Source organism: Amblyomma americanum, chromosome 4, assembly GCF_052857255.1.
Source record: "Amblyomma americanum isolate KBUSLIRL-KWMA chromosome 4, ASM5285725v1, whole genome shotgun sequence".
NCBI classification, from domain to species: Eukaryota; Metazoa; Arthropoda; class Arachnida; order Ixodida; family Ixodidae; genus Amblyomma; species Amblyomma americanum.
This window is the reverse complement of record NC_135500.1, coordinates 64,896,930-64,952,250: the sequence shown is the minus strand read 5'-3', so window position 1 is coordinate 64,952,250 and position 55,321 is coordinate 64,896,930. Positions and strand designations below refer to the sequence as shown.

Here is a 55,321-nt window from a genome sequence, read left to right as displayed (position 1 = left end):
GGTTAACCCTCGCAAGACGAAACAGATTGCTTAAGCATTGGCAAAACTTATGTACCGCCTCCGCGTCGTGCACAAAAAACACAAAATTGTCGCACGTAGCACGTACCTTCAAGTTCTCAACTTCCCTAACAGGCACGTCGACCATGTGACACTCGTTCTCTTCGAATGCCTCCCCGTCTATAGGACAAGCTCCTCGGCCATCTTTGAGCAGGCTTCCATGACACGGCTAGCACAAGGAATGTTGACAAGGCAACAGCGCCGTTCTTCTTGGAAGCACACGACACATGTGGCATGTGCGGTACTGAGACACGTCGTCGGCGAATCGCGTCGGTCGCCAGTTGAGGCCGCTGTCGAAGCCTCGCACTCGATACAGAGCTCCTCGGCCCGCTCCCGCCATGGCGCGCAATGTTCACTCCGGAAACCTCGCCACCGACCAGCGCCCCTCAAACAACACAACACACACGCACCCTGCGACGAACTGGGCGCGTACTGACCCTATGGGCGGTTTTTCGCGCTCATCACGTGTCCGCGGTCACGTGGTCACTTTATTGAGCCAATGAGCTTCGCGCCACTAGGAGGCCAAGTCTCCCAGCGAAGGTACAGTTGCACGCGCTGCACAGAATTACTTCCCAAACGCAGAACCACAGAACGCCAGCGAAAGAGATCTCGAAACAAAGAAAAAGAAAAACAGGTGCACGCGCTGCACAGAATTATTTCCCCAAACGTAGAACCACAGAACGCCAAGTCCGCCGCCTTCGCGGCTGGCTGGGGTTAGTCGCATGGGTGAGAATTCGCCTAATTCTAGCAGACACTGAAGGGATATCCTCCGATTATCCGAGTTGAGTTTACGCAAAGTGTGGCTAAACTCACGCAGTACTTTCCGCAAACAGTTTCCTGTCATAATCGAAAAGAGACACGGTGACAAACGGTGGTTCCCTGTATACCTCGTCCCCTCCTGCCAGCCTTCCTGTATGCGGCAGGCAGGTTTCGTTCGCTTGTTCGCCAGCTCTTGATGGCGACGGCGTGGAGCTTGCTGCGCGACGCGCGACGGTCTTCTCCCTTCTCTGTCGCTATGTCGTCGCCGCTCGCCCATTGCATAGCGGTGTGCTTGGCCGCGCACCTTGAGTCGAGGATGCGTGTCTGGGAGGAGAGCGCGAGCCACTTCCGCCCCGTCTAATTCCGGTCCCTTAGCAAGCATCATGGAGTGGAATTAATTGCGTGAATTAATGCATGAAGTGAAAGTGATTCCAACATACAATGCGCGGCCAGCGCCATACTTCGAAATGAAGCAAATGTAATCCTCGACGAGTACGGTTAACGTAAGCTGGGCTTTTCGAAGTATACTTTGCGGTTTTAACAGATAAGTGTTTCCGAGACTCGTACGAGAATGTGCAGAGTGGTCACAGTGGTTGAGTGTTCAGTTCTAAATGCACACAAAACTTTGTTCCCTTCTTTCTTCTTTCAATACACAGGCAGCCCAGGTTCCCGCTGAGCGAGGCCAACTTCCTGCGTAAATGGCTCCAAGCAGTGGGGTAAACGAACTTCAGGGCAAGCACGCGCCGGACACTGTGCTCAGGTCACTTCCAGTCGAGCGCCTTCGGTCCTCAAATTGACTGCATGCGTGCGTAGCTGGATAAGTACATCACCACAAAGCGCGCAAAACATGAATATAAAATGTCAATCGATTTGCGTAATTAGGCCAAATGCGGATATGAGCGCTAGAATGACGTCGATGACGAGGATACAGTGATGGCGTGGAGGTAGAGCGTCCGCCTCGCGTGCAGGAGGACCGGGGCTCGAATCCTGGTCACAAGTAATTCCCCACCGGGTTAATAAAAAAATGCGCGTGTCGATGGAATTTCATAACCAGGCCTGGGGCGTGGCCTGATCTCGCTGAGCAGAACCGACTACGCGCTCCGTACCAGAACGGGATTTGGCCACCCTGGTGTGGTACTTGGCCACAACCTTCCATGAACAAACCAATTAACCCTCGGCCCTCAGTCCCCAGCGGCTGCGGTGCAACTGACCACGGCGGCGGTCAAAGCTGTGGCGCAGCGGAAGGTGCTAAGAATTTCTGGCTCCGGAAAGGCCGCCATTGGAATCTGAACCTGGCAACGTTTAACGCTAGAACTTTATCTAGTGAGGCTAGCCTAGCCCTATTGAAAAATGTGTACAGGTTTGAATAGGAGACAAATAGGATTATGACACATTTCGTTTAACACTATAGGATGAAGCTTCCAAAGCGATTCAGCCTTTGAGTGACTCCTTAGTGGAGGGCGCCGTATACCTAACATTACCCGTGGTTAATTACCGTACACTTACATCACACAGTGCATGCAAGTCGTGGGTTCGAACCCGCCCACTACGGTAGCTCTTCGATAGAGGAAAAATGTGAAAATTCCGTGTACTGTGCATTGTTAGTGCCCGTTAAGAACCCCAGGTGGTCGAAATTATCCGGAGCCCTCCACTACGGTGTCCCTCATAGACTGAGCCGCTTTGGGACGTCCATCCTATAAAGCCAAACCAAATGTGTCATAATCCTATTTGCTGACCCGTTCAAACCTATATACATATTTAAGTAGGTTAGCAGCGCTGTTCGAGGAACTAGCGAGAATTAAATGGGATGTCATGGGGCCTAGTGAAGTTAGCAGGGCAGGTGACGCGTATGCAGTACTAAAGGACAGACACATACTGTGCTATCGCTGATTAACGGATAGACGAGAAGTAGGTTTGTGATTGCTCATTAATCAGGATACAGCTGGCAAACTAGAGGAATTCTGTATTAGGCTAGCAGCTATCGTAATTAGGCTCAATAGGAGGTACAAGCTGAAAGAGGCGCAGGCGTACTCGCCAACATCCATGCATGATGACCAGACCCCGGAAAGCTTCTATGAACACGTGGAATCGGCAATGAATAAAGCAGAATCACACTACACTCTACTGATGGGCGGCCTCAATGCGAAGATGGGCAAGATGCAGGCTGGCGACCACGCGGTAGGCGACTATGGGATAGGTTCCAAACATAGCAGTGAAGATTAATTAGTCGAATTCTCAGATAGAAACAATTTACGGATCATGAATACCTTCTTCTGCAAACGAGCGAACAGAAAGTGGACCTGGAAGAGCGCCAATGGTGAGAATAAAAATGAAATCAACTACATACTGTGCGTTCAAACTGGCGTCGTTCAGGATGAGGCCGTCCTCGGAAAGGTGCGCTGTAGCGACCACAGAATAGTAAGGCTTCGAATTAGCCTAGACCTGAAGAGGGAATGGAAGAAGCTAGTGAAGAGGAAGTCCATTAACGAGTTAGAGTAAAGAAGAACAGCACATGAATTCGGGATATAGCTGCAGAACAGATATTCGGCCTTAACTGAGGAAGACGATCATGATGTTCATACAATTAACGATCATCTGAGAGCCATCATTACGGAGTGCGCAGTAGAAGTAGGCGGTAGGACGGCTCGACAGGATACCGGCAAGCTACCTTAGATGACGAAAGATCTGATTAAGAAACGCCAAACCATGAGGGCGTCTAACCCTACCGACAAAATAGAACTGGCAGAGCTATCGAAGTTAATAAATAAGCGCAAGGTAGCCGACATAGAGAAGTTTAATATGGAGAGTATCGAGCATGCTTTAAAAAACGGAAATAGCCTAAAAGCGGAGAAGAGGAAACTAGGCATAGGTAAAAACCAGATGTATGCGCTAAGAGACAAGCAGGGCAATGTAATTAGCAATATAGATAAGATAGTTACAGTAGCCAAAGAGTTCTATACAAATGTGTATAGTAGCCAACGTAATCAGAACGTTAATGAGAGAGACAGTAGCGCACAGCAATGCGCCATCCCGCCAGTAACGAAAGAGGAAGTAAAGAAAGCCTTAGGGGCAATGTAAAGGTAAAAGCAGTTGGGGAGGATCAGGTAACAGCAGATCTGCTGAAGGACGGAGGGGAAATCGTGTTAGAAAAACCATCCACACTGTATACGCAATGCCTTATGACCTCGACCGTACTAGAAGCTTGGAAGAATGCAAACATCTTAATTCACAAGAAAGGAGACGCCGAGGACTTCAAAAATTACAGACGGATCAGGCTACTATCTGTTGCCTACAAGGTATATTCAAAGGTAATCGCTTATAGAGTCAGGGCAACCTTACACTTTAATAAACCACATGATCAGGCAGGCTTTTGTAAAGGATATTACACAATATATCATATTCATACCATCAAGCAGCTGATAGAGGAACGCGCAGAATATAACCAACCTCTATATATAGCCTTCATTGATTACGAGAAACCATTAGACTCAGTGGAAACCTCAGCAGTCATGCAGGCATTGCGTAATCAGGGTGTCATCATCATCATCATCATCATCATCATCATCATCATCATCATCATCATCATCAGCCTTACTACACCCACTGCAGGGCAAGTGCCTCTCCCAAGTCTCTCCAATTAACCCTATCCTTTGCCAGCTGCATCCACCCTTTGCCTGCAAACTTCTTAATCTCATCCGCCCACCTAACATTCTGCCGCCCCCTGCTACGCTTACTTTCTCTTGGAATCCACTCCGTTACCCTTAAGGACCAGCGGTTATCTTGCCCTCGCATTACATGCCCTGCCCAAGCCCATTTCTTTCTCTTGATTTCGACTAGGATGTCATAACCCGTGTTTGTTCCCTCACCCACTCTGCCCGCTTCCGATCTCTTAACGTTACACCTATCATTTTTCTTTCCATGGCTCGCTGCGTTGTCCTTAACTTAAGCTGAACTCTTTTCGTTAGCCTCCACGTTTCTGCCCCGTAGGTGAGTACCGGTAAGATTACGCTGTTGTACACTTTCCTCTTGAGGGAAATTGGTAAACTACCACTCATGATCTGCGAGAATTTGCCATATGCGCTCCACCCCATTCTTATCCTTCTAGTTATCTCCCTCTCATGATCTGGATCAGCTGTCACTATCTGCCCTAAGTAGACGTATTCCGTCACAATTTCTAGGCTCTCGCTGCCAATTGTGAACTGTTGTTCCCTTGCTAGGCTGTTGAACATTACCTTGGTTTTCTGCATGTTAATTTTTAGACCCATCGATCTGCTCTGCCTGTCTAACTCATTGATCATGATTTGCAGTTCACCTCCTGAGTGACTCAGCAACGCAATGTCATCAGCAAATCGCAGATTATTTAGGTATTCTCCATTTATTCTTATTCCCAACTGTTCCCAATTGAGGCCTCGAAATACCTCCTGTAAACATGCGGTGAACAGCATTGGCGAGATCGTGTCTCCTTGCCTGACGCCCTTCCTTATTGGAATTTTATTGCTGACTTTATGGAGGACTATAGTTGCTGTGAAGTTGCTATATATATCTTCCAGTATTTTGACATAAGGCTCTTCTACCCCCTGATTATCAGGGTGTAGAAGAGCCTTATCCAAAAAATACTGGAAGATATATAGAGCAACTGCTCAGCTACCGTAGTACTCCATAAAGTCAGCAATAAAATTCCAACAAGGAAGGGCGTCAGGCAAGGCGACACGATCTCGCCAATGCTATTGACCGCCTGTTTACAGGAGGTATTCCGAGGCCTGAATTGGGAACAGTTGGGAACAAGAGTAAATGGGGAATACCTAAATAATCTGCGATTCGCTGATGACAATGCCTTGCTGAGTCCCTCAGGAAGTGAACTGTAAATCATGATCAATGATTTAGACAAGCAGAGCAGAGCTCTGGGTCTCAAAATTAACACGCAGAAAACCAAAGTAATGTTCAACAGTCTAGCGAGGAAACAGCAGTTCACAATTGGCAGCGAGGGGCTGGAAGTGGTACAGGAATACGTCTACTTAGGGCAGGTAGTGACACCTGATCCGGATCATGAGAAGGAAATAACTAGAAGGATAATAATGGGGTGGAGCGCATATAGCAGGTTGTCTCAGATCATGAATGGCAGTTAACAAATATCCCTCAAGAGAAAAGTGTACAACAGCTGTATCTTACCGGTATTCACATACGGGGCAGAAATGTGGAGGCTAACGGAAAGGGTACAGCTTAAGCTAAGGACAACGCAGCATGCCATGGAAACAAAAATGATAGGTGTCACGTTAAGAGACCGGAAGCGGCTAGAGTGGGTGAGAGAAGAAAAGCTGGTCGAAATCAAGAGGAAGAAATGGGGTTGGGCAGGGCATGTAATGCGAAGGCAAGATAACCGCTGGTCCTAAAGGGTAACCGAGTGGATTCCAAGAAAAAGTAAGGGTAGCAGGGGTCGGGAGAAGGTAAAGTGGGCGGACGAGATAAAGAAGCTTGCAGGTAAAGGGTGGATGCAGCTGGCAAAGGACAGGGTTAATTGGAGAGACGTGGGAGAGGCCTCTTTGCCCTTCAGTGGGTGTAGTGAGGCTGATTGTGATCATGGTGATGAGTTAGAGGTCATGCATGGCTATGACAAGTCGCACTACAGCTCAGCACCTCGGCCTAACCTTGTGAACCATCTTTGAGTTTCAACAAATGACCATAGCTTTTGACCATACGATGACCGTTCACTCTTGCTTTAGGAAAAGGGGGTGGGGGTTCGTTGAGTACTATGTTTAACTATGATAAATCTCTGCCAATTTTTTTTAACACGTTAGCGTTGCAGGTCCCGTGTCGCATAAGAACCGGCGTCGAAGTTGTCCGGCGGCGTGGTTGTGTATTTTATCCTAATTGACCGGTAAGTGACGTCACACCCACAAGACCTCGCGCGGGAAATTCGAACACCCCCGTGCGATCAGACTCCTTATATGCTGCTCCGTCAACGCGCAGAACTTCGTGCTAGCGATGCTTGCGTTGGTCGCAAACGTCGTAAGAACGTTTACACATGCAAAGCAAAGCAGCTACAGTGAAAGCTAAACTGGGAGAATCGAGTACGATTCGAACCCGGTACCCTTGGATTACGAGACGTACACTCTATCCATAGGCCACGCTCATCGGCTTAAGCGGGGTAACGGTGTATCTGGTGACTGCGTTGTGATCTTTGGCTTGTTGTGGTGTAATCAGGACGTGTACTGATGCGTGCGTAGTTAATTGTGACTATGCGAAATAGTGATTAGGTAATTCAACCAGATTAAATCGATTTCTGAGACGGTTCATTGTGCTTGAACGGTTTGATGCCTACGTATCGAGGTGCATCGATGTTTAAGGTGCGACTAGGTCATCGCTAATCGGGGAAAGAGAGAGAGGCATCAACCCGCCGCGAGTTGCGATGCTTCTTTCACAACAAGTCTCGTCTGTTCGGCGGAAAGTTCCCATCCAACCCGGAGTCCGCCCAGGGGCGCTGCGGTCCTGTTCGTCTGTTGGGGAGCGGGATACGAACCCGCGGCGGCGATAAAAAATCAGTTCCGCTGGCCGCTTCTTCAGACCACTACGCCATCGCCACAGCTTTTCTTTAGAGCATGATATTAATTACATTGAAAATGTATTCTATTCAAATTAACTAAATTATTTACAAAGCTTTTAGGAAAGACCACGAAACACATACCAGAAAGAGCAACAGAGCACTAGACGAGGGGCAAGGCTGAGCACATCACCAAGGCGTGCCACTCGGGCTTAAAGTCGGCCGGTTCATACACTTCCCTCAGATATGAACAGTCAGTTGGGAGAAATCATCCTGCCTGCACGAACTGCGAAGCCCTCGAGCTTTCCTTGCAATGACGTCGTCTTCGTATCTTACCCGCGTTCACGCGTGTTAAACTGCCAGTTTGTCATGCTGTGGTTTAAAAAGCGTCGTCTCCATCATCTTTCATCCGTGTGCGTGGAAGCGTCATCAGACGCGCATGCAGCAAATCGCACGAAATGGCGGGAGATTAGAAGCACTTAAAATCAGGAGACCGGGTAATGGTAATTAGGCGATCTTCAAACTTTCCTTGTTCTGAGTCTATTCTGTGGTTAGCACTCGCTGCAATGGTCGTGGTAAACGCTACTGCATTGTTTTCTAAATATTATTGGCGCACATTGGTTTCTCTACACAGACGCGCTGTCTCATTTTAGCTGCGGATATAGATATCAATTAAATGCTGGATATATGTATGAATGCAGTGCGTGCCAGAAGTAATGGCAGAGTGATATTTTGGGGCTAAACTCGTAACTGTCTCGGGTTTGTCTCACGTATTTGAAATTTATTGAGATTTCAAATTTATTGAAATTAAGACAAAATACAATTGTCTAGGTGAAGACGGCTAAAGGTGACACATGAGGTCACCTGACTAGGCCCTAAACACCCTGAATTCATACAGCACAGTGTGTACTAAAGGCATTTCAACAAAATTCTGCAAGAGTATCGTAAGATATCACACAGCAAAAAAAAAAACACAGCGAAAAAGCATTACAGCAGAATTATACAGGAATACCGTATGATTCAACATAGAGCAATTAAAAAAAAGATTTGAGAAACAAAAACTTACTACAAGTAATTGAAAAAAGAGAATTACCACAAATGTGTTCCCTTGACAAAACAAAGAAAGATAACCAGAATGGAGGGGATGAATTTCCACGTCATGCTCGCGGTATTACAGGACGTGCTACGTCAACCGCTGTGGACGAGGGTGGCGCTGGTGAACACTCTCAAGGTTCGCTTACACCCAACAAGGATAAATACTCACGAGAACAGCAGATTGGGCAGCCGTCGCCGTAGCTCAGTTTTCGACTACTGTACGCGCGTTTTTCACTTGAGTACTTATGTAATGTTTCCAAAAAAGAGTTGTATAAGAATGTTGTGGAAACAATGCTGCCGATTCCCATTTATCGTTTACCGCACCGTGGAGGCCCAGGACAAGACGTCTTAAAACGATTAAAAGAATGCCGGTTAAACCAACCGTAAAAACATTCTTCTTTAATTTACATTGTAACACACTTCCTGTTAAGACGTGGCTGCATGAAAAGGGGATTTTCGTCCCATGGACGACCAACTGCCTACTATGCAAAAAGCCTGAAACGGTGGAGCACGTGTTTCTTGAATGTTGGGACCCAATTTTTCATTGGGATGTCCTCCAACGAACCGTGAAAAAAGATTTTCCCCTGCATCCATACGGCATCAGGTTTTTGCCGATCACAAACGAAGGAGGAGTGCCATATGATTTAATCGTGCTCTTGGGCCTCCACAGCCTTTGAAGGACACGAATGCAAGTGTGACATGCCGATGTTAATGTCCGTTTGGTGCGAGAAAACTGTATTGAAAGTGTTGTGAGCCTGAGAGAAGTGTATCGTGCGCAAGCTGAACCGCCCGAATGGACCTCTGTTCTGGACGACTTAGTTGTCTTGAGAAGATTTTAACCTCTCCCGTGTCAGCCAAGTAGGCTGCTGCTGTTTTTATCATTTCTACTTTTGTTTTAGCATGTAAGAATCGGCAATAAAGAAAAAAAAGTCGCCGTAGCTCACTTGGTAAGAGCACCGGACGCGATATTCGGAGGTCGTGGGTTCGGATCCCACCGGCGGCATGGTTGTTTTTTCTGCTGCTTTATAAGTAATTTTGTTTCAGCGATAGATTAATGTAAGTAATATTATCCCACTGTTAAGCACAACGCATAAAAAAATATCAAACATTCCCTTATGCACCTTGGCTTCGGTGACTGTTCCCCCCATATATATATATATATATATATATATATATATATATATATATATATATATATATATATATATATATATATATATATATATATATATATACACAAACGAGACTGAACGAGATGAGTTCTCCGCTCAACAACGGCTTCCGCACCGCACCCAAAGATGGCGCCACACACACACACACACACACACACACACACACACACACACACACACACACACACACACACACACACACACACACACACACACACACACACACACACACACACACACACACACACACACACACACACACACACACACACACACACACACACACACACACACACACACACACACACACACACACACACACACACACACACACACACACACACACACACACACACACACACACACACACACACGTGGAAGACCGCCGGACGCCGGGGGCCGAGATGGCAGCACTTTGAAGCGCGTTCAGAGGAATGAAAACAAAGATTGCAAAGATGGACGATTGCCCCGCCGCGGTGGCTCAGTGGTTAGCGCGCTCGACTACTGATCCGGAGTTCCCGGGTTCGAACCCGACCGCGGTGGCTGCGTTTTTATGGAGGAAAAACGCTAAGGCGCCCGTGTGCTGTGCAATGTCAGTGCGCGTTAAAGATCCCCAGGTGGTCGAAATTATTCCGGAGCCCTCCACTACGGCACCTCTCTCTTCCTTTCTTCTTTAACTCCCTTCCTTATCCCTTCCCTTACGGCGCGGTTCAGGTGTCCAACGATATATGAGACAGATACTGCGCAATTTCCTTTCCCCCAAAACCTATTATTATTATTATTATTATTATTATTATTATTATTATTATTATTATTATTATTATTATTATTATTATTATTATTATTATTATTATTATTATTATTAAAGGTGCCAAATAAAAGACGGAAACAGCTCACGGGGCAGAACCGAAGAGATTGTCACAAAAACTGACAGGAAACGGTTTTGTCTATATCGAGCAGCGCACTGGAGGATCTCCTTTGAGGAGCATTTCACTCTTCGTCATTGAATTGCAGCATACTATCATAATAATGTATTGCGCTGCAAGACAAAACTTACAACGGTCGCTGACGATCAAAAATTACAAAATTACCAAGACTATTTTTTTCCCCAGCTTAGTGACAGCGTGGCACTGAGATTGAACAGCTGCGTAAAAGTGTCATCAGTGACGGTGTAGAGAAGCATTATCACTGCAAACAACGACGACCTAATCGGCTCTCTTATCTCTCCATAGGGCGGAAAATGCGGCCTATAGCACTCTAGGATATGAAAGAGAGATATGTTTCGAGTCGCTAGCTCTACCTATGCGGCTGCCCTCTCGGAAAGGTGTATACAAGGTCAGGCTATGATAAAACACAGCCACCCTTTTGCGCCGGTGCAGTAGTTGGGGCTCAGAGCACAGCCATGCCAGACCAACGACTCAGGGTGCTGCACCGGTTCCTCGGTCACGTCACCGGCGTGAATTGGCGACCGACGCGGTTTGCCGAAGACGTGCCCACCAGCCGAGTCTGTGGTTTGTGCCAGATGATTCCGAAGAAAACAGTCCAACTTCCTTGTCCACACTTCCTCTGCGAGTCCTGTCACGCATCCAGTGCCGGGGGTGGCGGCGAAATTTGTCCCCTGGACCGGGACGCCTTCGACCATGATGAGTGCACCTGGAATCCGTTCCCCAATCGGAAAGCGCATGCCTTAAAGGTGAGTACGCAGAGCTCTGGTTGACGGGGGTTTAACGTCCTGAAGCGCCTCAGGCTATATGAGGGACGCCGTTGTGAAGGGCTCAGGAGATTTCGACACCTGGAGTTCTTTAACATGCACTTACATCGCACAGTACTCGGGCCTCTAAAATTTCATCTGCATCAAAATATGACCGCCTCCACCGGGATCGAACCCGCGTCTTTCGAGTCAGCAGCCGAACGCCATAACCACTCCACCACCGCGGCGGCACCCAGAGCTTTGCTTGACCTCTTGAGACTAGGACGACGGTGCGGGCTAGGAGGGCATCCACGACGAATAATTTCGCCCCAGCGACACATGCAAACACAAGTCGACACACGAGCGCTGACTTCTACCTGGCCAGACTGCTCACTTGGGAGTCAACTCTCCTGTGACAACTTGTGTTTGGTACGCTGGAAAGAGCGCTTGAAGACGACGACAGGACGAAGAACCACAAGGACGATTGCTCTTTACAAAAATTTATTCCTGAAAGACCAGGTATTGATAGAAAACCATGAAAAGCCGCCGCGGTGGCTCAGTGGTTATGGTGCGCGGCTGCTGACCCGAAAGAGGCGGTCGAATTTCGATGGAGGCAAATTTCTAGAGGTCCTTGCACTGTGCGATGTCAGCGAAAACGCGGCATGTCGCATGGGGTTGAAAGTGTTACAATATTCTTTTCTGCTGTCTGCAAATTGGCCAAAATATGCGCGAAGAAGGAGAGCCAACAGGATGATGGCTTGAAAACTACTAGAAAAAACTGTTGCGGTTTGTATGGAGAGCCGCTGGAAGCACAGCGTAACCAATTTGTTTCCTTGGTGGCAGTGGAAACTTAATCTGGAAGTCATGACAAGAAACGCGAGCGGGTTTGCTCTACCGCCTGGATATATCACGTGGTATATCTCTCAGTACCGCAGGATGATCGTGACCTTTGCGTGCTCGTTGGCCTCTTGTAGCAGCCTGCGACAAAATGTAGAAAAGTGAAGACTGTTCGGTTCACCACGCGTGAACTGTCACTTTTACGTCCCTGTCAGTTCTTCGTCCTATATAGGTGCGTTTAGGTAAACCAAGCTTCTGCAGGCTTTTCTTCTCTTTTTTTTTCAAGGCCCACTGCTGGAATGACACTCATGGCTGCGAGTTCGTGGGCACCATGGATGTTGTGCTGCGGCATTACGAGACTGAATGCACCTTCCACGTCGTCGAATGTCCACAGTGCGGCGTTGGAGTTCTACATGGCGACCTTGCAGCACACTTCGCGGCTGGATGCTGTAGCGGTACCCCCTTAGCCCAAACAGAGCAGTCATCTTCGCAAGACAACTCCCTTACTATTCAAGACGTGGGAGCAACCGTCGAGGAATTGAGGGCCCTCAGAATAGACCCGTGCTACGACCAGCTGCTTTCGCTTCAGAGCCAAATAAATCAGCTCATGGAACAGTCGGAGAGAGATGCTGCACGCTTGCAGGAGACAGTTCGGTTGCTGACTGAGTCTGCCGATACTATAAAGCATCAAGCGTCTCTTATCGCAGGCCATATGTCTTCGATGGTTGCGCAGGTACATCAGTCTCGGGGAGGTGCAGAAAAAAGCAGAGATGGCGTTAATGAATCTGCAGCCTTAACATCGCCCCAGTCTTGGCTCACAGAAAAGATGCTTATTCTTCGGAAGCTAGAAATGCTCGCTAAGTCTTCGTTAAGTGCCCTGCAGCAGACAGGACAGAGCGTTGAGTCATTCATAGACCCAGTCACTATTGTTAGGAACAAGTGCATCCGGCTTGTTACGTTTGCTGGCGTAGAGGCCGCTGAACCTGAACCTCTGTCGTCAAAAGAGGGACTGGTGGCCCGAGAATATCAGTTTCAACTGAAAAATATAGGTGAGGCTTTGAAGGTAACTAGTGCTGATTACAGGAGGTGGGCAGATATAGTTATATGGCACAGGAGGGACACGTATCTCGAGATTGTCGTCGAAACTAACTTTGAAGTTTTGGCTCTGAACATCAGGTGCTTCGGGCTCCTTGAATCTTCTCATCTGATGTCGACCCGGTGCGGTGTGGAAGTGCTAAACAATGACCCTGCGAAGAATCGTGCCATGCGGAAATTCCCACAAGTATTCTCACTAGACTGAAACTCTTGTGAATGCACATTCATGACGGAAACTGAGCCTCTCAAGAACAAGGGATTCCTCCAAGACGGACACTGAGAGTCAATTTGTCCATAGACGATGAAACGGCTGACGAGTTTCATACGCGAACGACTTGTAGTCGGAGAACGTCAATGGGATTGAGCATACCTGGAAGATGACGGAAAAGTTACCGAAGTAACGGGGCATTTCTGGAATGCTACTCCGAATAAAAAAAAAGGAAAGTGGTGTATCACAGAATGAAGAGGGAGTGCTTTGCGGAGGCGGTGTCACAAGACGTTGAGATACAGGAAGGAAGGTTTCCGTTCTGAGTGTTTCTATTATAAAGTGCCATGTCATGCGAAATGAGAATTCACTATTATAAACGAAACCGGCGTAATCAGCGTATTCTCCGTGTCGAAAATTGACAGTTCCTTCATTGTCCACGTTCAGACGGCAAAAAATTTAGAGGACACTATTTCACATGATGTGAATGATAGCGAGGACTTAGCGTTACCGAAGTAGGTGTCGCTGCACAATGATTGCGGAGAATGTGTTCGCCAAAGGTGAGGCCCGGAGGCTACTTCCATTGGTGCGTAGCGTAGCTTGCCTACCGGAAAAGCGCTCAGTCCACAGCGTACGGTATGAGTGCGAACCAACCGTTGCGGAAATAAATGGAGTCCGCCTAATACATTCCTGTGCTTGTGTGTGTGTAGATAATTGAATCTATTTTTGATGACCTAGTTCCCTGATGATATATTAGTCAAATAGGAGAAGAATAATATACAGACCATGGCTGGCAAATAAATCTCTTGGCACTGTGAAATGGCATTTCACGACATACCCCCTGACAGACCTCTCCTTTGGAATGTGTCTAAATTAGTGTGCTTTACGCAAACAGCAACAACACAAAGACAAAAAGGGCACGAAAAAGCTTATACTCACTTTATTCAGCTCTATATAGCCTTTATTAGTGCGTATGTCGACTTTTGAATGGTGTTCTAGTACGTGTTAGGGTAGTTGTCAAGCAGGGTAGCTGTCTAAACGCAGCGTAGCGTACCTTTCACGTACCCGCAAGAAAACACAAGCAAAATTATCACACACTCTTGTAGCGCTCACTAATGATCTCTCACTACTTCCATTCGTCTATCGCCACGGCGTCTGGAAGAGACTAATCACTCCAGCATGGTGTCGTTTTGGGGGAGTACTTCGTACGTTACGAAATAAAATACGATCTTACCTTCGCGAACCCACGCCAACGAGATCGGCACAGTTTTCGTGTCTTGAAGAGACACGGAAACCTTTCCACTTTGGCACAGACACGCAACATCCTACATCAACTGAACCCCATTCCCAAGCCGCAATTGAAGAATAACGTAAGCAGTTTCATATGAAGTAATTTCGACTCCTCCGTTTGCCTGGCTGGAATGTCGTTCCATCGGCGTTCGTGTTTTTGTAGCGCTTACGCGTCGAGAGGGCAGGCCCCTCCATGATCCAGGAGGATGATCCCATGGTACGATTCACATAACGTGTGCTAACACGGTAACAGTACCATCTGTCGGGAAGCACCTGGCAGAGAGGGCAAGTGGAGACAGTGCGACATATCTTCTACGAACTGCGTTGGTCGCAGGTTGGTGCCGCTGAAGAAGCCTCGCAGCTAGAACAGAGCGCCTTTCCCCGTGTCCGGCATGGTGCTATTGGCAATGCTAATCGGCGCCAACGACAGGCGATTTATGACGGCCAGTCTCTGAAGTAAGATTCTGGGGGGTTAAACGTCCCAAAGCGGCTCAGGATATGACGGACGCCGCAGTGAATGGCTCCGGAAATTTCAACCACCTGGGGTTCTTTAACGTGCACTGACATCGCACAGCACACGGCCTCTAGAATTTCACCTCTATCGAAATTCGACCGCCGCGGCTGGCGTCGAACCCGCGACTTTCGGGTGAGCAGCCGAGCGCCGTAACCACTGAGCCACCGCGGTGGCTTTGAAATACTGCACCCAATAGCCCGTACGTTTTTTTTTAATTTTTTGTCAATATGCTTCGGAATTATGCAGTGAGGTTTCTTTTCTCTCAATTATTATTTTGTATGAAAGAGAACCGAGCAAATCTGTAATTACGAGAGGCGCCTTCGAGACTTCTCAGCCTGAGATGTCCTTGTGGTAGAGTTTTCGTTTGTACATGCTCAGTAGACACACAGGGAGGTGTGAAAGATTTACCTTTTCTTTTGCCTATTCTGTCAACTCATTTCATTTCATTTATTTCATCCTTAAAGGCCCGAAGGCATTACATAAGGAGGGGCTGACAAATGGTTTTGTGTATATGCACTCATAATGAAAACATACATTCAACTCAAGGAAGCGAAATGCTTCCTTTTATCCTTTGCAAGACAAAAAAAAACATATAGTGCTTGAGGAAGTAAGGGTGATATTTATTTGCGTTATGCCTGCACATTAAAACTTTAGAAGCTAGGTACGAGAAACCAGAAACACACTCGATAAATCAACTGGCTTTTTTTTTCATTCACAGTAATAATAATAATAATAATAATAATAATAATAATAATAATAATAATAATAATAATAATTGGTTTTGGGGGGAAAGGAAATGGCGCAGTATCTGTCTCATATATCGTTGGACACCTGAACCGCGCCGTAAGGGAAGGGTAAAGGAGGGAGTGAAAGAAGAAAGGAAGAGAGAGGTGCCGTAGTGGAGGGCTCCGGAATAATTTCGACCACCTGGGGATCTTTAACGTGCACTGACATCGCACAGCACACGGGCGCCTTAGCGTTTTTCGTCCATAAAAACGCAGCCACCGCGGTCGGGTTCGAACCCGGTAACTCCGGATCAGTAATTCACAGTAGTCATAACCGGGTTTTCTGCGGTACTATGGCTTGAAACGATGTAAGGTGAAGTCTGATGAGCAGCACGACACCGCCGCAGGCGGAATGTCTCTAAGTTATTTTTCAAGCAGCACTTTAATTCTGGCTATTTTATCTCCATGCCGCCAATTAGGTCTAGGCGATATAAAGGTGGGGACACAATGGCCGGAACCGTCGGAAGATCCTCTTGTAAGCGTCATGAGATCACTCTTCGACAAGCTTGCCCATTCTCGCGCGTATCTTGAACATCATCATCATCATCATCAGCCTTACTACACCCACTGCAGGGCAAATGCCTCTCCCAAGTCTCTCCAATTAACCCTATCCTTTGCCAGCTGCATCCACCCTTTGCCTGCAAACTTCTTAATCTCATCCGCCCACCTAACCTTCTGCCGCCCCCTGCTACGCTTACTTTCTCTTGGAATCCACTCCGTTACCCTTAAGGACCAGCGGTTATCTTGCCTTCGCATTACATGCCCTGCCCAAGCCCATTTCTTTCTCTTGATTTCGACTAGGATGTCATTAACCCGTGTTTGTTCCCTCACCCACTCTGCCCGCTTCCGGTCTCTTAACGTTACACCTATTATTTTTCTTTCCATGGCTCGCTGCGTTGTCCTTAACTTAAGCTGAACTCTTTTCGTTAGCCTCCACGTTTCTGCCCCGTAGGTGAGTACCGGTAAGATTATGCTGTTGTACACTTTCCTCTTGAGGGAAATTGATAAACTGCCACTCATGATCTGCGAGAATTTGCCACATGCGCTCCACCCCATTCTTATCCTTCTAGTTATCTCCCTCTCATGATCAGGATCAGCTGTCACTACCTGCCCTAAGTAGACGTATTCCGTCACAATTTCTAGGCTCTCGCTGCCAATTGTGAACTGTTGTTCCCTTGCTAGGCTGTTGAACATTACCTTGGTTTTCTGCATGTTAATTTTTAGACCCATCGATCTGCTCTGCCTGTCTAACTCATTGATCATGATTTGCAGTTCACCTCCTGAGTGACTCAGCAAGGCAAAGTCATCAGCAAATCGCAGATTATTTAGGTATTCTCCATTTATATATCAGTAGGGTAAAAACCGGCTCCATGATTAATCGTGGTTGGCTTTTTCTCGCTCTTTATTTCCTTTCCTTGATCGTTGTCTCGTTTGTTTGCCGCCACCATACGCAGAAATTGTGGGCTAAAGCTTTTTTGAACGGGAAAAGTCTTATAAGCGCAATTTTTTCATATATATAATTTTTTTCCCATATATGTGACAATAATAGTCAATATAGCCGCAGATCTCCCGTCGGCAGGCTTGCATTTTGTTTGCCATTAATGATTTTTTTTGTCCTCAAAACCGTTCTCTTTTGGTTTTCTATGGTAGTCTTAACAGCTCTATGCGATCGATCAAAACACTATAAAAGAAAGGTTTTGCTATATATCGGAATAACGGACCATTACCTTCCATAGTTTTATAGCAGCAACTTAGAGTTTTGCAATATTCAAAATTTTTGTCCAAGAAGGTTGGACATGTTTGCGTTCTTCACAGCGAACCCGGTCTTATCCCCGCGTTGTAAAAAAAAACAAGTTTATGGCCTGTATGACGCCTTTGCTCTGGACAATGGTCGGCTGGAAAAGTGCCAAGAATCAAGTGCCGCGCGATAGCTCCGTACTACTAGGTATTCGGGTCAGCCCCAGCCAGTACCGCCGCCGCGGTGGCTGAGTGGTTACGGCGCTCGGCTGCTGGCCCGAAAGGCACGGGTTCGATCCCGGCCGCGGTGGTCGAATTTCGATGGAGGCGAAATTCTAGAGGCCCGTGTATGTGCGATGTCAGTGCACATTAAAGAACCCCAGGTGGTCGAAATTTCCGGAGCCCTTCACTACGGCGTCCCTCATAGCCTGAGTCGCTTTGGGACGTTAAACCCCCATAAACCATAAACCAGCCAGTACCGCTAAGCCGAGCAGCCCTGCTATGTTCAGCGCTGCAGCAACTCGGCCATTCTCTATACTTTTTACGTCAGTGGTGACATCAGCGCGTTAGTTTTTAATGCCGAGAGAAACATGTCACGTGATGGCATCCAAGCGAACTTGAAGCGCTTGTCTCAAACTCCGTGTAATCGCTTCTCCGTCGGCGAGATAATTTTTGCGTGACTTTGTTTCTGCCGGCGAAGTTTCCCGCTCTGCCTATAGAAGCAACTGCGATCACTTCCTCTTTCCTTAGCGGCGGGATGCTCAATTCCTCTACGTTGAGGTTGAGGTGTTGAATGCTATAGGTTGGGTTAGCCTTGCTTTGTCTGCCGGCAATTGCTCCACCGCAGCGTCCCTTCGATATTAACAATGCCGCATCTACCCCGCTAAGCGCACAGTCTCTTATAATCGCACACATTCTCTCCCGCAGTCACCAGCTATGCACACAATCAATCCACACAGTTCACATCACAGTCCACTCCAGAAGTCACCATCTATGCACATAATCAGTCACACTAGAACATAGGCCATTGTAGTGCCACACTCCATACACACATTCACTCACAGTATAAAGCAGACCACTCCGGAAGACACCATCTACGCACACATTCAATCACAGTAGGCCATAGTCCGTTCCTGCTGTCACCATTTAAAAACAAGATCCGTGTTCTGCAGAAATGTTAAAAGAAGGCGTGTAGCCTCCCTTCTGCATGCCTGGTTTCCACTCGGGTAGACAATCCTGCACTGTGCTGTGACGTGTTCCTGTCTTCTTGAAGGAAGCGAACATCACATGCCTTTCCGCGTTGTACTCTGGGCAGTACATAATATAATGTTCGATATCCCCGCACACACCACATAAAGAGCAGAGCGGAGACGATGCTATGCCGGTCTTATGCATCCATGCAGGAGTGCGAGCAGAGGCCGTGCGAATTCGATGTAGAAGGGTCGCCTGAGATCTTCTCAGTCCCTTGGTCACACATGGCTTGTGGGACGCACTCCACAAGGTACTGAAGTGATCGAGCACCGTTTTCCTGCAGAGACTTTTCCCATCTTGAGGTGCTTTTTTTGATGCAATCCTTGAGAGAGCTTTATGGGCGAGACTGTCTGCCACCTCATTACCGTTGACTCCTATGTGAGAGGGCACCCACTGGAAATGTAGAATAAAGCCTATGGGGTTTGAGTTGGGGAGATAAGTACGTTCTCCCCACTCAGTCGCGGCTGACACGGTTCAAAGCCGCCCGGACCCCACCCCGTGATCGCGTACGCTACCGAGCGCTCGCCGACCACGGCGGGCCTTGCTCTGGGGGAACAAAGGAACGACACATTGGCTGACACAAACAGGCATTTATTGCTACAGAAACAATAACGCCAGCTAGCAACAAGGTACGCTAATGAATCGAGGGCGTCCGACTCACCAGCAAGGTTCCGAGCGAATGTTCGCCCGCGCTAGGGCAAGGGATATAAACTCCGCAGGCCGGACGGGACGAGTACGGGAGCCTGTCTCCCCGTCGCTTCTTCGCCCCGCCGGCGAAGAGCGGAGCCGCGAGCGACGCGTCCGATCGCGGCGATTATCCCAGCCGAAGAGACCCCATCTCCCGCGGGCAGGCTTCAGCAGTCTCCCGCGCAGCGACGCTGGCGCCCTCTCTTGCCAGTTAATGTAACTGGCAAGGGAACGCGCTCATCCTCGGGGTGAGACGGCTGCTGCACGGTGCCTCGCGGGAAAGCAAACTCAGGGGGCTGCAGGGCAGGTCCCCACAAGCCTCTGCTGTGCAGATTCTGCACCAAGCGCCGAGAGCTTAGAGACAAGGCGTCAATAGAGAATCCGCACTCTAACCTCTGAAGGGCAGATTTTGAATCAGTTAGGATGACAACAGGTTGAGCCGGACAAGACCCTACGCTCCTGACTCCGTCATTATTGTTCTGATTATTTCGGCTACTGCCTAGATCTGTCTATAACAGATCGCCTACCTTAACTGTCTTGTCAATGTGTATAATAACATTGTCCTCATTGTCTCTAGGATGTATATCTGATTTTCGCCTATGCGTAGACTCCGCCTGTAGTCACCTGTTCCAGCAAGACTGCAAAACATCCATGCTGCAAGCGGCGGGTTCTCTCGTCACTGACCCCGTTTCCTTGGCGGTGGTCAAGCTGACTTCTTCAATCGTGCGCGTCTCATATTTTTCTCGATGTGGAGCTACAGCGCTGCCTTCCCATTAGTTTTGCATTCCCGGTCTAGAAGGTTTGCAAAACTGTTGGTGGGGCTGAAAATTATTCAATTATTTTCCCGGTGTCAAACATATATGAATAAAATATTCAAAATTTTTGACTGCTGAGAGCATATCACAAAACTACTTTATCAGAACGGCGGTGGCACATCCTGGTTCAGCATATTTCATTTGCATCTTAGTTCTATGTCATAATTAGAAGTGGTTGCGGACGTGTAACGGTAGAGATACTGTTCTACAACATTTTTTCCCCTCACAAATTTCAGTTCTTCGCAGGTCTGGTTTGACGCGTCATAGCTTCCACGTTGCCAAAAACAATACAAAAAAATTGGCGGTGTTTTAGCTTTGGTTAAATCTGGAGAGATGCGATAGCTACAGCTGGCCGATTAAGACTTGGTCACGTGGCCAACTACGTGATCAGCCACGGCGCCGCCAGCTGCTCCACACCACGTGACCAACCACGTGACAGCGTGGCGGCGCCGCCACGCTGAATGCTCGAAATGCTACCGCAATGTAGCTATCGCTAGAAAATAAATTCTTCATCCACTTATGATACAAGAAATGAAATGACGCTACCAGCAGGTTGCTGGACGATGGCTCCGGCTCGACTATAGCTACACAGCTACTGCACTAAGGCTGAGCACGTAAGGTGAAATACCTAGGTCAAAAGCGGCGACAGTCAGCTTATAGTGCGATCTCGGCGATAGATACAGCGGGAGACTACCGACAAAGCAAAAAAGAAAGGAAGTTTAAAAAAGAAAAGCACTGCTTTCGCATGTCCTACTCGGTTGAACTATATTAAATCCCTGCCATTTTTTTGTCATTTTTCGCTCCTCAACGACAGAGTAAGGACGGCCAAGCAAAACAAGGTCACTTGCAGGGACACAGTGCGTACATAGTAGAGATGCGCGTAATGACAGGATCGCGCGAAATGATTCGATCCTTTTCCGGTGAGAGGCCGCTTTGCTCAGCTCCGAGTCGGACACATAATCCCGGGTTGTGACAAGAGGCCTAGAAGTCGCCGAGCGCCACGGGCTCATGGCCACTAGATGGGGCTATACCCCACACCATCTGCCACTTTTGTCGACGGCAATAAAGTTTATCCCTGTCCTCCAAAGCCGAACGCAACGTGGTTGAACGCCAAGTGGAAAGCCGTGGGGCAACGCCAACCGCGTACACATCCGAGTACAGGCAAGTCATCCCAGATGCCGACTTTATTCCTATCCAGGGTTGACGAGTATATTGGCGCGTCCGAGAGAAGAGCGGTGCCGGAAATCGACGCAATGCGCGAGAGCACCTCGCTTAATCAATACAATTTTGACTACTCATATATGGCGGCATGTTGTGAAACACGGCCCATACTTTTGGCGCTTTCATTCTGACATTTTGGCAAAGTACTCCTTCTTTTAGCCTCGTTAGCTCAGGGGGAGAAACACAAGTGCAGAAAATGTAAACCTCATAGCTGGCGCATACTGCATAATAGCATTGCATGGAATACACGCAGAAGCTTCCGCAACACGTGCTGAATCCCTAGCACACAAGCGACTTCATCTGCTTTACCTGTTTGAAGGCACTAAACCTGTTCATTAATAGAAGACTCGAGATGGTGACCTGGCAGTAATGGAGCAATAAAAATTGGCGGTGGTTTAGCTCTGGTTAAACCTGAAGTGACGCGATAGCTATAGCTGGCCGAGTGGAACTTGCTCAGTTCAATTACAAAGTCTGTCTTTCGCCGCTCTGTTTCGCTGGGCGTTCCTTCTTCATCTTCGTCCCACTTGACACGGCGCATGCGCACAGCTGTGGCAGGTCGGTTTTGCCGACAGCTCCGCACCACGTGGCTGGTAACGTGCCGCCGCCACGCTGAAGGCTCGAAATGCTACCGTAATGAAGATATCGCTAAAAATCCTTTACAAATGCAGGCGGAGAATGTGTCCTCAAATCTTATTTTAGTGTACTGGTTATGGTTTATGGGGGTCTAACGTCCCAAAGCGTCTCAGGCTATGAGGGAGGGATACCGTATTGAAGGGCTTTCGAAATTTCGACCACCTGGGGTTCTTTAACATGGACTGACATCGCACACTACACGGCCCTCTAGAATTTCGCCTCCATCGAAATTTGACCGCCGCGGCCTGTATCGAACCCGCGTTTTTCGGGTCAGCAGCCGAGCGCCATAACCGCTGAGCCACCGCGGCGGCTATTCTAGTGTAATAAATTTCCAGAAAGTGGAACACAAACGCTAGAAATATAGCACGTGAAAACTTAGTGACTGCTCAGAGAGCCGCAACTGAGCTTAGGCGAAGGCCAATGCACTGTATAGTACGCCAGGAGTTCGAAAAGTGGAGGGATGTCCACAAAGTCAAACTAAATACGGCCGCGTTATTTTCTGCAAATGGTCGTCTGCTCCGCGACGCGCTGCACCACAGCCGTGTACGCACGCCGCACTACATTTTCCACTGCTTTTGTTATCGAGGACAGCGAGAGAGGGGGGACATCACTTCCTCTGAGCGCACATCCTGGTAACCCCAGCGCGGCGAGACACATATGCGAGAACAGCGTCCCGAAACCGGAGAGCAGCTGATATATGTGATATGTTTTTCATGTTGATAAAGCCTCGCATGCTGAGATGCGCACGCGAAGAGCTCGCGCTCGGCTAAGCTGATAAGACAGCCATCATTTCGCGCTGCTGTAGGAGTTGTCGCTCAGAACTCAGCCATGCCAGCGGCGAACTCCAGGGTGCTGCACCGGTTACGCGGTCACGTTGCAGGCGTGAACTGGCGACCGACGCGGTTGGCCGAAGACGTGCCCACCAGCCGCTTCTGCTGCCTCTGCCAGATGATTCCCAAGAGGACAGTCCAACTTCCTTGTTCGCACTTTCTCTGCGAGTCTTGCTTTGGAGCCAGCTCTCAAGATGGCGGCGGAATTTGCCCCCTGGACAGGGAGGCCTTCGACCAGAACGAGTGCTCCTGGAGTGCCTTCCCTGATCGGAAACTGCACGCGTTGAAGGTGAGTACACAGTGGTTTGCTTGATATAAGCGCTTCGTCCAGTCGTGTCTCGTGTTGTGATTGTAAAACACAGCGCATTTGTACTACAGCTATGGAATACCCACTAGAGTTGTCGCCTTGTCTGCTTTCACCTCATCGGACTCACCACGAGGCTGCAGCTTGCGACTTGCCGTGCACTGCACCTGTTCGAGGACCTCTCCCGTGTACGATCTGAAGCAGTGACGAGTTGATTTCGTGTTAGGCGAACATCATGTGGCGCGGAAGCTTTATGTTGTTCTTTTCTTGTTAATCGGCCGAAAAGTGGCAATGGTGAATGTGCCAAGCGCAGGTCAGGAGGTCGAAATCCATCAAGAGCCCTTCGCTATACCGCGTTCCTTAGAAGCCACGTGCAACTCTGAGAGGTTAGGCCTCATTCAAAGAGACTAAATTAGCTTTAAAAATAGTTGCATCCGTCATGGCTCAAACCTGTCACACGGTTAGTTCGAGAACCCTCGAACCGATAGTCTATCTAGTCAAATGCTATTGAGCTCTGCTACACGTGCAGTTTCAATTGGGATCCAGTCAGTAGTCTATCGAGTCAATGCAGCAGAGCGGAACTCTATCGAGATTTCAAGGTTCTTCGAGCGTTGCCCAAGGTTGCTAGCTTTCCTTCGAGGGGTGCCAACGCGCACTTTCATGCACGATACGTTCATGGTGCACAAGCATGAATAAAAAAATATTCTCGCAAGCTTTAATGCAAGCAGCAAAATATTAACTTATACACTAATTTGTACACTGCACCGCTCTGGCTCAATGCGCTTTGATTTTGTACTCTCCATCGCAGAAGACGGAAACGCCTTAAGTATCGTGCTGCCAGAACGTTACGAAACTGTGACAGCAAATCGTACAAAATCAGTGTCTTGCAAGAGAGCGCAACTGCCATTTAGTAACAACTAAACACCTCCCACGACTCCAAAAAAGTGCATATCAACATTGTTTTGATTTATAAAAAAATAATTTGCACAAAACTGAATGTAGCGATTGTGGCGTCACACAAGCCTGGCGAGAGCCACGAGAATCATTTGAATGGTCAGTGAGATTTGCGGTGTAGCAGTGACACAACTAATTCGAGTTCAATAGCGATTGAAAATCTCGAAGGCTCTCACACGGTCACCATTGAAACTACAGTGTAACAGGGGTGTAAGACTGCACTCCGGCAGTCTTATGCCGGGCAGCCGGAGGATGATTGTGAAGTCTGTGTGGTTCCTGTCGTCTTGATATCGAGCATGTCAGCAGCCTGTGGCTGAAGATGGAACGGTCGAGTGTGTTCGTTTTATCAAACGTAAACTCTGCACGTTGATGTCCATGTCAACACTTCCTACCATAAAAGTTAGAGGCAAACGAATCTAATGAGGAAAATATTGTTGCTTTCTGTTTAAGGTCCACTGCTGGAATGAGGCACGGGGCTGCGAGTTCGTGGGTACCATGGATGTCATCTTGAGACACTACGAGACTGAATGCACTTTCCACACGATCGACTGCCCACGGTGCGGAGATGAAATCCTGCACAAGAACCTTGTTTCACACTATGTCACGGGATGCAGTGGCGACACAATCTTAGGCACGACAGAGCAGCCATCTTCGCAAGACAACGCACTAACTATTCAAGACGTGAGAGCAGCTGTCGAAGAAATGAAGGACCTTATAAGGAATACGTACCAAGATCAGTTTCCCGCTCTTCAGAGTCAAATGAATCAACTGACGGAGAAGTCAAGGAGCGATACCACGCGCCTGTTTGAGGCTGTTCGTGCGCTTACTGATTCTGCCGATACCATAAAAGATCGGGTTTCGCTTATCGCCGGCAACATGTCTTCGACGCTTGCGCAAGGCCACCGGTCTCGGGGACATTCAGAAGAAAGCAGAGGAGGCGTTCCTGAAGCTGCAGCCTTACCATTGCCCGCGTCTTGGTGCACAGAGAAAATGCTTATTCTTCGGAAGCTAGAAATGCTCACCAAGTCTACACTGGGTATCCTCACACAGTGCGCACGGGACTGCGAGCCGTCGAACCGAACCATGTTTGTTAGGCAAAAACAGGTCCCGTTTCTTGCGTTCGATGGCGTAAAGCCCGCTGAACCACTATCGTCAGAAGATAGACTGGTTGCTCGAGAATACAACTTTCAATTAACAAATGCAGATGATGTAATATATCATGAGCCGGACTCCTTGAGGAAAAAGTGGGCAGAGACAATTGTGTGGCACCGGAGGGACACGTATCTTGAGCTTGTCGTCGAAAGTTCATGGTCAGCATCGGGTGGATACTTGCATCTGACCTTGAGGTGCTTCGGGCTCCTTGAATCTTCTCACCTGATATCGTCCAGGTGCGATGTGAAAGTGCTACACGACGACCCAGTGAAGAATTGTGTCATGAGGAAATCTGTTCCGGCGTGTTTACCAGAACCAAACTCTTGTTACTGCACATTTTGGACGGAAATTGAGACTCTAGAGGACGAGGGATTCCTCGAAGACGGGGAACTGAGGTTTAGTTTGGTCATCTACGATGAAACGGCTGAAGAGTTCCAGAAACGAACGACTGATCGTCTGAAAGATCCGGTGTGGTGTGAGATGTGGCGACAGGCATGGACGAAGAGAGAAAGTTGAAGTGGTGGCAGGAAGAAAGAGATATTTGGACTGCTACACCAAATTATAGGAAAAGGTGTTTGATAGAAATGCATAGAGCGCTCATTTAGGATGCGATGTCATAAGACGACGAGCTACAGAAAGGAAGGCTTCCGTTCTCAGTGTTTGTGCTGAAAAAAACTCTATGCCATGAAAAATGATAAGAATTCATTGTAATGAACAAAAACGGGTTAACGAACGTTTTCTGAGTGCCGAAATTTGATATTTCTTTCATTGTATAGCTCCAGATTGTTAGAAAATGAAGGACGTACTCTTTAGAATAATGTTAACGACAGCGAGAACTTTGCGTTAACGCAGGGGCCGTCGCAGCAGAATGATTGCGTAGTGTTTGCGAAAGGTGAAGCCCGAAGGCTACTTGCCTTGGCACGCAAAGCAGCTTGCCTGCCGAGACAACGCTCACTCAGGAGCTTACAGTATCAGTAGGGAACAATTAACCGATGCCGAAGTAAATGGAATAAAGCTGATGCATCCCTGTACTTGTATCTATGCGCCTCTGTCTAGTTGAAATAATTTACTTTGTGATCCCTATTTGATTGTAATTGGAATAGCCAAATCCAAATTTCGGCAGGATAATGAATTCGCTGGCGCCGAGAAACAGCATACCACGACATACTCCATGATGGAGTTCTCCTCTTGAATGTGCGTGAATTAGCGTTTTTTACGCAAACAACAACAGCACAATGAGAAAAAGGGTATGAAAAAGCCTACACTCACCATACTCAAAGCTATTGCCTTCATTAGTGCGTACATTGACTTCTGAATAGTGTACGATTACGTGTCAGGGTGGGTTGTCAAGCAGCGCAGCCTTCAAAACGAATGGCTGACTATAGAGTGGTTACGCGGCTAGTAAAAATCACCTAGTTTTCTTTATATGTTCTGCTCATTAAATATCGCGATAACTAAGATGTCAAAGAAGCTGGACCTATTCCTATGTCAGAGCATGGCACTGCGCACCAAATTAATTCTATTCGGAGATGGGGTAGGTTTCAATTTGAACTTCAGGAGCTGTGGATCTACCTGTACAAGCCTGATTGGTCTGATACATGTATTGTATTACATTGATAACAGCCCAGCATGAAAGTAATGCCTGTGTTGTGGAGTTTGGGGAGTTATTTCTCTACTAAAAAGAGGCCACCATCATTGGTTTCAAAGGAACACTGGGATGACAGTGAAGTTGGCCTGTATCGATAGACTGCGGCACTCTAAAGACCAAAAGACCACTCCCACTATGACCAGAACTTTTAAAAGCGAAAAAAGGCCTAAAAATTTGAGCGGGCGGGGGAAGAGGGCGGGGAGGGGGGGCACTAAGCTGCGCCTGTAAGGGTATGACGTGGCAGCGGATCCTCTTGGTCACACAGACAACGACACTGTCTCATTTTTCACACTCACAGGCATTATGCGAAAGCGCACCCGACTTACATATAAAGACCCGCTTTAACCAAGCCAGATGCGGTTTCTAGGAAGTGGCGATCTTCAAGAAGTGCAGGCGGCGCCGCAGTCGAGAAAAGACGACACCAGTAAAGAGGACTCTGTGTGTGATCAGCCTGGGCGAATTAACAATTATCCTTGAACACTCTGTCGTCTCATGACGTTTCATTGAAGGTGAACTCCTAGGTTTAACTATACACTTTATATAGCCGTGGTGTAATACACGCAACCGATGACACAATGCAAACGTCCGCCGTGCAAGCGGAACCGTACATGATTGTTACCCCACTTCAGGACGTTTCAGCGGTTCGAGGTCACCAGCGCGGAGTGCTCCTACCCGGTGGAAAAGGTAGAAAACTGCAGGCACATCTCACGTTTACTGTTGTATATTTAAGGTAAGCAGGGCTTTGCGAAGCCAATGCTCAGCGTATAAAGCTTGTGGAAGTTTCGGGGCCAGTCTACCGCCCCGCACTACCCCTCCGCGGATGCAGCGTCTTCGCTCGCTAACCACGGAGGGGTTCATGCTCGAGGAAACAAAGGGAGGGACGACAGAGCGTGATCATTTGTATGCACTTTATTACAACTTACAAATAATACACAGAGCGGGCGAACAATCACAAGACGTCAACGATGCATTCCTCGGAAGTAGAAGGATACGCAAGAAGGGCTCAGCGGCTGGGGCGTATTGGGACTGGAGCATCTTAGCCTGCTGCCAGTGTTGCGCAGAGTTGAGTGATGAATCGGTCAAGGCGACGGTTAACCAAAGAATCATTTATGTACAGTAAAAACAAGGGCGTTACATCATCGGCACACGGGTCGAGAGCACAACGGGCTCGCACAAGGGGCACGGCGATGGGCCGGGATAGCGTCTCTCTCGCTTGATGTCTCCGTCTGCTCCCCATCTGACTGCTCCTGACCGGCGCGGCTCGCTTTTTATAGCCTCCGCTTTTGATAGCCGTTCAAACCCTCCAAACTCCCTTCATGCATACTATAAAATTCTGGCTAGACCTGTCACCCGTCGACTTGGGATCGCCTTCAGTGGGATAATGGGAAAATGGCTGCGTTTTAACTCAGTTACACCTCATGAGACGAGTGAAAGAGCGCCCCCCCCCACCCCCCCCATCGCTCCGCAGATTCGAGCCCCCAACTGCTCCGACTGAAGCGAGCTCGGCGAGGCGCGCTACATACGGGTAATCACCTGATAAAGTCAGATGGTACGGTGGAGGAGGCTCGGCGCAGGGACCTTGGCTCCAGCTATGGCCAGTCACGTGGTATGACGTCAGGCGTGTGAAGCCTGGCTCAAGGTCAAAGTGAAGCCTTGTTGACCTTGAAAGTTTCAGCTCCGAGAGTGGGGTTCTGGCTCCAAGATCACCAAACATGAGGCTGCAAAGGTCGCTCCATCAAGACCAACATGCATCGCAGGAGGACCGTCCGCGAGGCGGCAGAGGTAAACCCCATTTCTTTCGCAGTCCTCCAGATCGAACTGAAGAGAACATTCGGCCAGGTAGACCAACCCACTCTCATTCCTCCCCTCCATCAGTGCGAGCTTGGGGATATGATAGATTGGCTAAAAATTTGCTGTACGGATATAAGTTATAAAGCTATAAAGATATAAGATAAAAAAAACCATGTCTTCAATGCGGTTGTTTACCTCCCGGTTTTGTACTCATCTAGGGTGACCGCTATCAATAGGAGCTCTGTGGCTAAGCCTCAGAGATAATGTGAGGATTTCATATGGCGCTCTAAGGCTGAGCATATGCGTTGGAATAACTTCTTTTGGAGCAATGATGCTTGCGGACAGGGCGTCGTGACCGCCAAACTTAAGCTTAAAAAATATACTTTCACTTTCATGACCAGAAAGATGTTTTCCTTGGTTCCCGTGACCTTGGTTCGGTCCACCTTACCCCATGGCTGACCACAACTCAATGTGCTATAAATCCTGTTTCCCAAATATTATATTGTGGGCAATAAATGCCTGCAAAAGGCGTCACGGCCAATGACCGATGTATCAAAGAGCCCGTCGTAGCTTTTGTGCTGTTAAAACTGTTTTCTACTCATTATATTTGCGCTCTATCATGTAACCGATTTGCGGTATAAATTACAACATACCTGACGACTCTGTATTGTAACGGAGCCTTTAAAGCCTGCTGCCGATAATAAACGAAGCATTAAAAAAAATTCAATAACATATCCAGTGCTGTGCTGGGCTTCACCCTAATAGTGAAGCAACCATACAGTAAAGACAACTGAAAATAACGAAAATAAAACTAAGCAAGGTGGCATAGCGGTTCAGTGCATAATACTGGGTTCAAAGTAAAGCAAAATGCGAAGAACTATTTGGAGGAGTAAGGTTGCCAAAAGAAATGACTGACGCATTTCTTCATGGATTCCCATTTCAAATTTTGTAAGGAAAGCGGCAGAAATGCAGCGCTTTTCGAAAGAAATGGATAGCTTATAGAAGCAATGGAAGAAATAATATAAACTAATGGAAGAAACAATTTTCTTCTAAACTATTAGGCTTGCAACCATTGAACTGAAGGGGCGCAGGGGCTCTGTCAGGCTTCTGCCTTTACCTCTGCCACCTACACGGAGAGAATCCGTGAAACAATGAACAAAAAATCTCCACAACTTGTGGGAACCAGGTAAAGAGAAAATAGTGGCAGTGAGCGAACGCTGGCTTTTAATTTCTCCTTGTTTTTATGAGTAACGTGTCTAAACTGTGGTTATTGTATGTTCTTGATTACAGCTAGACGTTTCAATCTTTTTCAGAACAATTGTTCTATCCTCCGTTTAAAGAAATCTTATTTATAAACAGCACTCGTTCCCCTCCCTTCTCCGCGTTTTGAAATTACTGTGGTGAGTGGTAAAGACAGAAAGTAAACTGATTATTTTAGCGTGAACGAATTATTAAGCTGCGGGTTTGTCAAGAAAGATACCACGTAAGGTAACTTAGGTGATTAAAAGAACTTTAATGACCGATGATCTTGGTGTCACAATTTAAGAAAGAAAGCGGCGTTCCAATCTGATCAGGAGATTAAGTTGAACTTCTCCGCTTGGAGTCTTTTTAATGCCTTGCGACGTCTCGTCAACGAGGCACCGCAGGCGCAAGTCCGGAGCGTAGGCCGAGACGGGCAGGTACTCCCGACCTGGTTCCTTCGCTTTTTCAGTGACCCACTCTCTTAAGTCGGGTGAACTGAGGTCCTGAGGGCTCAGTGGCCGTATGTCGGGCAGCTTCCACCTTGCAGGCTGGGTTGACATGGCGTATATGGGAACGAAAGTGGAGTTTTTGAGAACCACGCACCTGATGCACACTCCCGTGTCCTCCCCGGCAACGAAAAGCTGATGCCAAACAACCTTTAAATCCTTGCTCGCCAAGTCACTACCCCATGGTTTGTAAAGAAGGCTGAAGACAACGAGTTCTACACCATTTTCGCCGTTGTGAAGAACTACTTGTGTGCTGGAACCAGAGGCAGTCCTGGAGGGCAGTGGAGCCGGGACCCTCTGGATGGTTGCAACAGGAGGCTGTCGGCTCTGCGTGGACGGACCGGCGACATCTCTCCGCGTGCCTTGCTCTCCATTGCTGAATCCTTCGGTCACAGCACATTTAACTTCTTCCAGCACTGAAAGAAGAGCATTAATTTCAGTGGATTGCTGCGCTGAAGCTCCAGGGCATGAAGAGGATGGTCCCTTCTGCAGCTTTGTCTCATGACTCCTTGTCTGTCGGCCGCCAACAACTGGTGTGTCTTCTGGAAGCCGAGCGCCAAGGCGGCCCAACGCCTCAGACAGGTCGTTCACTCGACCTTGTATCGACGTCAGCATATCGTGGCATCCACAGGCTGCTGCGTCGAGTGCCGCCGTCGTCGGGACGGCCGATGCAGCGTCTCTGTGGGTTTCAGGGAGGGCCGCGACGCCGCCGCACCCAGCGCCGTAGTGCCTCGGCATGTCCCTGACCAGCACAGCGTCCTGGCACCGAGGACACGAAGCGGCGTGGAAGGAACAGTTGTTCTCGAAATGGTACAGGAGCTCTCCGGCGGGACCCACGTAGCCAGATCCATGCTGGGCATTCCAACAACCCACCTGCGGCTGCGTTACTCATTTTTTACGGCTGGTTTCCCGATTAATGCCACGCAGGATATAGGTTCTGCCTCTTCGAAATGCGAGGTCTTTTGATACAGTAAATAAAGAGTGTCGGCGCTATTTCCGGCGTAAAACGCAGGAGCATAAACAAGCTTGAATCGCACAATCAAGCCATTTGTTTCTGATTCCGCAGAATATAACAGGAAGGTTAGGCAACATTCAAATCGTTTCAAGACACTCAACGTTCTCTCGTACGTGAAGCGCTGCTTGCTCGCTGCTCTAAAGCTGTAGCAATACAAATCATTGCGGGTATGTTTGAGAGGAACAAGCAGCCTTTACTCGCAACAAAGTCATTGGCATATTTACGTCCACTGCAGGAGAAATGACATTTCCATACTCCTCCAATTAAAATTATCCAGTGCCAGCTCTGGCCACCTTATCGCCGCAATCTCCAGAATCTTATCCGCACACCAGTTTTTCTGGCGACTCTCTTGATATGACGCTGGGCTAGTGCGTGCAAAGCCATGGTTCAAGACCAGGCTGAGGGGGCTGCATTTCAGCAGAAGCGAAATGCAAACTTTACTCTATTCCTTATTCAACATTAAGACTACCACTAAAATATCATCCGCCCCCCACCCCCGAACATCCTATACAAGGCGATCATGCAGCTGGCTGCTTACACCCAAACAAATCTTCATGTAACACTTGTCTTTCGCTCCCTCTGCTATACCCTATCCAACTACACCAATTTTGCCAAATTAGTCGTCTGTCCGATATCCTTCTAGTGAACTAGTCTGGTATAAGGTTGCATCCCACACGTTCACCTTCATGTCCACGTCCTGGCTGCACTCGCCTTTCAAGCGCCCATATCGCCCCCTTCTTTGTACCGGGGAATTTCGCACACATGAGCTCGCCATCACCGCTTATGCCGCAGACTCTGCTCCTTAAATGTGCACCGATGGCACCATCTCAACACCCTCCCCCCCCCCCCCCCTCGTATAATCACCTTCGTTTTCCACCCGGGCGGACCATGCAATGCAAAACGTTCTTTCAACTATAGCGGAGCCCACAATTATGTAGGCTATACGGACCCCCATGCCGCACTGCACTATATCCAAAATAGTGCCCTGTACCACACACCACAGAGAGGCCCTCGAAGACACCGTCTTCTGCCCCCCTCCAGCTACCATTCTCTGAAATGGATCCCTAGTCATTCGGACACTGTCAGCAGTGAAGCGGCTGATCAGTTAGCCCGCGATATTCAGAATCAGGCGCCGGAATCCATCTGGACTAAACACACCAACGAGGGGTGAGGCATTTGGATACCAGCAGACAGTCTATAGTTGACCAGAATAACCTCACCAAAGACGCAGTTACACAGAACGCATTAGCGGCATTTGAAAAACACCTAAACTAATTTACTCTTCTTTTTTGCCGTCTTGTATTCTTTTTATGTGCAGACTTTTCCAAAAGTAACCAGGCTAGACAGTTTACTTCCCAGTCGTATATTGAAGCTACCATGCCAGCCATCATGCTCTAAATCTCTGTATGGCAACGAGAACCCTTGTCCTCACCTTCCGAGATCTTTAAGGAAGCCGTAAGGGCTCTGCCATTCGATTGAGAAGCAACCATGCAGCCTGGTTACTTTTGGCAAAGGCTGTACATGTGTCCACCCTGTCATGGTCTTGAGGAAGACCGCAGTATGTACAAATGATTAAGACAAATCTGTATTAATTGTGAATATGCGGGCAAATCAATTTTAGTTTTTTCTAGACTGCCCCCCCCCCCCATGTAACCGATATGCACACATTAGGCGGTACCTCACGCTCTCTAGTAAGCCTCATCTGAACCTCAGGGTACCTTACTCACACGCCTATACCCTTTCACGCCTTTACCAACACAGCCCCCATTTAGACTCCCCATGTCCCAATTTCCCTTTTGCCCTTCCCTATACGCTCGTTATTAACCCTGTCTGTTTTTATTTCGTTGCTGATCAAAACCCCTCCCCCTTTTCTTCGCCCCCCCATGCTCCTGGCATGTCTGTCAGGCCTTAGGCCAACAGTACTATCGGATGGCTTTAATTCTGAAAGCCACCAACTTCCTCTGCCCTTTTTATTGCTCAATAATACAAAAAAGTTTTTCTGGAAATGCAAAAAAAGGCCGCCCTATTTCTGTGTAAAGTTAATCCGTGTTAATGAACTCCAGGTGGTCGAAATTAGTATTTAGCCCTCCACTAGCGCGTCTAATAAAGCCCACTGGAGCTTCGAAGCATTACACGCCGCATACGAGTAACAAACCGTTATTTATGCGGTGTTAAAACGTCGCGACATTAGTCAGCGCAAGATGGGAGAACATTTAGCTTTCATAAGACATTAGACATAAAGGATAGCACGTGAAAAGTGGGAATTACCATGGTCAGAACAGAGAGCGGTCTCTACGCTGAGACAGACTCTATACTCGCGTACAACTCAAGAAGGAAACGGCAAATGCCGCTCGAAACAGGCTCTCCAGAAAATGGCGCCGAGCGATTGTGCACCTGCTAGCGTGACGTCATAGGGGTGGCAGATGAAAGTGGGAGCGGGAGTTGTTGCTGAGAATTTTTGGCGATCTATACTCGAAACTTGAACTGCGTCAGTGCAAGGAACATGCTCTGCAGTGCAGGGTTTCTACAGTACCTGCAGCCTTTCCATGTGCTTTTGAGGAAAGGATATCCAGGAGACGTCCGCGTCGGCCTCGAAAGACATCTTATCCAAGGGACAGGCGGAACGGCCTCCGTCCGCGCAGCCATCGAGGCAGGACTGGCACAGGAAGTGAGTGCACGGCAACACAGCTATGCTGTGGGGAACGACTCCGCACAGGCGACACACACGGGTGGTCTGAAGGCGCTGCTTGAAGTTGATGGGCCGCCAGTCGATGCCCCCGGCGAAGCCACTGAGCCGGTACGTTGTGTCCGGCATGTTGGAGCCTTCTACTCCGCTGGGCGTACACCTCGGGAAGCCTGCTGCAGTCTTTTCTCGGTGATGCTCCTATCTACGTTGGCTGCAGCCGTTGCAACATAATTCCCAGAAAAATAGAGAGAAAGAGAAATCAATGTATTATATATTGCGCTATCTTACGCGGGTGCCGGTTTCCCAGCGCCACAGTCCCCGCGCTCGGCTTTCGATGACAGGGTTCTTATTGAATAGCGCGCGATAAGGGTGCTCGGTGGTTCGTTCATGAACGCTATCAAAACGCCATTAAAAGGAGGTGGCGAGGTATTCGTATACTAGTAGCATTCAGTTCAACGCTTCTTTGTTCAAATGACATTTTGTCGCCATTCAAAAAGAAGAAAAAACCGGCCGTGGTCCCGCATGCACACTGCTTGTCACATGGGCTGAAAAAAGTAGCGGGCATATACGACGTTGATATCTTTTCTGCATCTAGAAAACTTAGCGCCATGTGCAAACAGGTCAATCAGAGGCACTACGGCAAGACCAAGAGGGATGCTTGTCAGGTGTCGCCATCTATACCTTGCGAGGTAGGGGTGGTATACCAGGTCCCCTTCTCCTGCGGTGCCATGTACATTGGCCAGACTGGCAGGTGCGTTAACAAACGCTTGACGGAGCATGAAAACACCAGCAAAAATGACGCCCTGTCTCACACAGGCTCCCACAGCAGGCAATGCCAATGCAGGCATGAAAAGGGTCATGCAGAAACGCGAACTAAAGGGGACCCCCTTGCCGAGGCGTCTTTCCAGTGCAAAAAGTTCCAATGTGTTCCCGATTACAAGAACACGTGCATCCTGTTTCGACATAACAATAAATTAACACGCGAGGTAATGGAGGCTTTTTATATTCACCGCGACGGCACAAAATGTATCAGCAGCCCTTCCATAACGTTATCCGAGAGGGAATTGAGCTATCTGACCTCCCTCGTGCCTTCCAGATAACTTTTGATTGATAAGTAGTTCACTGTTTGTATTTATACGCTTTTCGTTCTTCAATAAAACACCAGTTGATAGTCAGCGCCTGTTTGTGCAAGTCCTTCGTGTTGTGTCACGTTCGTGTTGCGCTGAGAGCGAAAATGAAATATTCAAATATTCGTCTTCCCAAATATCCTTCTCGTATTAGCGACTCTTCGCACTTGCAGAAATTGGGATCAAAGAGGCGCATCACTAGTGAATTCAGTTCAGTTATCATGTCTCTCCATCTTTGCAAGAAATGCATTGCTTGAAAGCCTTTCACCGAGAGCTAGGAGCTACGTTAAGTTTTTTCCGTGTCTACAAATAAGGAATTTACGGGTGCTGCAGGGCAAACATACACAGTATGTTTCGAAGCCAATATAACCCAAGTGCCCGTTCATCATCCTATCTCAGTCGGTTTGGGATATACGGCGTCGACACAGTATACAAGGGGCTCATATATACCCTGTGCGCAAGGGCATTGCGGCACAATGTTGCACAATGGCAGCAGGAGCTATCTTTGAGCACCCCAGAGCGCGTAGTGGCGCTGTTTCTTCCCCACTCAACTACTTGCGAGTCCTTCCCTTCGGAGAACGGCACCCCAAGAGCGGGAAATCACGCTAACGTGTAGCTTCTACCGCAATGCACCACGGGTACAATACATCCGCGCCACTGTATCTATGACACGTGCTCGTAGGAGTGGCTAGCACTCTTTCTGGTCGCGTAGTTTCGGTTTCGTGCGTGTGTGGCCCGAAATTCCTTTCTCTGCAGCTGAATGGCATTTTCGAAAATCTAAACACTGATATGGATATTACTTACGGTAGGCTACAAGCCTCCCTATAAATGAGCAAAGAGAATGAAATATTTCGTCTTTCAACTCCTTCCTTAATTGCAGTAACGAAATTGTAAATCGAGCTGCTTAACGCCCTGAGGCGACACATATGGCCTATGAATGACCACGTGGTGGAGTGCGCCGAATTAATTTATGCCACCTGGCGTTCTTTAACGTGTCCTAATATCGAAATACCGCCGCCACGGTGGGACTGAACCCGCGACAATGGGATCATCAAAAGAACGCGAAGCCGCTGAGCCACAATGGCGGGTCAGTTGCAATAACCAAACGAACTATTCATGGCCCTGTCTGAATGATCCCGCGAAGTATATATATATCAATCAACTGGCTTCACGTTAACGTCGCGCTACACGCTGTAGGGATAACGGACTGGATGACTCCGTTTGAATCCGGCTCCATACTACATCGATCATGAGAAAATGCTTACTCGTTGCCTGAGTCATGACTGACGAAAAAGGAACGCCGACCAAAAGGTAGTTGTTTAAAACAAAGACGTAGGTAGTTGTTTAAAACAAAGACGTTTCCGCTTCCATACGGAAGCCTTGATCACCAGGTGATCAAGGCTTCCGTATGGAAGCCGAAACGTCTTTGTTTTAAACAACTACCTTTTGGTCGGCGTTCCTTTTTCTTCACAGTGATCAAGGCTTCCGTGTGGAAGCCGAAACGTCTTTGTTTTAAACAACTACTTTTTGGTCGGCGTTCCTTTTTCTTCAGTCATGAATCTTCTACCCGACCAGACGAGTTTTCGTCAGACTTTAGATTTCGTTGCCTGAGTGCGGTACTCGACAGGCGCATCCAACGGCCTGATGATAGCCTCTTCCCGTAACACCAGCTCCGAACTGTTCAACAGCGCTCGTCACGGAATGGGCGCGGCACGGCGGCAGTCTCTGGCTCGACCGTTGTGCGCCGGCGGTTTGCGATCACGGGGTTCGACGGCGCTCCACGTGGTGGCGTGGTATATGCCGGCAGATAAGGCTGTAAGCCGTCGACACCGTCGTGGGCTTGCAACACACTGCCTCTTCTCGAGTAACGCGTCTTCGTGTTTCTTTTTTTTTTGCATGCCTGCGCTACCGCTTCGCTGATGATAAGGGGCTCGGTCGCGCCGCTTCCTGGGGTGAACAGATTAGGGGAGCGAATGCGCTTATGTCAGCCGTTTATCACGGGCGGCGTCCCACTGGGATGAGTTCGATAACAACCGGACTGGAGGCAGCGGCGCACGCTTTTACTTCCACGCCACGTAGAACGTTGCAGCAAGAACAATAGTTTGGCTAAAATGCCAAATGAACACGCCTCAAATGAATCCGAAATTTTAGATGTTTGAACTTTGTTTTCCATCTCGCCAAATGGCATCATTAGACATATTCTCAGCGCTACAAGCTATAAGCGACTCCTAGTATCGCAGAGCGCCTCCTTACCCAAAAAGTGGCAGAGAACGCCTCCTGTTACGTCTCGCCTACGACGCGCGGTATAGCCGGCGCGGATTCAACGGACGCCGCGGCTTCGTTCAAAGCGGCGGTCATTTGGACCCGTTCAGTGCTGCCGTAACGCCTCCCGCCAAGCGCGTCCAGGCAGGTTTCAATGCCACGTGTCGTCGTGTGTGCGTGTGTGTGTGTGTGTGCATGTTGGTGCCCACGCTTGTCAAAGCGCGGCAGCCGGGGAGAGGAGCTCCCCAACTGGGAGGCGAGGAGGTCTGACCGGCGCCGGCCTGGCGGACGCGCCCGTCACGTCTGGACATGTTCAAGCGTCGCCGTATCGGACGCCTCTTCCCAAGCCGTTCCTTCTTGCCCTCGACTCCGTGGGTATAAAACGCCGCTGCCCCGGACGCCGAGGGCTCGAGAGAGACTTCGATTTTCTTCCTTCGAGTAACGTGGTCGCCCTGACCGACTGCTGTTTTGCGATGCCAGAATAAACAAGTTGTTCTGTTGCCAGTCGACTCATCCTTTGCCGGGACCTTCGGATGTTTCCAGCTTTGCCCCAGGCCGCCAGGCCAACGCTACCCTTGGGGCTTGCAACCCAAATGCAACAACAGGTTGCCAGCGGTGAGATCCCGACAACGGAGGCCAGCAGCGAAGATATGCGGTCAACTGTATGCTGAGCAGCACAACGACCATCCGGGAGCAGTGCAACGAGCCCTGTGTGATGACTGGTTGCCTGCAGCGGAACGACTGCGCTGAATTCTTGGCTGCGAGGTTTGGTGAGTGCGGGACTTTCTTCTTCTGTGTTTTGCCAGGCTTTTGTTAGTGTCAGAAACAGAGCTGGTAATTGTGGTTGTCGTTGCTGCCGGGTTAGTTTGCGGCAAGACAATAGTAGGCAGTAGAGAAAGCAGCATTCGGAGCAGCCATGGATTTGAAGTCGTTGCGCAAACCGAAATTGCTGGAGCTTGCAAGAGAGTTGGGTCTGGATGTCTCAGACAAACTCAGAAAACCAGAACTGCTAAGGGCTATTCTTGAGTTGGAGGCTGAGGATGACGAGCTGTCGGAATGCCTTGAGACCATTGAGGAGAGGAAGCAAAAAGAGAAAGACGAGCGCGAACGTAAAGAGCAAAAAGAGAAAGACGAGCGCGAACATAAAGAAGAGCGCGACCGTCAACACGCTTTGGAAATGAAGCGTCTCGAGGTAGAGATGGAACGCGCTCGTAATGGAAGTCAGGCACACGGTGCAGGAGAACGGGTATCGTTCAAAATGACTGACCTGATGCGGCCGTTTAAGCTTGGAGAGGACATTGGTTTGTTCCTGGTTAACTTTGAGCGAACGTGCGAGAAGCAGGGGTTCTCTCGGGAAACGTGGCCACAGCGCTTGCTCACTTTGTTACCCTGCGAGGCGGCCGACGTAGTCGCTCGCTTGAAGAGAGAGGAGGGAGAGGATTTCGACCAAGTGAAATCGAGTCTGCTAAAAATGTACAGGCTGTCAGCGGAGGCGTTCCGTCGGAAGTTTCGGGAAAATTAAAAAGGCAGAAGCGAGTCATATACAGAGTTTGCCTACAGGCTTATGTCAAACATGCAGGAGTGGCTCAAAGAAGAGAAAGCGTTTGGTGACCACGAGAAAATTCTGCAGTGTTTCGGGCTGGAACAGTTTTACAGTCGGTTACCTGAGAACGTGCGGTACTGGGTCTTGGATAGGCCAGACGTTAGTACAGTGGCTAAAGCCGCCGAGCTAGCCGAGGAGTTTGTGACGCGTCGGGCTCGCGGAGCTAAGGACGGTCAAAAGGGTGAATTTGCTCCAAGTCTGAGAGGCCGAAGTTCACACCCATGAGAGCAAGGGGGGACACGCGTAGTGCGGATGCGAGTGAAAGCAGTCCGACCGAACGTAAGGAGACGGCGGCAGCCGAAGCCGAACGCAGAAAGCGGTTCGAGAGGAGGCAAGCGCGCGTGTGTTATACGTGCCAGAAGCCGGGTCACTTTTCGGCGCAGTGTCCAGAAACAAAAAGAGAAGTCGTGTGTTTGTCATTATGTAGCACTGATGAGAACATGAAGCTTCTCGAGCCTTACATGCGAGACTTCCTCGTGAACGGGAAAGAGTGCCGAGTGCTTCGTGATTCCGCAGCTACAATGGATGTAGTTCACCCCTCTTACGTAGAACCCGATATGTTCACGGGCAAGTGCGCATGGATCAAGCAAGCCGTGGAAGCTCATGGCGTGTGTCTGCCCGTAGCAAAAGTGCTTATTGAAGGACCTTTCGGAGCACTTGAGACGGAGGCCGTAGTGTCATCTATGCTCCCCCCCCCCCCCCCCAGTACCCGTACCTATTTTCGAACAGGTCCGATCACCTCCTGCGCGAGAAGGGGCTTTTGTTTGGTGAGGCTAGCGTTCAGGCATTAACCAGATCGAGAGTTCGGGAGCTCGCTGCAAAGGCGGTAGTTGCGGGGCCGACGTTGTCGAACAATGAGAAAGGGTCGGAGGCGCAGCAAGCTGATATTCCGAGCACGTCAGAACTGGATAAAATTGAGCCTGTAGCGTTGAAGGCACCAGGTACTGGAGAGGAAATGCCCGACAAGGGAAAGTTAGAAGAGCTTCCGGTCGAGCTTCCGGGACTAGGCTCAGTGACGAACAGGGAAGACACTGATCAGGTCATTAGTGACTTAATCGTTAAAGCACCGCTGTCAGCTGAGCAGAGAACCGAACTACACCAACTCTTACAAGAGTTTCAAGGTCAGTTCTCTGAGAGGCCTGGTAGGACTTCTGTCCTTACTCATGATATAGAACTTACCTCGCCAGAGCCAGTACGATCCAAGGCGTACCGGGTGTCACCCCGCCAGCGCGATATTATGGAGGCTGAGGTAAAGAAAATGCTACAGCTCGGTGTTATTGAGGTGGGTGAGAGTGATTATACCTCCCCTTTGATTTTAGTTGAGGTACCGGGCAAGGAACCTCGTCCTTGCGTCGACTACCGCAGGCTTAACTCCATCACTAAGGATCAAATTTATCCGATCCCTAACATCGAGGAGCGCCTTGAGAAAGTTAGTAGCGCTCAGTTTATTTCCACCCTAGATCTTGTCAGGGGTTATTGGCAGGTTCCACTTACAGAAGAGGCTAGTAGATATGCGGCGTTCATTCACCAATGGGAACATTCCGTCCTAAAGTTTTGAGTTTTGGTTTGAAGAACGCGCCATACTGCTTTTCAAGCCTCATGGACAAGTGTTGCGGGGACAGGAAGAATTCGCTTTACCGTATTTAGACGACGTAGCGATATTCTCCGCCTCCTGGTCTGAGCATATGGCACACTTGCGGGCAGTGCTAACCCGCCTGCGCGAAGCGGGCTTGACAGTCAAGGCTCCCAAGTGCCAATTAGCACAGGCCGAGGTTGTCTACCTCGGTCACGTGATTGGACAGGGTCGTCGCCGCCCCTCTGAAATAAAGGTGGCCGCTGTGCGAGACTTCCCGCAACCGCGCACGAAGACCGATATTCGGTCGTTCTTAGGTGTCGCCGGCTACTATCAGAGGTACATCCCCAGGTACTCCGATATCGCGGCTCCCCTGACGGATGCTCTAAGAAAAACAGAGCCCCAAACAGTCGTCTGGAGCGAGACAAAGGAAAGAGCTTTTAGCGCCTTAAAGAGCGCCCTAACAAGCCAGCCTGTGCTACGATCGCCAGACTACACAAAAGGGTTCGTTGTTCAGTGCGATGCTAGTGAGCGAGGCATGGGCGTTGTACTGTGCCAAAGGGAAAATGGAGAAGTGGAACACCCCGTCCTGTATGCTACTCGTAAGCTGACCTGTCGTGAGCAGGCGTACAGCGCCACCGAGAAAGAGTGTGCGTGTCTCGTGTGGGCCGTTCAGAAATTGTCATGCTACCTAGCCGGCTCGAGGTTTATCATTGAGACGGACCACTGCCCTCTCCAATGGCTGCAGACCATCTCTCCCAAAAATGGCCGCCTCCTGCGCTGGAGCCTCGCTTTGCAACAATATTCCTTTGAGGTGCGTTACAAAAAGGGGAGTCTCAACGGTAACGCCGATGGCTTAAGTCGAAGCCCCTAACGTAGGAATCCGCCTCAAAGTTGTTTGTTACTGATGTTTTCTTCCTGAGGCAGGATTTTTAACATATTGCTTTTGTTTAGTGTTTCTAAGTGATTATGTGCTTTCTAGTGCAATTTTCCAATTTGTGGACGCGTTCTGAGTGCTGCTTGACTACTGTAAGGAACTAGGCATTAGTATAAAAGGGGAAAGAGCCTGGCAGAGCTTAGTGAGTGTTGTCTCGTGCTTGCTGACTGAGCGGTTGCGTTTCGGCGTAGTTCTAACGCTTGCTGGGAACGAGCAAAAAAAAAATGGCAACTCTCCCGAAGTGACTTTGCAGTGTCCTATGTGATCCTGAACCCGAGAACGAGGCCTTCTCTGTGCGCTGCGCTCAAGCAACGTCGAGGGACGACCGGTTTCGATTACGAGCATCATCGAGCGACATCCCTCTGGACAGCGGATGCAGTCCCCTGACCATCGGGATCTCCTTCTCCCGGCGGGGCGGTCTGTTACGTCTCGCCTACGACGCGCGGTATAGCCGGCGCGGATTCAACGGACGCCGCGGCTTCGTTCAAAGCGGCGGTCATTTGGACCCGTTCAGTGCTGCCGTAACGCCTCCCGCCAAGCGCGTCCAGGCAGGTTTCAATGCCACGTGTCGTCGTGTGTGCGTGTGTGTGTGTGTGCATGTTGGTGCCCACGCTTGTCAAAGCGCGGCAGCCGGGGAGAGGAGCTCCCCAACTGGGAGGCGAGGAGGTCTGACCGGCGCCGGCCTGGCGGACGCGCCCGTCACGTCTGGACATGTTCAAGCGTCGCCGTATCGGACGCCTCTTCCCAAGCCGTTCCTTCTTGCCCTCGACTCCGTGGGTATAAAACGCCGCTGCCCCGGACGCCGAGAGAGACTTCGATTTTCTTCCTTCAAGTAACGTGGTCGCCCTGACCGGCTGCTCTTTTGCGATGCCAGAATAAACAAGTTGTTCTGTTGCCAGTCGACTCATCCTTTGCCGGGACCTTCGGATGTTTCCAGCTTTGCCCCAGGCCGCCAGGCCAACGCTACCCTTGGGGCTTGCAACCCATTTGCAACACTCCAAAACCGAATATCTCTTTCCAGTAGTTCCTGACTTCAATTAATCATGGAGAGCTTCTCATCCGGAAGCCGAGAAAATGCGTAAGGTAAGGAGCGCTCTGAAAGTTTGCGCTAAGGAATTCACTTTGCCTCTTCCAATTTTCACTCTAAAACTGCCACGCGCGCTGTCTGTGTTGATGTACAGGTGTGAGCAAAAGTGCAGAGACCTCAAGAACGGTAAAGATGATGGATTTTTATGGCGCAAGGGCATCTATGGCCAAAGAGCGCCATAGCACAAGGCATTTTTGACTTTCTTTAGGTGTGGTCGTAGAGCCACTTCCCAAGCGTTTCACACTAAATAAGCCGAGCACCAGACCAGGGAAAAGCTTGTACCATTGTATCACCGGTGTTTACCCGGCCGCACTGGGGATCGAACACCGCACCTCCCGCATGCGAGGCCGATGCCCAGACCACTTGGCCACCGCTGTGGTACGGTGAAAGAACTTCATGTTGGCACTAACTGTCGGAGCTTTGCTGTTCCTGATGTATGCGCAGTGCGCCCTCGCCACATGCTAGCGTCACGTGGCATGACCTTCGGCTGCTGATTCCAAGATGGCGCGATCTTACCCAGGCCGCAGCGGACGCATGTTGGTAGAGGGAAAATGTATAAACACCCGTGTAATGTGCAATGTCAGCGCACGTTAAAGAACACCTAGTGGCTAAATTTAATCCAGATCATCCCCACTACGGCTTCTTTCATAGCCTTATTCTTCGCTTTGGGACGTTAAACCGCGCATGCCACAACCAACCACCGCCAATATGGCGCCTAAAAGAACATTTGGCTTTATAGTGTCCTTCATCAATCAAATGCACTTTGGTTCGCTGCCATCGCCTGTCACTGCCCCGACTTGTAGCGTAATCGGTGAGAACCAGCTTCATCGTGGATGTTGAATATACCGATGTTTAACTGCCTGCAGGAGACCCGTTGAAGGATGTTTGATGCCCCGCTTTTAACATATCCAAGAGGAAGCTCCTATGTTTTTGCTTTGACTTTTTTCAACGCAGTTTTCCTACTAGGCAAAAAAAAAAAAGTCCCTGGTTTAATCAACCATTGCGCTCGTAGACAGTGGGCGTAACTAGCCGAAATAAGCGATACGTTTCTGCGCTTATGATTGAGAGTTTGGTACCGATGTCCACCTCCAACACATATGTGGTGTGCAGTTAATGAGAACTACGTGAACAGTGGCATGACGTCAGCGACCGTAGTGCGCAAAAGAAATAAATAAATTTGGCATCTTGTCAACTTGCGAGCTGCTGAACTTATTGGCTGCTTTCAAGCTGCCTCCCTCAGCACGTTTTTCTTATTTAAACGGCTATATTAAGTTTCCTTTTCCTCTGCCAATAACTGCTTGCCCTGCTTTTCAGCTGCGCTTGGAGGGGTCATGCCTTAGTGTCTGTATCAACGATTCATTCGTCCTGTTCGCCATGCACCCGTGCCGTCAGGATCCGGTCAAAGACCCTCGATATCGTCTTTATTTCAGCACATTGGCTGAGAGCTGACTCCGCTGCGAGAACGAAGTCCAAAGACCCTTGAAGGGTGGAGATCTTTCCTTTGAGAAGCCGAGGTTGCAGATAAAACCCACTGCAAACAGATCACTCCAGAAGAATTACAACAACAGGCAGCTTCTTAAATCGTTGTCGTGAAAAATCCAAGCAGTAGATGTAGTCGAACCGGTCACATTCGCGAAATCTGGCTGGGGAACCTCATGATTGCAATTGGTTCTCGTGGTTTGACGACTAAGTTGCTGAAAACTAGAACACTATATCTACCTCTTCATTTCCAACTTGAACATGTCTTTAAGGGGATCAAGGTAGGTGTGATGTTGCCGGTCCTTTGAAGTGAAGAGCAGTCCGCTTATTTCCCGGCGTACTTACGTCGCTGGCCTTGAAGCTGAACTTGCAGTCTCAACTGCTCAGTCCGCACTTGTATTCCTCAGAAAAGGTGTCAGTACCTCTTCTTCGCCAGCGCTGTCGGCGAGGCATGAGATACGTCTTTGATAATGGCAAGAACGACCAAAGCGGCCTCGAGTACATGGTGTACCTCGTGCTTATCCTCTGAGGATAAAGTGCTCCTCCAACACAATGCACAAGCGACGAGTCGTCCTTGCCAATGCCACTTCGCCGTCACCTGACACCACGTCATCGCGCGAGTGAAGATGGAACAGTAACGAAAGAGCGGCGCATTCTGACGACAATATGTTAGATGGGAATATTTCAGGCACCAAGAACTACAAAGCGTTGTATGTGAAGAGAGTGGGAAGTAGGAGATCCTGACAACAAACTCCCATTAAAGTTTTAGTATCGGCAGGTTGTATATTGCATGCACCAAACGGACATGATGGAAAAATTAGTGTGTCGCATTATTTCTGGATGTAAAAGAGGTGGAAATATATGCTGTCACGGTGGTTACGGCCAGTGCCTTCTAGAATCAAAAGCCCTCTGCACTCCGCCTTGGACGTCGCAGCACTTTGCTCGATTGACCGTACCATGCAGCAAACTTAGACCCCAAGGCAATGTTCACAGAGGTCTTGGTGTTCGTTACTCTAGAGCCTCGGGGTATAAATTCACGGAATTGCATGGTCAACCGGACAGGGTGCTGTGACGTCACAGGAGTAGTGCAGAGGCCTTTTTATTTGAGGTCAGCGGGCTGGGCCATAAACCTTGCACACAGCCGTGCGCTAAAGAAAGCACTACTCCAAGGTAAGCAACAGTGGCTGCGCACTGTCCTGCTTACGCGAAAGTTGCAACGCGCTAGGAACCGCACGGCGAGGACTTCAGAAACTATAGTCGGATACGACTCAAGAACGAAGCGGCAGATGGCTCTCAAACGGGACCCTCCAGCCAATGGCTTCGACCCATTTTCATGACGGTGCCGTTAATCTGATTAGGCCGTGGTTATTCTTCATTCATCTGCTCCCCCCCCCCCTTGTGCCATTGGCTGTAGGGGCTCCTTTGAGGGGCATGTGCCTCTTTGTTCTTGATTTGTACCTCACTATAAAAGGCAACACATTATACACAGAACACACAGAAAACACATTATAGGAAAAACTTTACGCGTCTATCTCCAGTTCAAACAAAACTGTAATTACGAGAAGTGACGATGCTGCCGTGTGTAGTACCAGCTAAATAGCTCATAGGTTCCTCTTGAGAATAAGCAGCACTGATAGCACTGTAGGTACGCGAAAGTACATGAAGAAGAAAAAGCTATAATGCAGGCACCTCGAACGCCACAGCTGGCCTCGCTAAGCCAGTTTACAACACACTGTAGTATCACCGTCTACAAAGTTATAAGGTTTGAAAGATGGCAAAGGAACGTGCAGGTAGCTTCAGTGTCAAATAATGGTGAGTTTGCACTCGAGAACAAATTCTATTCTTACTTTCGCACTGAAGTTTAAATCGATTCATGGTTATTATTCATGAAGAGGAAAAATATTTAGCACAATGGAAAAGTGTGCCATTTAATTGTCCGTAGAGAGCCATTATAGGTTGAACATTGATATTGTGTTAATTTATTATTAGAGTTGTCTGCACATGACAGTGGCTGAAATAGAAATGCACAAATACTGCATGCACCAAAGTGACGTGCTCGCTCAGAGTAAAATTTTGTGGACGGCATGTCTGAAATATTTTTCTTGTCACCAGGCGACTGCCACCAGCTCCGGCAATCGCCGTGTGGTCTTAAGGCTGCGAGCAGCGAAAACAGCAAACCTGCGCACCTCTTCTGCTCCACCGAATGCCCTGGATGCTGCCCAACATGCAACCAGCACCAGATCATTCTTTCCTACCGTCGATCCCCACCGCACTCTCGCCTCTTGAAAGGCTGCTCTGTTTAACTTAGACCTCCAAGATCAGCGGCAGCTGGTTGAGTGGGCGCACTGGACAGCATCAGCCGAGGGAGTCCCGGACTGTAAACGTCCCCTGAAGAAGATGGTGGTCATCTGCCCACCGATATAAAATTGATTAAATGAACGCTGTCTTTACTCTTTCTCCTGCACTTCCAGAGAACGTTGTTATTTTCTCTGTCTCGTGAACTACGTGTACTTTCTGAAGAAAAAGAGTCGATATATAGCATCGATTCATGTCTGACATTTTGATGCAGCATCACAAAGTCTCGTGCCAATAAGAAAGTCGCGATTACGTGAAGATCCGGTATGGGACAACTTTGTGCCCATTGTTGGAGTTCGAATAGCTGTAAGGGAAAAAGAAAGCAAAAGGTTTGAAGTACTACAAGATATTTTAGGCACCCAAAGTGCAGGTGAAGCCTGGGTGCCCAGTTTTAAATCTCGCAAATGTTTAGAAAATGCTCTAAAGTGGCCACTTGCCTTTGAACGGAGCGTGATCAGAAAAAGAAAAGACGATGATTAAGAAAAATCCTTCATTTACTTTATTTGAGGGGCTTGTAGAAGGAGTACCGTGTTCTGTTTTCTGTTGAATTTGTTTTATGAAGAAATCATCTGCTCTTGTTTCTGGCTCATTAGAGCTGAACTTATTTCCTTCTTTGCGCACCCGCTGCTCTCGATGGCCGTGTCTTATGAAAACTAGCCTTCCCTGAGTAGACACTGCAGTCCCCTGGCGAGCGCCCACCGCATTAGTTGGTTTTCTCGCGGAAAGCCGACGACCATTTCGGTCACCTCTCCATTACTTTCAGGTTTCGTTTTCTGTCAAGGTGTTTTTGCCTTGTCTCCTGTTTCCTTCCCTGGCACTGGCCAACTGTTATGAATCGGATGATACTGATCGGCGTCACTTTTTTTTTATATCTTTCTGGCCACTCGTATAACGTGGCAAGGGGCAATACGCGTCAGCAACAGTTCTCAGCATCATAGTCTTGTGGAGCTAGGCTCATCATGAGAAGGAAATAAACGTTTGCTACAAGAAAATGCCGTGTACAAAACAGAGCAATTAATAGCAAAGTTTCCATTCACTGAGTACCCTTTCTTGAGATTAAAAATAACTTTAAAAGCGCCTTGATTCGCCCTTGGAGCTTGGGGAGTTATCATACGCCCCCTGGTTGACTATGTCTTCGTGAGTACTTCAGAAAAAAATACTCTTTACGGCCAACCGAGCGGAAAGTTAAGGTCTCCATTTTTTTTTCTTACGGCCGCACTGCTATGTCATTATTGTTTCATTGGCCTGATATGTCACTGCTATGTCAGTATTGTTTCATTTTATACGTTGCTAGGAAGCGAGCATCCTTGCTAAGTGCATGCGAAGACTTTGCAACGGCGACGCCGTTTTGGTCGTTTACAATGCGTTTCCCAATGGGAGCGGCGCGGAGCAACGCCGCACAGATTGTTTCATCTGCACGCCGCTAGGGTTATGCGCATGTGCAGAGAGCTCGCGCGAAAGGCGCACTATTTCAATTTTGCTTTCAGCGGAATTCATTTACTTTGCGCATATACTTACATGCCGTAATCGCTTTTGGCTCTTAGCGTTTTTATCGAGGTAAAACGCTAAGGCGCCCGTGTGCTGTGCGATGTCAGTCAGTGCACGTTAAAGATCCCCAGGTGGTCGAAATTATTCCGGAGCCCTCCACTACGGCACCTCTTTCTTCCTTTCTTCTTTCACTCCCTCCTTTATCCCTTCCCTTACGGCGCGGTTCAGGTGTCCAACGATATATGAGACAGATACTGCGCCATTTCCTTTCCACAAAAATCAATTATTATTATTATTATTATTATTCATGATCGATCTTCTCATCACCCGTTTTCGAGCGTTTAATTCGTTTAAAATTCCACCGCTCCACGTATGACGTACCCACCTTTTCGACCAATCCAGAGCTTCTTGGCACGACACCAGAGGTCTCCGCATAGTTTACCCTGAACGCTGTAAAATTCCACCGGAATGCCCGGCGTACGATCAAATCGAGCGTGACTGAGCGCTGTCCCTGCAGGCAGCCACCTGGGAGGTTTCACCTTCTGCAAAGGCGCTCCTGTCTCAGAGTGCTGTCGATCGAGGTGGGACGCAGTCACGATGCTATCCTGGGTGCCTGCGTCAACCAGAAAGCGGCATCCCGAGATTTTGTCGGTGACGTAGGCGAGTGGGTGCAGAGCAGGAGTCACGCGCCGCCATAAGCGATTCAGCGCCGAGTCACGGGGATGGATGCCGGCACTTGCGGACGTCGGTGCCGAACTTCAGGCGGTGCGAAAAGAACCCGTCTCGGCCAGGACGACTCGATGGATGACTGGAACTGGAACGATGACTCGGCCGCCGGTGGGAGGTGCGTGGGTAGCGTTGAGGCATCGACGTCCGCAGCACGGAAAGTGTACGCTAGTTGGTTGATTTTAGCCTTCAATCGAGACAGCTCTCGTTCACGAGACTGGGCGACGGGGCAGACGCGATCCCGGCAAAAGAACTCGGGCTGAAGTAGTCGGTTCCGCGGTTTGCCATCTCCGCCAGTTTGCCCACAGAAATATTACCAGGTGCTGCTGCCAAGACAACCAGGAGGTTCTGAAGCAGGTGCTGAAGAAACACCTGTTGGAGTAGCGGACTGTCCATGACCTGCTGGCGGTCGCCGAGCAGTTGGTTCGTGTGATGGAGGCGCTGAAACAGTCGGCTCTCATCACGCTCCTCAGCGTGGAGCCACTGCTGCAGGCGGGTGCGCCCAGAGATAGTATTCCTGGCCAGAACCGTGCTCTTGAAGTGGTCTTATAGGTTGAAGGGGCCAGGAACCTTCAAAACGTCGTCAAGGTCTTCAATAAACTCAGGGAAGAGGGTCTAAGTGACGTGGAGGCACTTAAGACGCTGCATGTTTGTTCCGAACGTCGGTCACAGCCTCCACTTGTGCGACCCACATGGCGGGACTCCGAGGCCAAAATGGCGGCAGCTGAACGTGGATGCTGGCGACCCCCTTCGCAGCCCGTGCATGAACCGCTACCTGGGGCCTGATCCCCGAAGTTGCAATGCAGACGGCTGCTGCAGCTCAACGTTTCTAATAACTGTAGACCATGTTGTCAGCGGTTCCACTGCGTCAACTGATTGCGGGGTCATTAATTATACTTGCTGGCAGGGATTAAAAAACATAATGTTACGTTCTAAAATTTCACTAAAGAAAAGGGAGGGCTGTCTGTCATGAAATACAGGATTGAATGAGTTGTCGAAAGCGATGCAAGAAGCGTTTGAACGGCCTCTTCACCGGGCCAGTACAAATGCCACGTTTAGCAGGAAGAATAAAGAAAGCAGTTCTAATAGCAGGCACCAAATCGTTGTGGGGGAAGTAAATTTTATTTACGTTTGTAACGCGCAGAATACGAGGTGCCAGCTTTTTATTTCTGATGTGTAACGTTGCACTTCTCTATGAACACCATATTGCAGGAGTCATCTTTTGTATTTCTCTCCTTCAATCATTTCAGAGAGCTCCCGTTGCGATTATCTTAGCAGCAGCGGATCATTGACGTCTTTCGAAGGCACGTAAGTTGAAGGGTGCTCCTGTCCATACCCTACCGCCCTGGCTGATTTTTTCATATTCCCTCTGTGTCTGAAGAAAGAAGAAACAGGACAATAAATGCGCATGGTTTGTTCCTCTTCACCTAGTTATTTTCCTGGGCTTTTAATTAATGATCAATAATCGCAGGCAACAAAATGCGCTTACTTTCTACACTTAGCGGTAATATGTGCTCTTTCTGGACAAATATCTTGGAAAGCGCAATAACGACAACGTGGTCTCAACTTCTGAATGTGGTTATGCTATGGCATTCGAAAAATATTTCAAGGATATAAATCCTTGACCGGTTACAGGTCGTTAAAGTGACATTTTTCGCCGATCAGGTTTACTGCGGGAGGCGGCGACGAGGGTATCGTGCTTCTAGTGCGCTGGTGGGCGTTTTTCTTTCTATTATTTAGCGCCTGCGACTTAGGCCGTAATTATAATATTAATTACCTGCCACTTCTAACTCGGCACAACATCATAGGTTGGAGAAGCGAGTCACCGAGTTTGAAAAGTCCGCGCCGTAGTCACCCTACTAGCCTTCTGATAGCAGCACTAAGGGAGTATCTGCTTGGGGCATCAGTTGAAAATATTCTCAGGCGTTTGGGACCGGAGAATAATAATATTAATTGTTTTTTTGGGGAAAGGACATGGCGCAGTATCTGTCTCATATATCGTTGGACACCTGAACCGCGCCGTAAGGGAAGGGACAAAGGAGGGAGTGAAAGATAAAGGAAGGAAGAGGTGCCCGTAGTGGAGGACTAAGGAATAATTTCGACCACCTGGGGATCTTTAACGTGCACGGACATCGCACAGCACACGGGAGTCTTAGCGTTTTGCCTCCATAAAAACGCAGCCGCCGCGGTCGGGTTCGAACCCGGGAACTCCAGACCAGTAGCCCGGAGAAGAGCAGTTTCTAGCATGTGGCTGCCATTCGCTGGTTATCCTATCAGTGATGACGACGAAGGATACGGCTATAGAGCTGACCCGAAGAAAACGCCGGAAGTGATTTCATCAACGTGTGCTTCCGAACTCAGGCGGGTTGATGTAGGAACTCTCCAAACTGTTGCCACATTTGATACTTCGTTCTATGTACAACCCTAGCTGCGATCAGCTCATAACTGATCTTGTATTTTGATCATGATGCTGAGTGATCTTGAACTCACGAAGTCAGCTAATACGTTCACGCCAACGCAGAATGATACTTCTCCATTTCTGTATTTTACATTGTGACGAATGATGGAGCGCAAGGTCTACCCGAACAGCTTCATCCTCCACTGGTCCTCTACCCCATAGTACGTCTTATCTGCAAAAAAATGCATACCGCAGGCAATTCACAGAAGAATTCGTAGTGCGGACATTTTCAAGGCAAGATAAACTACCATATGCTTCATTTGATTCTTTCTTATCTCTTGATATTGTGAGCGCTGTATGCTCCTTCGTCCTTTCCACATACCTTATCCGCGAACAAGAGTGACCGGAAAGAAATGCCTAGCAGGCGAACACTTAGCCACCATCCATTGCGAAGCTGAAGCCGTTGTGAATCCTCGGTCATTGACTTATATGTATACAACGAGGAAGAAGAGGTTGACCGCATAACACCCTCAAGCTTCCTCCTCGGGAGGCGGCTAACGACTCGGCCGATGGCGGATGGGGAGCCGCCCGCTTCGACCCCGGAGATGCTTCGCTCGATTTGGCGGCAGAGAAAAAGGTTCCTCCGTGGATTGAGATCAGCTTACGTGACACACCAAAAGCGATCGATCTCGCCTCAAGCCGGACAGCTGGTTCTAGTTAGAGAACTCCTTCCTCGCCCGTTATGGAAGCTCTAGTGAGTTGAGAAGGTGTTCAACGGCAGGGACACTAAGGAACGTTCGTGCGAGAGAAGAATGCCTCGCAGCCAGTCCTCCGGATGCCGGTGCAGGTCGTTTATCAGCTATAGTTGGCAGAGTTGTAGAATGCGCTCTCACGTATTCTGAAAGAGGGGTGGGGGGGGGATGGGGTGTTAAAACGGAAGTTGGTAGCCGCTCCGGGATTGCCCGCTTTACCTTGCGATAAGTGCGCGCCGGACTCGCCGGACCTCCCGGCACGACGACCTCGGAGGGGCTTGTACACTCAAAAGAGACAGCAATGAAAAGGGAGTCAGCAGTCTTCTAGCGAGCTCTCTTTTATAAAAGGGAAATCGCTACAGGAGACCTTACTCCCTTCTAACTCCAATATTGGCGTATTCGTGTTTAGAGTGCATCCCTCGCCGGAAGGTGGGGTCTTCCTCCCTCAAAGAGGAGGGCGAGAGAGACCTGGGATGGTGGTGGAGGGGGCTGGGAGACGGAGTTTGTGGCAGTTTTGACAAGCCGTGGTCGGTGATGTAGCGTGCCGCGTTTCTTCTCCATGAAATAAATTGTGGATGCTGGGTTGCGGAAAAAAATGTGTGTGGTGAGTCACTGACATCTTCGATCGCATTAATACGTTATTACAGAGTCCTTGATTGATGTTGGTTCTGCTATTTTCGTAATTCACGACAGCTTGTGTTCCCGTCTGTTGAAAGTGGAAATGCCGTATGATGGACTGCATGGAACTAACCCAGACCTCATTCGGCCATCAGAAAAGTGCATTGGGCGGGTTTCTATCGATGGTGTTCGTCACCTCGTAGAATTTGCTGTGCTGTGTCCTTGCGCTCAGCTTCCAACTTTCTTGGCTGGCATTTATTGTCTTCCGCAAAAGCTTTCATTTCTTGCCGTGACCGCATCCTCCACATGACCGAGAGTGATCCTTCTTCTGATGCTTTAGAGCCATGTCATCTCCTCATTGCCGACGATGATCCGGTTTTGCTCGCTGGGTGTCAAGAACTTGTAACGCTTACTTGTGATGCCATCGTTCTTAGGGATGAGATCATCGCGCCTTCTGACCGGCACCTCACCAGCGGTATTCCCTTCCCGTGTAGCCTTGTTTGGGTTTAAAACGGGCTAGCCGTCGCCGCTGTTTGAAAACCTCCCGTGAACTTCTTCTGCTGCCCAAAGGAACCTCTTTTTCATGCATGTTGTACATTAACCCTGTCTTTCAACGTCATGCTTAAAGCGGCTTACTCCCAGTCACCCCCTGCACGGGAAGTTTCTGTCTCGGTCCTCTCCACCACCATCAATCTGGGCCTCCCTCCTTCGCAACGCCAAGAGTTACTTTACTTGCTTCGCAAGCGCCAAGACTTTTTTGATGTGACTTTTGCTTCTCTGGAAAAGACTTCTGTTGCCGAGCACCGCAGCATTACGGTTCCTCGGTTGTTAGCCGTCACCCGTACCGCGTTTCTTTATCTGAACTGAAAGTCATAGAGGGAAATGTGAGTGATCTTCTCTGCTTTGAATCCACACATATTTAATTATTTTTATGAAAAGCTGGACGTTAACGCCCCTGAACCTGTCAAATATAGGGACATCAACCTTTGTCAAGCTGCTAAACAGCTGCTTTTTGTTGCCTGCCTCGCACTTTTTGTATCCTTGTAAAAAATGCGAAATAAAATTTAATTGAATTGAATTGATATGCTCCGCCGAGATAATCGCCCTTCAGCTAGTCTCTTGTCTTTCCCGGTGGTTTTGGCGAGGAAGAAGGATGGGTGTTGTGCGCGGCTGGCTTGGGCTCATCCCGAGCCCCAAGCAAAGACGTACGAAACGCCGCCGGTGTGTGGACAACAGTGTGTGCGATGTGATTTCATTTTCTTTTTCTTGACCCAACACGGAACTAACGAGTCAAGCGGACGGCGCTCGAGGGGAGTGCGGGGTGCGCAGAAGACCCAGCTTGACCGGGCCGCAGTGTTCGCAGCCCCGCTGCGCTCTGAGACGCAGCCATGAAGACGCCCGAAACCTTTTCATCCCTACCGCGCGGCGCCGCCGCCGAAGGCCGTGCTCGCATGCTCGCATGCTCTCTGAGTGAGTAAACATGCCGCCCCGTGGGAAACGAGGACGTAGTGGGACTGCGGGGGAGGATGGAGTTATCCGAGAGGGGAATTGCTGTTAGTATTTGTGATGATGAACTGTCCCCTCTCCACAATCTTTGATTTGGGGTGTTTTGCTGTCCTCTGTCTCCTTTTCAATGTGTTTTCCTTTCCCCTGTGTTCTATTAGATATGTTTTCCTTCCCCGGTCCTTGGTTGGATGAGTACTTGTGTTTCGACCTAATTGGTTGTTGTCCCCAATGAGGGTGGGGATTTAGGGATTAAAAGAATACGTTTTGGTGGGGCCGGGGTTGATTTCGTCTGGTCATTCTGCGGATCAATCAGTATGTACATATAGTTTTTCTCCTTGTTGTACCTTCCGTTCTGTCTTAGCCATTTTATACGTGATTAAACAGTTTACCTTCCTGATGTTCCTCGAGTAATGTGACTGAGCAAGATTAGAGCCTCAAGACGTCGGCATCCAACACCTTCTTCTACCTTTCCCCTTCGGGCTGACATCAAAGAAGAGGAAGAGGAAAATCTCAACAATGAGTCAGTGCGGTTTTGTGCTGGTTACCGCGTCCTTAACAAAATCATCCGCAAAGACTTTTACCCTATGCCCCGGATTGATGACTCACTCTACTCCCCCCAGGGAGCTGAATGCTTCTCCACCTTAGATCTTCTTTCAGGTTACTGGCAGATTCCCATTCGTGAAGCAGACAAAGAAAAAACCGCGATCGCTGCTGCCGACGGGCTTTACAAATTTAATGTTACGCCGTTTGGGCTGTGTAATACTCCCGCTACTTTTGAGCGCGTGATTGATACAGTCCTCCGCGGTGTGCCTTCTTTTGCCGCCTCGATGAAGTACTCACGTGCCTCGCTTTTAATGGCCTTCAAATCAATACCAATCAGTTTAATTTCGCCAAGAAGGAA

The 55,321-nt window shown here is 48.9% G+C and overlaps 3 protein-coding genes across 3 annotated transcripts; 2 read left to right on the top strand and 1 right to left on the bottom strand.

The window, feature by feature from the left end:
- The first annotated feature begins 10,946 nt into the window (after positions 1-10,946).
- Positions 10,947-15,573, top strand: LOC144128008 (uncharacterized). The gene is made up of 2 exons (XM_077661054.1): positions 10,947-11,314; positions 12,435-15,573. Exons 1-2 carry the CDS (start codon positions 11,024-11,026, stop codon positions 13,446-13,448), a joined length of 1,305 nt encoding a protein of 434 aa, XP_077517180.1. The 5' UTR covers positions 10,947-11,023; the 3' UTR covers positions 13,449-15,573.
- Positions 15,574-20,993: 5,420 nt separating this feature from the next.
- On the top strand, positions 20,994-27,427 carry LOC144128007 (uncharacterized). The gene is made up of 2 exons (XM_077661053.1): positions 20,994-23,500; positions 24,920-27,427. The coding sequence occupies exons 1-2, from the start codon at positions 23,210-23,212 to the stop codon at positions 26,135-26,137; spliced, it is 1,509 nt and encodes a 502-aa protein (XP_077517179.1). The 5' UTR covers positions 20,994-23,209; the 3' UTR covers positions 26,138-27,427.
- Positions 27,428-28,723: 1,296 nt separating this feature from the next.
- Positions 28,724-37,400, bottom strand: LOC144128009 (uncharacterized). The gene is made up of 3 exons (XM_077661056.1): positions 37,161-37,400; positions 34,357-34,720; positions 28,724-31,681 (listed from the first exon to the last, which is right to left on the bottom strand). Exons 2-3 carry the CDS (start codon positions 34,636-34,638, stop codon positions 30,602-30,604), a joined length of 1,362 nt encoding a protein of 453 aa, XP_077517182.1. The 5' UTR covers positions 34,639-34,720; positions 37,161-37,400; the 3' UTR covers positions 28,724-30,601.
- Positions 37,401-55,321: the final 17,921 nt, after the last annotated feature.

Bases quoted from the DNA above. Each gene is read 5' to 3' on its own strand.
- LOC144128007 (XM_077661053.1), top strand. From the start codon at position 23,210: ATGCCAGCGGCGAACTCCAGGGTGCTGCACCGGTTACGCGGTCACGTT. The intron at 23,501-24,919 runs GTGAGTACACAG...TTTCTGTTTAAG, and splicing joins GGAAACTGCACGCGTTGAAG to GTCCACTGCTGGAATGAGGC.
- LOC144128008 (XM_077661054.1), top strand. From the start codon at position 11,024: ATGCCAGACCAACGACTCAGGGTGCTGCACCGGTTCCTCGGTCACGTC. The intron at 11,315-12,434 runs GTGAGTACGCAG...TTTTTTTTCAAG, and splicing joins GGAAAGCGCATGCCTTAAAG to GCCCACTGCTGGAATGACAC.
- LOC144128009 (XM_077661056.1), bottom strand. From the start codon at position 34,638: ATGCCGGACACAACGTACCGGCTCAGTGGCTTCGCCGGGGGCATCGAC. The intron at 31,682-34,356 runs GTACTGTAGAAA...ACGCAGCCGCAG, and splicing joins AGCACATGGAAAGGCTGCAG to GTGGGTTGTTGGAATGCCCA.